Below are 72089 nucleotides of genomic sequence, written 5' to 3'. Positions count from 1 at the left end.
CACATCAAAACTCCCTAACTCTACTGGTATCAAATCAATCTTAAATGTTTCGCTAACCAGTTTAATTTCTCGATTCCGACATATATTATCTGCTGAAATTAATTTACCATTTGCTAATTCGAGTAAAAATTTACTATCCAAAGGCGTCAATGGACAACTTAATTTAGCACAAAAATCTCTACTCATATAGCTTCTATCCACACCCGAATCAAATAAAACGTAAGCAGATTTATTGTCAATAAGAAACGTACCCGTAACAAGCTCCGGGTCTTCCTGTGCCTCTGCCGCATTAATATTGAAAACTCTTCCGCGGCCTTGTCCATTCGTGTTCTCCTGGTTCGGGCAATTTCTAATAATGTGGCCCGGTTTTCCACATTTATAACAAACTACATTGGCATAACTTGCTCCGACACTACTTGCTCCGCCATTACTCGTTTCGACACCATTTGTTCCTTTCGTTCTATTAACCCCTGGTCTGTAGACCTCAGACTTCGCCGCGCTATGACCATTTCTTTTACACTTGTTGCAAAATTTGGTGCAGAACCCCGAGTGATACTTTTCACACCTTTGGCATAGCTGCTTCTGATTGTTGTTGTTGTTGCGGTTATTATTGTTGTTGGGATGATGGTTGTAGTTGCTGTTGTTGTTGTTGTTGTTGTTGTTGTTGTTGTTGTTGTTGTTGTTGTTGTTGTTGTTGTTGTTGTTGTTGTTGTTGGGCCGTTTGTTGATGTTGCGATTGTTGGGATAATTATTGCGTTTATTGTTGTAATTGCTGTTGTTGTTGTATTGGTGATTCTTTTCACCGTTTTTTCCTCCCACTTTCTTTTGACTTGCTTCACATTGGCCTCTTCAGCAGTCTGTTCTTTAATTCTTTCTTCAATCTGGTTCACTAGTTTGTGAGCCATTCTACATGCCTGTTGTATGGAGGCGGGCTCGTGTGAACTTATATCTTCTTGGATTCTTTCCGGTAATCCTTTCACAAATGCGTCGATCTTCTCTTCCTCATCTTCGAATGCTCCCGGACACAATAGGCACAATTCTGTGAATCGTCTTTCGTACGTGGTAATATCAAATCCTTGGGTTCGTAACCCTCTAAGTTCTGTCTTGAGCTTATTGACCTCGGTTCTGGGACGGTACTTCTCATTCATCAAGTGCTTGAATGCTGACCACGGTAGTGCGTACGCATCGTCTTGTCCCACTTGCTCTAGATAGGTATTCCACCATGTTAACGCAGAACCTGTGAAGGTATGCATAGCGTACTTCACTTTGTCCTCTTCAGTACACTTACTTATGGCAAACACCGATTCGACCTTCTCGGTCCACCGTTTCAATCCGATCGGTCCTTCGGTTCCATCAAATTCCAAAGGTTTGCAGGCAGTGAATTCTTTGTAGGTGCATCCTACACGATTTCCTGTACTGCTAGATCCAAGGTTATTGTTGGTATGTAGCGCAGCCTGTACTGCAGCTATGTTTGAAGCTAGAAAAGTACGGAATTCCTCTTCATTCATATTCACGGTGTGTCGAGTAGTCGGTGCCATTACCTTCAAAATAGTCAAATGGAACAAGTTAATCATACAGAATATTAAGAGTAGTTAATAGTATTTCGTAGCATAATATGAACTCATTTATAAAAGCTTTTTCTTCATATTAGCGTTTTATAAGTTTAAATTCGGGTAGTACCTACCCGTTAAGTTCATACTTAGTAGCTAATATACAATTCAACTACTACAATTCTATATGAAAAACTGATTATAATAATATTTCGCGTTCAAACTTTTACACAATATTTTACAAACTTACAATACCGCTTATTTTACATATAGCATGAAATATAGCACATAATAAATTTGATACAAGATGGTTGTGAAGATAATTCTAGCTAGTACACAAGTCGTTCAGCAAAGGCAATAAAGACACATAATTCATACGTCCAGAAACAAGTCATGCATTCTGGTTTTACTAGGATTACTTCCCATCCTTGGTCTTGTGGAACATAACCGTTATGGCCGTTGATAAGACAGCGTGTTGTAACGTCGTCAAAGGGACGAGGGTTACGTAATGTCCAACAGTCCCGTAACAATCTAAAAACCTCATTTCTTACCCCAATTACCGACTCCGTCACTTGTGGGAACGTTTTTTTTAATAGTTGTAGCCCGATGTTCTTGTTCTCACTTTGGTGAGAAGCGAACATTACTAATCCGTAAGCATAACATGCTTCTTTATGTTGCATGTTAGCTGCTTTTTCTAAATCACGAAGTCCAATATTCGGATATATTGAGTCAAAATAATTTCTTAACCCATTGCGTAAAATAGCATTTGGGTTCCCCGCAATATATGCGTCAAAGTAAACACATCGTAACTTATGGATTTCCCAATGTGATATCCCCCATCTTTCGAACGAAAGCCTTTTATAAACCAAGGCATTCTTGGAACGTTCTTCGAATGTCTTACAAACTGATCTCGCCTTAAGTAGTTGTGCCGAAGAATTCTGACCGACTCTAGACAAGATTTCATCAATCATGTCTCCGGGTAGGTCTCTTAAAATATTGGGTTGTCTATCCATTTTGTGTTTTTATACTGTAAAATAGACAAGAGTTAGATTCATAAAAAAATACTTATTAATACAAGCAATTTTTACATATATCATAAAGCATAAGCACACTAAATTACATATATTACACCACACGAATACAACTATCTTATTCCGACTCGCTTGTTTCTTCTTCTTCGGTTTTGGTTCGTTTTGCCAAGTTTCTAGGGATATATGATGTTCCCCTAATACGAGCCGTCGTTTTCCACATTGGTTTAGAAAAACCTGGTGGTTTAGAGGTTCCCGGGTCATTGTTACAACTTAAGGACTTCGGGGGTTGACGATACATATAAAGTTCATCGGGGTTGGAATTAGATTTCTCTATTTTTATGCCCTTTCCCTTATTATTTTCTTTTGCCTTTTTAAATTCAGTTGGGGTAATTTCTATAACATCATCGGAATTCTCGCGGAATCCGATTCATCGGAGAATTGGTAATCCTCCCAATATTTTGCTTCCTTGGCAGAAACACCATTGACCATAATTAACCTTGGTCGGTTGGTTGAGGATTTTCTTTTACTTAACCGTTTTATTATTTCTCCCACCGGTTCTATTTCTTCATCCGGTTCCGATTCTTCTTCCGGTTCCGATTCTTCTTCCGGTTCCGACTCTTCTTCCGGTTCCTCTTCGGGAACTTGTGAATCAGTCCACGAATCATTCCAATTTACATTTGACTCTTCATTATTATTAGGTGAGTCAATGGGACTTGTTCTAGAGGTAGACATCTATCACATAATATCAAACGCGTTAAGAGATTAATATATCACATAATATTCACATGTTAAAAATATATAGTTTCCAACAAAATTTGTTAAGCAATCATTTTTCAAGTAAACACGGTCGAAGTCCAGACTCACTAATGCATCCTAACAAACTCGATAAGACACACTAATGCAAAATTCTAGTTCTCTAAGACCAACGCTCTGATACAAACTGAAATGTCCCGTTCTTATTGATTAAAAACGTTCCATATTAATTGATTTCGTTGCGAGGTTTTGACCTTTATATGAGACGTTTTTCAAAGACTGCATTCATTTTTAAAACAAACCATAACCTTTATTTCATCAATAAAGGTTTAAAAAGCTTTACGTAGATTATCAAATAATGATAATATAAAATATCCTGTTTACACACGACTATTACATAATGGTTTACAATACAAATATGTTACAACAAAATAAGTTTCTTGAATGCAGTTTTTACACAATATCATACAAGCATGGACTCCAAATCTCGTCCTTATTTAAGTATGCGACAGCGGAAGCTCTTAATAATCACCTGAGAATAAACATGCTTAAAACGTCAACAAAAATGTTGGTGAGTTATAGGTTTAACCTATATATATCAAATCATAATAATAGACCACAAGATTTCATATTTCAATACACATCCCATACATAGAGATAAAAATCATTCATATGATGAACACCTGGTAACCGACATTAACAAGATGCATATTTAAGAATATCCCCATCATTCCGGGACACCCTTCGGATATGATATAAATTTCGAAGTACTAAAGCATCCGGTACTTTGGATGGGGTTTGTTAGGCCCAGTAGATCTATCTTTAGGATTCGCGTCAATTAGGGTATCTGTTCCCTAATTCTTAGATTACCAGACTTAATAAAAAGAGGCATATTCAATTTCGATAATTCAACCATAGAATGTAGTTTCACGTACTTGTGTCTATTTTGTAAATCATTTATAAAACCTGCATGTATTCTCATCCCAAAAATATTAGATTTTAAAAGTGGGACTATAACTCACTTTCACAGATTTTTACTTCGTCGGGAAGAAAGACTTGGCCACTGGTTGATTCACGAACCTATAACAATATATACATATATATCAAAGTATGTTCAAAATATATTTACAACACTTTTAATATATTTTGATGTTTTAAGTTTATTAAGTCAGCTGTCCTCGTTAGTAACCTACAACTAGTTGTCCACAGTTAGATGTACAGAAATAAATCGATAAATATTATCTTGAATCAATCCACGACCCAGTGTATACGTATCTCAGTATTGATCACAACTCAAACTATATATATTTTGGAATCAACCTCAACCCTGTATAGCTAACTCCAACATTCACATATAGAGTGTCTATGGTTGTTCCGAAATATATATAGATGTGTCGACATGATAGGTCGAAACATTGTATACGTATCTATGGTATCTCAAGATTACATAATATACAATACAAGTTGATTAAGTTATGGTTGGAATAGATTTGTTGCCAATTTTCACGTAGCTAAAATGAGAAAAACTATCCAATCTTGTTTTACCCATAACTTCTTCATTTTAAATCCGTTTTGAGTGAATCAAATTGTTATGGTTTCATATTGAACTCTATTTTATGAATCAAAACAGAAAAAGTATAGGTTTATTGTCAGAAAAATAAGTTACAAGTCATTTTTGTAAAGGTAGTCATTTCAGTCGAAAGAACGACGTCTAGATGACCATTTTAGAAAACATACTTCCACTTTGAGTTTAACCATAATTTTTGGATATAGTTTCATGTTCATAATAAAAATCATTTTCTCAGAATAACAACTTTTAAATCAAAGTTTATCATAGTTTTTAATTAACTAACCCAAAACAGCCCGCGGTGTTACTACGACGGCGTAAATCCGGTTTTACGGTGTTTTTCGTGTTTCCAGGTTTTAAATCATTAAGTTAGCATATCATATAGATATAGAACATGTGTTTAGTTGATTTTAAAAGTCAAGTTAGAAGGATTAACTTTTGTTTGCGAACAAGTTTAGAATTAACTAAACTATGTTCTAGTGATTACAAGTTTAAATCTTCGAATAAGATAGCTTTATATGTATGAATCGAATGATGTTATGAACATCATTACTACCTTAAGTTCCTTGGATAAACCTACTGGAAAAGAGAAAAATGGATCTAGCTTCAATGGATCCTTGGATGACTCAAAGTTCTTGAAGCAGAATCATGACACGAAAACAAGTTCAAGTAAGATCATCACTTGAAATAAGATTGTTATAGTTATAGAAATTGAACCAAAGTTTGAATATGATTATTACCTTGTATTAGAATGATAACCTACTGTAAGAAACAAAGATTTCTTGAGGTTGGATGATCACCTTACAAGATTGGAAGTGAGCTAGCAAACTTGAAAGTATTCTTGATTTTATGTAACTAGAACTTGTAGAATTTATGAAGAACACTTAGAACTTGAAGATAGAACTTGAGAGAGATCAATTAGATGAAGAAAATTGAAGAATTAAAGTTTTTGTAGGTGTTTTTGGTCGTTGGTATATGGATTAGATATAAAGGATATGTAATTTTGTTTTCATGTAAATAAGTCATGAATGATTACTCATATTTTTGTAATTTTATGAGATATTTCATGCTAGTTGCCAAATGATGGTTCCCACATGTGTTAGGTAACTCACATGGGCTGCTAAGAGCTGATCATTGGAGTGTATATACCAATAGTACATACATCTAAAAGCTGTGTATTGTACGAGTACGAATACGGATGCATACGAGTAGAATTGTTGATGAAACTGAACGAGGATGTAATTGTAAGCATTTTTGTTAAGTAGAAGTATTTTTATAAGTGTATTGAAGTCTTTCAAAAGTGTATAAATACATATTAAAACACTACATGTATATACATTTTAACTGAGTCGTTAAGTCATCGTTAGTCGTTACATGTAAGTGTTGTTTTGAAACCTTTAGGTTAACGATCTTGTTAAATGTTGTTAACCCAATGTTTATAATATCAAATGAGATTTTAAATTATTATATTATCATGATATTATCATGTATGAATATCTCTTAATATGATATATATACATTAAATGTCTTTACAACGATAATCGTTACATATATGTCTCGTTTAAAAATCATTAAGTTAGTAGTCTTGTTTTTACATATGTAGTTCATTGTTAATATACTTAATGATATGTTTACTTATCATAGTATCATGTTAACTATATATATATATATATATCCATATATATGTCATCATATAGTTTTTACAAGTTTTAACGTTCGTGAATCACCGGTCAACTTGGGTGGTCAATTGTCTATATGAAACATATTTCAATTAATCAAGTCTTAACAAGTTTGATTGCTTAACATGTTGGAAACATTTAATCATGTAAATATCAATCTCAATTAATATATATAAACATAGAAAAGTTCAGGTCACTACAATGAACACGTCATTCATCAATTTCATTGCGAGGTATTTGACCTCTATATGATACGTTTTGTAAACATTGCATTCTTTTGAAAAGGCACACCATAAATGTATATTTAAATCAAAGGTTTTCGACATCTGACGATTTCTACATATAGACAATCACCGTAATAATAGTTTACAATATTACTTCCGTTGACAATGCAGTCAAAATAAGATACATGGTGATGATTTGGTGAATGCAACGTTTCCTCGAAAAATATGCCATGTAACACTCCATGCACATAGCTTGTATAACATATAAGCAAACAACGAAAGACTTCTAGGGAACCTGAGAATAAACATGCTAACAAGTGTCAACACAAAGGTTGGTGAGTTCATAGTTTTATTGTTTCGTATAATCTGTATATAAAGGTGGATCACAAGATTTCAGTTGTTTCATCCAGAAACGTTTATCAAAATATTCTACAAAATTGAGCACCCTGGTAACTAAGCTTTAACGTTATAATAAGTACCCATGTTTTAACATACATGCAACCAACATGTACAATACACGCAAACCAACGTGTACTAAACTCAAATAGCATACGTCTGTTTTATAGTTTAGGCTAGGGTTTCTATACCTGGAATAGACGGGGATGTCAAGCCCTATGGATCCATATATAACTACTCGCGCCCACCAGTTCTTTTAACCGGCAGTTACTAGTTACCAAAGCTAAGGGATTTTCGGTTCAAACTCGGTGTAGAATTTAGTATGTACTTGTATCCATTGCTTTTAAAATAAGTGCATGTATTCTCAGCCCAAAAATATAGATTGCAAAAGCAATTTAAAAAGGAAGCAAATGAAACTCACCTTAGCAGCATATAAAGTTGTTCACCAAAATGTGACCAAAACTCGGAATATCAAATAATCGTAGATCTCAACCTAGAGAACATATGTTGGTTAATAAATGTCTATCAAGCTAGGTCAGGTCATAGTGTATCATAATCCTAATGCTCGAGATTGACGTACAAATGTTTATCAAAAGTCATTTCAAAAAGTCATTTTTGACAATAGTTCAACAAAACGAGACGTACCTTGTATAAGGATTCATTTACTCGGTTGGTAATATTCAAAAATCCATTTTATCAATCTCGTAAACAAGTTGTTTAAATCTTAATTGCAGATTCAAAAGCAATTTCAATTAACGTCAGTCATAATTCAGTTGATCATATCTTTTAATCCGTTCATCGAAACTATTCGGTGTCTAAATGAAAAGTTACTGATTTTTCGCCAGCTTTCCAAAAACATGTATATCATATACCTTTTACCAGTAATATATGTATTTAATTCGTGATTCATTATAAACTGTTTAACGACGAAATTTATCATACAAACATGTATAAATATATATACTCGAGCACTAGACATGTATACACTATTAATTTATAAAAGATAAAATATAAATGCTTACGTATCAATATTGTGATTCAATATTTCAGAAATGTACGTAGACGTAACGGAGATGATAAATACTAGGTTTGACTTGCGAAATAATACCCATGAACATTACCCATAACTTCCATAGTTATAACCCATAATTTCCTTAGCTCTATCCCGCTCGAAACCCATTTTGAAAGTGACACGCTCTTGACCTCGTCGTAGTATTTTATGTATAATACTAATTAATAATAATACTACTAATAATATTAAGATTAATAATAATATTAATCATAATAATAATAATAATAATAATATAATAATAATAATAATAATAATAATAATATAAATAATTAAATGTTTACGTAGTATGTGAAATAAATGAGATCAAAGTGCAGAAATCGATCAATTTATAGATGTAATCTGGAATCCATTGTCATGCGATCGCATGAGTTTCATTTGATATGGCCATGTGATCGCATGGCCAGCTGTACCTGGTCACAATGTTTTAACTTTTTGTTTGTCGACATAATTTAATAATAATATATATAATATATATAATTTAAATTAATTAATTATATATTATATTTTATTCCCGTGCTTAGTGGACTTATAACTTTAGCTCCGATAAGTCGTACGTCGTCACTCGACTTATGTCTCGGTTCCGGTTTTTCGAATGTCCTTTCGTACGCTGAGAAAACGTGTACATTACATTTTGGGACACGTACCTTAGTCAAAATATAGCCTTAAATTATCCCTAAATTATATCACTCGAAATATAACTTATACATTTGAGTGTTTTGGTCATTTACTTCTATAAATCATCGCCTCGCTATTTGTTAAAATACATTTTAAAATAGTGTTTTACTGTAGCAAAGGTTTTTTACTGTAGCAAATAGTGATTTTCGAAAACACTGTAGCTTTTCGGGTACTGTAGCAATTCGAAAATACTGTAGCAAATTAGTGTTTTATTGGTTCATCTTAAACGTTTTAGTTAACTTATCTAAATATCAATCAGATAGTCAAACCAATAAGGTTAATGCACAGTATCATTTTCATAACACTTTGTTATGTTTTCAAGTTATAGCATATGTATCTATTTACATATAATTGTTCGCGAATCGTTGAGAACAATCGAAGGGTAATTGAATAGTTCAAAATTTTTGAGATTCATTTTAACAGAATTTGCTTATCGTGTCAGAAATATTAAACCATGTCGAGAATTTGGTTCAGAACAAGTCAAAATTTTCCGGGTCATCACAACATTAAAGCTTCTTTCTAAGAAAAAACGAGCTTATAACGAGTCGATTCGGGCTTTTTACATGAATCACGAACCCGAGATCGAGCTACAAATCTAAGGTTCGAACCGAGCCGATCTCGAGCTTTTGAGAACCAAACAAGCCGAGCTCGAACATTACCAAGCTCAGGCTCGACTCGGCTCATTAACAGCCCTATATTTAATACGGAGTATATAATTCTAAAAAGAAATTACAAAGTTTAGTATTGGAAAATTAGCCTTTATATCAATTAGAAAAGGCATAATTTACTATTCACTTTGGAATTTTCGATCTTTTTACACGCAACTTTTTGATATATAGATTTTTTTTGTTAGGTTATTTGTGTTTTTCATTGTAACCTGTTTGATTATCTCGTAGTGTATGCTTTCTCTAATACCCGAGTTCGATTCATTCCCGCGGTTAAATTCAATTGTAAAGTTTGAGTACGTTTAATAATCATTATTTTATGTTCTCAAAGCATAAGTAGCCAAAACATTGTATTGTAGCTCATGTGTTAGTGGTATGCCTCTCTTAGTGAGAGCTCAGGAGTTTGACTCCCATGAGGTGCAACATTGCACACAAGGTTGCCCATTTACTCTTAAATTCCACCTAATGATGCCTTTCGCACATCGCGTTGCGGGGGCAGTGGGGGAGGGGGTTTTACCGTCCATGCCCTCGGATTGGACCGAGTTTTCTCCTGAACAGCAGTTGGGGGCGAGTTATTCAACTGTGAGAGATAAATGTGTAAAAATCTATGAATCAACACCAGAAATCACACGAACACAACCAAAATACTTCAATATAAATCCAGATCCAGAATACAAAGATTGTTCACAATATGATGAACAATTTTACAAGAAGAACAATAGCTATATTAATAGCCACAATCCAGAAAATAACAAGATCAATCAATCCAATTTAGAATGTTGGACTGAGAATAGAGCAGATGAACTTGAGAGAAAAATAAGATGATACTGATAACTCGTAATTAACACCAACCCTAATCTGCTCTATATAGAAATAAAACCTAAGGTGTAAAATATTTACACTTTAGTCCTTGAAGTAGCAAACGAACATAAAAGCTCCTTTAACTTTGAAACTCTTCATCCAGGTTCAAAATAATCTATCATCTTTTACAGCAAGTCCTTAAAGCAATCACCCTTGATTATCACTTGACAATCTGCACAAACCAAATTAAGTTAAATTCTTGAACAATCAAGATTCAATATTATTTACCTGTTTTAACATGCCCCCAGAATCTTGACTTGTGAATGGATCTTTAAGTTGTAACTTTTCACAAAAAAACTTGTGCTGAGAGGAAGTTAAACCCTTTGTGAACACATCTGCAATATTAAGTTCAGAAATAACTTTTACAATATTAAGAACACCACTATTTGCTTTTTCCCTCACAACATGCCAATCAATATCAAAATGTTTGGTTCTTTCATGATGTACAGGATTAGCAGCTATTTGTATGGCAGGATTATTATCACAATGCATCACAACAGGTATCAAATTAGTAAGTTTTAGCTCACTAAGTAAATTAACAATCCAAACAATTTCACAAGTACAAGCACCCATAGCCCTGTACTCTGCTTCAGCAGAGGATCTTGATACAGTAGGTTATCTTTTACTTTTCCATGAAATCAAGGAATTACCCCAAAAAAATACAAAAACCAGATATAGATTTCCTATTAATTAGATTCTTTCCCCAATCAGAGTCAACATATGCAGTTAGATTCAACTTATTACTTTTGTTATACCATAACCCTTTTCCAGGACAACCTTTTAAATACCTTAGAACTCTAAAAGCAAGATTAAGATGAGTTGGTTTGGGATCATGCATAAACTGACTAAGCACATGCACAACATAGCTTATGTCAGATCTGGTAACAGTGATATAAATAAGCTTGCCAACAAGCTTTTGATATATTGTGATGTTATTTATTGTTTTTTCATTATCACTACCTTTATAAGCTGAGACATTAAGTTCAATAGGTGTAGAAATAGGTTTAGCAGCTAAAAGACCAAACTCATTAATCAATTCCATACAATACTTTCTTTGAGACAAATAGATAGAATCAGAGGATTGAGTAACCTCTATGCCAAGAAAATACTTTAATCTACCAAGATCTTTGATCAAAAATTTAGACTTAAGAAATTTTTTAACAGAATTAATCTCATCTATGTTATTACCAGTGATAACAATATCATCTACATAAACAAGAAGTATAATAAAGATGTTATCTTTATCTTTGATAAACATAGAATAATCACATTTGCTTTGAACAAAATCATTTTCCAATAAACAGTTGCACAATTTTTCATTCCATTTCCTAGGGGCTTGTTTAAGCCCGTATAAAGATTTTTCTAATTTGCACACTTTTGATTCACCTTTTTTATAATAACCTTGAGGCAAAGTCATATAGACTTCCTCATCCAAATCTCCATAAAGGAATGCATTGTTAACATCAAGTAGGGACAACTCCCAACCTTTATTTACAGCAAGAGTAACAACACATCTAATGGTAACCATTTTTACAACAGGAGAAAAAGTCTCAAAATAGTCAACACCTTCAATTTGACTAAATCCTTTAGCAACAAGTCTTGCTTTAAATCTTTCAATTTCACCAGTGGTTTATATTTTATTTTATATATCCATTTACATCCAATAGGTTTCCTATGAGGAGGAAGATCAGTTAAAATCCAAGTTTTATTCCTATGCAATGCCTCCATTTCAGAGTTCATTGCATCAACCCAATTAGGGTTTTTAGATGCCTCAAAATAATTAGATGGTTCAATCTATTTGTTTAAAGAAGCAGTGAAAGAGAAATTCCTTTTATCTAAGTTTAAATAATTAACATAATTTTTAATGCCAAATTTAGATTTTGCAGAAAGAACATAGTCATTAAATTTTCTTGGTAAGATAGACTCTCTTGTGGATCTTCTTAGATTAACATTAGGTGGTTCATGAACCAAATTTCCCTCAGTAAGATTATCATTCTCATGATCTGGAGAAATGATATAATCATTATCAATAAATGTTGCAGATGTATCATCTACTCTGGTAGATATAGGAGTACTACTAGGACCATGTCCATCACAAGAATGATCAAGAGAAGAATGATCATTTGAACTAGATACACTAGTAGATGACTCACTATTACTGCCAGTAGTATTTTCCATACTACCTTCATTATTTTGACTTTGATTATTATTAGAATTGTTTTCATCATTGGGATCTTGAGAAGAATTTCCACCTTGAGAGTTTTTTAGATCAAAGAAAGAAAGAAGATCAGAATCATTATTGATTTGATTTGTAGATTTCATTTTGAAAGGAAAGATATTTTCATAAAATTTAACATCCCTTGAAAAAATAACACTTTTAGAATCCAGATTATAAAGTTTATATCCCTTTTGATGATTGGAATATCCAATAAAAACACATTTGTTAGCCCTTGAACCAAATTTATCATGTTCATTTAAAACCTTTGAAAAACAAAGGAATCCAAAAACCCTTAAGTGATTTAAAGAAGGAGGTCTGCCATAAATGACTTCACATGGAGACTTTCCTTTCAAGACAGAGGAAGGGGTTCTATTAATAAGATATGTAGCAGTGAGAACACATTCACTCCACATGTAAAGTGGTACACCCCCTTGAAACAAAAGTGATCTTAAAACATTTAATAAATGTCTGTGTTTTCTTTCAACCACACTATTTTGTTGTGGTGTATAAGTACAAGAAGTTTGATGCAAAATCCCAGATTTAACACAAAAATTGTGCAAGTTATTATTAATGAACTCAGACCCATTATCACTTCTTAAAATTTTTATTTGTTTACCAAATTGAGTTTGAAACATGTTGATAAAGTTAATAATGTTCTCAGTAGCATCACTTTTGTGACTAAGAAGGAAAACCCAAACAGCTCTACTATAGTCATCAACAATGGTAAGAAAAAATCTATAACCATCTTTACTAGTGACCTTGTAAGGTCCCCAAATGTCAAGGTGAATTAGCTCACCTATACAAGTGGAAACATGATCACTAAGAGGGAAAGTGTCACGACCCTACTTTTTCCGTTATCTTTTTCCGTTAATTATTTAACGACCGTTAACTGTTAGTGTGCCACGTCATTTCCATGACCTATATTATTATTTTTGTAATAATATATATAATAATTATTATGTGTTATGTGGATATATGTATTCATATTTTAATTTATACGTTTCTACGTTCCGCGGATTTCCATCCGGCGAATCTTTTCGGTTTTTAAACCAACGGTCGAGCTTTCGGGATTTTTAAATCCTAAATATTTTAAATATGATATTTTAAGGTCATATTATTATTAGGTGTATTTATATTTATTTTTCGTCGCGCGTTCGTTATCTTTCCGGATTTTTAATCGCGTAAGCGTGTTTTCGCGTTTCGGGATTCGTTCAGACTTTCGGGCCATCAGGAATTGCACGTTTTTCAATGTTGGACAAGTTGGCCCACTAAGGGGCCCACCCCCTACCCAATTCGGCCGAATACTCCCAAGGGGAGGGAGTATTGGCTCCTTGTTTTCCCATTTTTGCAATTTCATTCTATTTTCATCACAAACCTAAATTTTATCTTTTTCTCTCCTCTCCTCCCTTCTAGGCCGTCGCCACCACCACCATACATCACCATCTTCACCACTTTTTATTGCTTGGATCATCAATTGGCTTGCATAATCGGATTCCTCTCGTCTTTCTCTACGCGATTACATTGATTGATTCTTGATTAGGGTATAAACCCTAACCCTAGATCTTTTCATATTTATTTATATTTCTGTATTTTGAGTTTATATTATTAGTATGATGTATATTAGTTGTTGTAATGTTGTTTGGATGCGTAGAATTACTCGTTTGCGTATGATTTCGGTTTGTAAATTTTGGACAGCAGTTTGATTCGTATATTCTGACTTTATAACTGATATGAATGTTAAAATAAAGTACATAAATGAGTTCCTCTCATCAAGACATTAATTTTAGACTCCGGATTCATGTCGTTTCGATTCCCGGAGCCCTTGATACGCTTAATTTGGTTTTTGTTAAAGATTGAAAGGTGTTCTTGGCATGAACAAGGTTGGGTCCGACTTTGTGACCATCCTTGGTGTCTTTAGGGTGTGCCATTTGGTTAGGACTGATGGTGAGACGAAATTTTATGTTCGGGTCACCTAAATCCGAGCCACGGTTCACCCGTTGTGCCCGAATTACCGTTTTGAGTAAATTGATTTCCCAAATGTTGTCATGGCTGATATCCATGACCTAGGGACTGTTCTTGGAGTGTTCTTGAGTTCATAATTGTGTCGGGTGGTTTGAGTAGGTGAAGTTGCATATGTGGCTTGCCCGAAACCGACACCCGGGGCTCAAGATACGACCCGGCGAACTTTTAAACTTAAAACTTATGGTTAATGATTAAACTTATGATAAAATTTATGGAATTCATTATTAATTAATTACTTATGATAAAAGAAGTAATTGTTATTATTTAAAACATATGATATAAATATTTATTATATCATTTAATTATTAATTATAATTTAATTAACATTTTAATTAAACTTATGATTAGTAATACTTTTATTATTAAAGGAAAATACTTATGATAAGTATTAAATTTGTTTTTGAGAAATTATTAAAAGACTTATAATAAATATTAAATAATTATTTAATTATTATAAGACTTAATTATTATTTAATTATGACTTAATTATTAAATACTTATGATTTAATAATTTTAATTAGAAACTTATGATATGATTAATAATTCATTATTAGTTAATAATACCTATGATATGATTTCAAATTCATTATAAATTAATAATATTTATATTATGATTGATATTTAATTAATTAATTAAATACTTATGTTATACTAATTATAACATTTCAACTTATATTAACTTTAATAATTCATTTTTTATTTAATTAAACTTATGTTAAGACATTATTATACACATTTGACTTTAAATAACATTATAACCTATGTTATTATTATAACTTACACTTTTAAAATTAATATTGATTATGTTTGACCAAGGTTGACTTTTGAGTTGACTTTCGGTTGACTTTGACTTTCAGTTGACTTCTGTTGACTTTCTAAATAAGGAAACTTTCCTAACTTCAAAACTTTCCAAAAATAGAAACTTTCTAAAAATAGAAACTTTCCAAAAATGGAAACCTGCTAAAAATAGAAACTTTCTAAAAATAGAAAGTGTGTGTCCTTATGCTGTTCCAATCAAACCGATGCTTGCTGAGTAATGTTCTATGCCTACTTGCAACATGTACAATAGCTATCATACTAAGACTTGGCCTAAGTTAGTTATTTATTTCGACCTGCTTTATTTATAGGTCGGCGTTGTGATCTTTCTTGATCACTTTACTTTACTTGCTGTTCGCTTGTTTGTGAGATTTCTTCAGTTGCTATTTAAGGTGAGTTATAGTCCCGTTTTTACATACTTTTCAAAGTATATTTTTGGGATGTGATTACATGCAGATTTTTATTTACGTTTAGACACAAGTAACAGTTAAATTTAATTATTCATTGTGAGTTGGACAAAAATATTCCCTAGTCTGGTAACTGTAATCATTGGTTTCTACCGGTGAACGCGAATCCTACGGATAGATCTATCGGGTTTGACAACCCCATTTCGAGCTAGTCGCGCTAGCAATTTATAATCGGAATGTTTAGTACTTCGTAATTTGTTGTAGATACACTGTCCAAGTGTATATTTTTATTGTGTTTGGCAAGGGTAAATAAAGGGTTAAGTGGTTACCAGGTGGCTCATTGATAATGGAATAATGTTTAATGTTTTCTAACATTTTTAAATCTTGTGGTCTAAAGTTTACTTATTTATTTAAACCTATAATTCACTCAACCTTTGTGTTGACAGTTTACTTGCATGTTTTCACAGGTACTTGAGTTATTTGATGCTTCCGCTGTCGTTAGAAGAGTCTGCATGCATTTGGGCAGATTTTATGAAACTATTTATGAAACTTAAGTTTGCATTCTATTTTGGATAATTTAAATTGTGGGTTTGTTGGCAATGTTTTGTGTCAACTTTTGGTTTAATATTATGGTTGGTTGGTTTTCAAACTACTTAATTTGGTTTGTTTCCTTTTTGGGTAACATTTTGAAATAAAAGAATGCAACTTTGTTTATTTAATTCATTTAAGTCCGATCAAGTTATGGGACCAACTGACGGATCCGTTAAGTGTTTTGACGGGGTCGTCACATGTGGTATCAGAGCTCTGGTTGTAGGGAACTAGGCGGTCTTAATGTGGTCAACCCGTGGTTATTAGGGTGCATTAGAGTCTAGTCTACAGCCCGACCATTTTGCTATAGCATTATTATGCATTTCATTTCGTATAAGTTATATTATTAGCTTTCATATCTTTTGGTATATGGTTTGCGGTTTTGCTGTTTGCAGATGTCGACTTCGAGCGATAACTCTGTTGCTGCTCCTGCTCCTCCGTCTCCTGCTAGACGTCGTGCTAATCAACCGGAGATCGATGATCCTGTTCATTACTATTTTTCTACCATTACTCATATGAACCGGGCTTATAATGAGGTGACACGTATTAACGCCCTTAGTGATTGTTTGCGCACCTTGCCACATAATGAAGTTATGGACGAGATCCGTGCCGACATGGGTAACTTTATCACTTCCAAGCATAGGGTTGAGGATGCGAACCGCAAGCGTGATCGAGAAGTTAATGCTAAGTTCGAGGCTCTCGAGAGCACTGTTCGTGTGTTGAAGGAAGAGTTGGATGATGTGAAAGGGAAGTTGCGTAAGTATGAGGATCCTGCTGAGACTCATGCTGGACCAGCTTATCACACCCGCTCTAAGCGAATGTGATGTGATTATTCATATTGATTATCTATTTCATCAGACTTAATGTCCTTTTTATACATACATTTTGGGTTATGTACGGCGTTTTGCCGAGGATTTTATTAAGATTTTGTTATGGGATATTTTTCATTATGTATGGATGGTTATTTTTATGACATCTATTATCATTATCATGTTTTATTTCTGATGTTGTGGCTCTTGGCATGTTATATTATGCGTAATATATGTTCATGTATGTTAGGTGCTATGTATGTTGTATGATGTTATCATAAAATATGTATGCATGTGATGGTTATTTCTATAACAATCATAACTGTCATGTTATTACTCATAGTGTTAGTTGACTAATATCTTAATGGTTAGTCTTTTCGTGTTTTGATCTATTCCTTTATGACACTAGTATTATTCTTGGTACTAACGGATGTGTTATTCTATTTTGAAGATCATGCCTCCAAGAGAGTCCACTGAAGCGCGTATGCAACGCCTGATCAATGAAGGAATTGCTGCTGCTATGGCAGCAAATGCTAATGTTAACGCCAATGTGAACAACAACGTGGGATGCTCCCACAAAACTTTTATGGCTGGCCGACCTCAAGAATTCAGTGGTACGGAAGGACCAATAGGGCTTACTCGTTGGTTCGAGAAAATCGAATCTATTTTCAGGGTCAGTCGGGTCCGTGAAGAGGACAAAGTTAGTTTCGCTAGTTGCACTCTCAAGGATAGTGCCTTGACATGGTGGAACAATCTGGTTAGTAGTTTGGGAAGCGATGTAGCTTATGGTTTGGCCTGGAATGATTTTAAGGAAAGATTGATCACCCGCTATAGACCTCGGGGTGAGCTTAAGAAGCTAGAGGTTGAGCTCAAGAATTTGAAAATGCATGGCACCGAGTTAGATGCCTATGAACGAAGGTTTTTCGAGTTAACTTTGCTGTGTCCTAGGGTTTATGCGGATGAGGACCGCAAAATTGAGGCTTACATTGATGGTTTGTCCGAGAAGATTGAACACGGGGTTGAGTCCAGTGAACCCCAGACTATTGAGGCAGCTATGTCTATGGCCCACAAACTTAATGACAAGGTGTTGAGAAGAAGCAAGACTACAGTTGTTGAAAGTAGTGAGGAGGTTGTCAAGAAGGCTGATAATGGGAAACGAAAGTGGGATAACAACCGCAATCAAAACCAAAATCAGCAGAAGAAACAGGATACCTCAGGTGCTAACAACAGAAATCAGCGTGTGTGTCCTCGTTGCTATAAAGTTCATGATGGTTACTGCACAGTTACTTGTAAGAGGTGCTCTAAGCAAGGGCACATTGCTAAAGATTGTACAGTGCTTTTGCCGGGGTCTGCTACTCCCGCGACTGGTGGTAATAATAATAATGTTGGTAATAGAGGTGGTAACGGTAACGGTAATGGGAAATCGAATAATGGAGGTAATCCAAGGGTTTGTTATGAGTGTGGGAAGCCGGGGCATTTCCGAGATGCTTGTCCCAACAAGAAGACTGCAGAGACTGCACGCGGCCGAGCGTTCAACATTAATGCTAAGGATGCGGAGGAAGATCCTAAGCTTGTTACTGGTACGTTCTCAGTCAACGATTTATCAGTTTATGTGTTATTTGATTCAGGGGCTGATTTAAGTTTCGTGTCGAGTAAATTAAGTCCGAGAATCAAAACGCCGTTAGCTCTCTTAGACAATACTTATGTTATTGAAGTAGCTAATGGTAAGGAACTTACTGCTAAGACTGTACATCGTAAGTGTAACATTAATCTGGGTGGTAGGGATTTCGAGATAGATTTGATACCGATTGAACTTGGTAGTTTTGATATTGTTATTGGTATGGATTGGTTGTCCGTGAACCGTGCCGAGATCGTCTGTTATGATAAGGCTGTTCGTATTACTGATGTGATTGGAGAGCCACTGATGGTCTTTGGAGATAAGAAATGCACACAGTTAAACCTTATTAGCTGTATGAAAGTTCGTAAACATCTCCGCAAGGGCTGTCATGCTATCCTTGCTCATGTTGTTGATCCTAGTAAGGAAGTAAAGAACGTTGATGACGTTCATATTGTTAGGGATTTTCCCGAGGTGTTTCCCGATGACTTACCTGGCCTTCCGCCGCAACGCGCGGTAGAATTCCAAATTGATCTTGTTCCCGGCGCTGCTCCTGTAGCACGTGCTCCTTATCGTCTTGCGCCTTCTGAACTTCAAGAATTGTCAAGTCAACTCCGTGAGTTGATAGACAAAGGTTTTATTCGTCCTAGTTCGTCCCCTTGGGGAGCTCCTGTTCTGTTTGTTAAGAAGAAGGATGGTTCTTTTCGTTTATGCATTGATTATCGTGAACTAAATAAGCTCACTGTTAAAAATCGTTATCCTCTTCCGAGAATTGATGATCTGTTCGATCAGCTTCAGGGTTCTTCTGTTTATTCAAAAATTGATCTTCGTTCTGGCTATCATCAGTTGCGTGTTAAAGAATCTGATGTTTCAAAAACTGCTTTTCGCACCCGTTACGGTCACTTTGAATTTCTTGTTATGCCGTTCGGATTGACAAATGCACCTGCTGTGTTCATGGACCTCATGAACCGTGTGTGTAGACCCTATCTGGACAAGTTCGTTATTGTTTTCATCGACGACATTCTTATCTATTCTAAGAGTGATGAAGAGCACGAAGAACACTTGAGGTTAGTGCTTGATTTGTTAAAGAAAGAAGAGTTGTACGCTAAGTTCTCTAAGTGTGCTTTTTGGTTAAGAGAAGTTCAGTTCCTTGGTCACATTGTTAGCAAACAAGGAATACAGGTTGATCCTGCTAAAATTGAGGCGATTGAAAAGTGGGAAACCCCGAAAACTCCTACTCAAATTCGTCAGTTCTTAGGATTGGCAGGTTACTATCGAAGGTTCATCCAGGATTTCTCTCGTATAGCGAAACCTCTGACTGCTTTAACGCATAAAGGGAAAAAGTATGAGTGGAAGGATGAACAGGAGAATGCTTTTCAGATTTTGAAGAAGAAACTGACTACCGCTCCGATATTGTCTTTACCGGAGGGTAATGATGATTTTGTTGTTTATTGTGACGCATCACGACAAGGCTATGGTTGCGTTTTGATGCAACGAAAGAAGGTTATTGCGTACGCATCACGTCAGTTGAAGATTCACGAGCAGAACTATACAACTCATGATTTAGAGTTGGGGGCCGTTGTTTTTGCACTTAAGATTTGGAGACATTATTTGTATGGGGTCAAGAGTACTGTGTACACAGATCACAAAAGTCTTCAACATATCCTCGATCAGAAACAGTTGAACATGAGACAACGAAGATGGATTGAGACGTTGAATGATTACGATTGTGACCTTTTGTATCACCCGGGTAAGGCCAATGTTGTGGCTGATGCATTGAGTCGTAAAGAAAGGACTGAACCTCGCAGGGTTAGGGCCTTGAATATGACAGTTAGATCAAACCTCGCAAGGCAGATTCTTGAGGCACAACAAGAAGCCTTAAAGGAAGAGAATTTTGTGAAAGAGAACGTAAGAGGTATGGCTAAGAAATTTGAGATTCGAGCAGATGGTACTAGGTACTTTGTAGGACGTCTTTGGGTTCCGAAGTTTGGTGAACTGCGACAACTTGTTTTGGATGAGGCTCATAAGTCTAGGTACTCTATTCATCCTGGTTCAGGAAAGATGTATCATGATCTTAAGGAGCTGTAATGGTGGCCAAATTTGAAAGGTGATGTGGCTACATATGTGGCTAAGTGTTTGACCTGTTCTAAGGTCAAAGCTGAACATCAAAAACCGTCCGGATTGTTGGTGCAACCAGAAATTCCCGAGTGGAAGTGGGAAGGTATCACTATGGATTTTATTACTAAGTTACCAAGAGTTTCGGGTGGCTACGATGCGATTTGGGTGATTGTAGATCGACTCACTAAGTCGGCTCACTTTTTGCCGATTAGGGAAACCGATTCCATGGAGAAACTCACCCGTTTGTATTTGAAAGAGATTGTTTCGAGGCATGGTGTTCCCGTTTCTATAATTTCCGACAGAGATAGTCGATTTGTATCGAGATTTTGGCAATCGTTGCAAGAAGCCTTGGGCACTAGATTGGATATGAGCACCGCTTATCATCCTCAAACGGATGGTCAAAGTGAGAGGACCATTCAGACATTAGAAGATATGTTGCGAGCTTGTGTGATTGATTTTGGAAATGGGTGGGATAGGTATTTGCCGTTAGCTGAGTTTTCTTATAACAACAGCTACCACGCAAGTATTAAAGCCGCACCGTTTGAAGCTTTGTACGGTAGGAAGTGTAGATCTCCTATTTGTTGGAATGAGGTTGGGGATGCTCAACTTACAGGTCCAGAGATTATTCACGAGACTACTGAGAAGATTGTTCAAATTAAAGAAAGGTTGAGAACTGCTAGAAGTCGGCAAAAGAGTTATGCCGACAAAGGAAGGAAAGATGTTGAATTTCAAGTTGGTGATCGTGTTATGTTAAAAGTTTCGCCTTGGAAGGGTGTTATTCGTTTTGGTAAAAGAGGGAAGTTAAGTCCTCGTTTCGTGGGACCGTTTGAGATCATTGAAAGAGTTGGACCGGTGGCTTATCGTTTGAAGTTGCCACAAGAACTCAGTGCTGTTCACGATGTTTTCCATATTTCGAACTTAAAGAAGTGTTTGGCTGAATTTGATCAGATTATTCCTTTGGAGGAACTTCAGGTTGACAAGCAATTGCATTTTATTGAGGAGCCAGTTGAGATCATGGACCGAGAGGTTAAGACTCTTAAACAGAGCAGAATTCCTATTGTTCGGGTCCGATGGAACGCTAGACGCGGTCCCGAGTTCACTTGGGAGCGTGAAGACCAAATGAAGCAGAAGTATCCGCATTTGTTCTCAGATGCCGAGTCAACCCCTGCGCCTGCTTAAATTTCGGGACAAAATTTCCGTAACGGGGAGGTACTGTCACGACCCTACTTTTTCCGTTATCTTTTTCCGTTAATTATTTAACGACCGTTAACTGTTAGTGTGCCACGTCATTTCCATGACCTATATTATTATTTTTGTAATAATATATATAATAATTATTATGTGTTATGTGGATATATGTATTCATATTTTAATTTATACGTTTCTACGTTCCGCGGATTTCCATCCGGCGAATCTTTTCGGTTTTTAAACCAACGGTCGAGCTTTCGGGATTTTTAAATCCTAAATATTTTAAATATGATATTTTAAGGTCATATTATTATTAGGTGTATTTATATTTATTTTTCGTCGCGCGTTCGTTATCTTTCCGGATTTTTAATCGCGTAAGCGTGTTTTCGCGTTTCGGGATTCGTTCGGACTTTCGGGCCATCAGGAATTGCACATTTTTCAATGTTGGACAAGTTGGCCCACTAAGGGGCCCACCCCCTACCCAATTCGGCCGAATACTCCCAAGGGGAGGGAGTATTGGCTCCTTGTTTTCCCATTTTTGCAATTTCATTCTATTTTCATCACAAACCTAAATTTTATCTTTTTCTCTCCTCTCCTCCCTTCTAGGCCGTCGCCACCACCACCATACATCACCATCTTCACCACTTTTTATTGCTTGGATCATCAATTGGCTTGCATAATCGGATTCCTCTCGTCTTTCTCTACGCGATTACATTGATTGATTCTTGATTAGGGTATAAACCCTAACCCTAGATCTTTTCATATTTATTTATATTTCTGTATTTTGAGTTTATATTATTAGTATGATGTATATTAGTTGTTGTAATGTTGTTTGGATGCGTAGAATTACTCGTTTGCGTATGATTTCGGTTTGTAAATTTTGGACAGCAGTTTGATTCGTATATTCTGACTTTATAACTGATATGAATGTTAAAATAAAGTACATAAATGAGTTCCTCTCATCAAGACATTAATTTTAGACTCCGGATTCATGTCGTTTCGATTCCCGGAGCCCTTGATACGCTTAATTTGGTTTTTGTTAAAGATTGAAAGGTGTTCTTGGCATGAACAAGGTTGGGTCCGACTTTGTGACCATCCTTGGTGTCTTTAGGGTGTGCCATTTGGTTAGGACTGATGGTGAGACGAAATTTTATGTTCGGGTCACCTAAATCCGAGCCACGGTTCACCCGTTGTGCCCGAATTACCGTTTTGAGTAAATTGATTTCCCAAATGTTGTCATGGCTGATATCCATGACCTAGGGACTGTTCTTGGAGTGTTCTTGAGTTCATAATTGTGTCGGGTGGTTTGAGTAGGTGAAGTTGCATATGTGGCTTGCCCGAAACCGACACCCGGGGCTCAAGATACGACCCGGCGAACTTTTAAACTTAAAACTTATGGTTAATGATTAAACTTATGATAAAATTTATGGAATTCATTATTAATTAATTACTTATGATAAAAGAAGTAATTGTTATTATTTAAAACATATGATATAAATATTTATTATATCATTTAATTATTAATTATAATTTAATTAACATTTTAATTAAACTTATGATTAGTAATACTTTTATTATTAAAGGAAAATACTTATGATAAGTATTAAATTTGTTTTTGAGAAATTATTAAAAGACTTATAATAAATATTAAATAATTATTTAATTATTATAAGACTTAATTATTATTTAATTATGACTTAATTATTAAATACTTATGATTTAATAATTTTAATTAGAAACTTATGATATGATTAATAATTCATTATTAGTTAATAATACCTATGATATGATTTCAAATTCATTATAAATTAATAATATTTATATTATGATTGATATTTAATTAATTAATTAAATACTTATGTTATACTAATTATAACATTTCAACTTATATTAACTTTAATAATTCATTTTTTATTTAATTAAACTTATGTTAAGACATTATTATACACATTTGACTTTAAATAACATTATAACCTATGTTATTATTATAACTTACACTTTTAAAATTAATATTGATTATGTTTGACCAAGGTTGACTTTTGAGTTGACTTTCGGTTGACTTTGACTTTCAGTTGACTTCTGTTGACTTTCTAAATAAGGAAACTTTCCTAACTTCAAAACTTTCCAAAAATAAAAACTTTCTAAAAATAGAAACTTTCCAAAAATGGAAACCTGCTAAAAATAGAAACTTTCTAAAAATAGAAAGTGTGTGTCCTTATGCTGTTCCAATCAAACCGATGCTTGCTGAGTAATGTTCTATGCCTACTTGCAACATGTACAATAGCTATCATACTAAGACTTGGCCTAAGTTAGTTATTTATTTCGACCTGCTTTATTTATAGGTCGGTGTTGTGATCTTTCTTGATCACTTTACTTTACTTGCTGTTCGCTTGTTTGTGAGATTTCTTCAGTTGCTATTTAAGGTGAGTTATAGTCCCGTTTTTACATACTTTTCAAAGTATATTTTTGGGATGTGATTACATGCAGATTTTTATTTACGTTTAGACACAAGTAACAGTTAAATTTAATTATTCATTGTGAGTTGGACAAAAATATTCCCTAGTCTGGTAACTGTAATCATTGGTTTCTACCGGTGAACGCGAATCCTACGGATAGATCTATCGGGTTTGACAACCCCATTTCGAGCTAGTCGCGCTAGCAATTTATAATCGGAATGTTTAGTACTTCGTAATTTGTTGTAGATACACTGTCCAAGTGTATATTTTTATTGTGTTTGGCAAGGGTAAATAAAGGGTTAAGTGGTTACCAGGTGGCTCATTGATAATGGAATAATGTTTAATGTTTTCTAACATTTTTAAATCTTGTGGTCTAAAGTTTACTTATTTATTTAAACCTATAATTCACTCAACCTTTGTGTTGACAGTTTACTTGCATGTTTTCACAGGTACTTGAGTTATTTGATGCTTCCGCTGTCGTTAGAAGAGTCTGCATGCATTTGGGCAGATTTTATGAAACTATTTATGAAACTTAAGTTTGCATTCTATTTTGGATAATTTAAATTGTGGGTTTGTTGGCAATGTTTTGTGTCAACTTTTGGTTTAATATTATGGTTGGTTGGTTTTCAAACTACTTAATTTGGTTTGTTTCCTTTTTGGGTAACATTTTGAAATAAAAGAATGCAACTTTGTTTATTTAATTCATTTAAGTCCGATCAAGTTATGGGACCAACTGACGGATCCGTTAAGTGTTTTGACGGGGTCGTCACAGAAAGGATCCCTGGACTGTTTTGCTTTGTGACAAACATCACAGGGCAGAATACTACTATCACCAAAACCTAAAGACCCTTTTAGAACCTGTAAAATAGGATCTGCAGGGTGTCCAAGCCTATTGTGCCAAACAAACTTGGACACATAAAATTTATTAACATTATTGCAACTAGCATACTTACCCAAAGAAGTATCATTCAGAACATATAAACCACCTTGAACACTACCAGTCCCCATGGTCTTTCCCATCATTCCCATGTGGGGCAAGTCCTGAATATAACACATATTTTCATCAAAACCAACAAATTTTTTACTATCTCTAACAAACTTATAGACAGACATTAGATTAACAAAATATTCTGGAATAACCAACACATCAAACAATGTGATATTAGGTGTGATTTGACAATCACCAACCTTCAGAATTTTTGCCATTGAACCATTTGGATGTTCAACAATAAGATTTAAATCAGAAATATCAACAGTGTTTACAAGACATCTTTCTGATGTTGTATAATGTTGATTGGCTCCAGAATCAATAATCCAACTAGGATTAGAAGAAAGAGGATCATTGTTATTTTGTTTAAAGAAATTAGAATGAGCCATATTGGCTTTGAAAGAACCAGTACCTGCCATATTAGACTTGGGATCACTGGATATTTGTTTAGAATTGAAGAGAGAGATAAGAACAGCCATCTGTTCCGCAGAAAAGGGATTAGAACTTTGAACAGAACAATCAGAAGATGTTGATGCAGAATTATTAGAGTAAGTTTTATTTGTAGAATTCCAAGAAGTATTAGAAGGATTATTGTTTGTTTTATTATTAACCATTTTCCCTCTATAATTGGGAGGATACCCAACAACTTCATAGCATCTATCAATGGTGTGACCAAGTTTATTACATTTAGTACACTTTAGATTAGGATTAGGTCCTCTAGTAAATCTGTTGTTATTAGCAGGACTAAATGTTTGGTTGGACACAGTTTTGGTGACAAAGGCAGAGGCCTGAGTCTTTTTTGATGAAATATTAGAAGCATTTTTATGAGATTCTTCCCTAGATAAAGTAGCATAAGCAGTTTTAATAGAAGGTAAAGGTTCAGCAGTTAAGATTATACTTCTAATTTGAGAGTAAGATTCATCAAGACCCATTAAAAATTGCATAAGTTTAATCATATCCATATGATCTTTAAATTCTTGTGTATTATCAGGTATATGAACCATAGCATCAAATTGTTTCCATAAAGAATTAAGTGTGTGATAGTATTCAGACAATGAAGATCCATTCTGAGTTGTAGAATTTATCTTTTTATGCAAATTGAAAACAACAGCACCATCTACCTTATCATAAGTCTCCTTTAATTCAGTCCAAACCTCAGAAGCAATAGTAGAATAAACTTGACCCAAGTATAGTTCTTCTGAGATGGTTCCCAAAATCCAAGAAAGGACCACTGAATTACATCTATCCCACTGATTACCCAAAATAGCATTTGTTTTATCTTTTTTTAACTTTTCCATTAACAAAACCCATTTTGTTTTTAGTTTACAAAGCTAGAGTCATGGCACTAGACCATACTCTGTAATTTTCAGTACCAGTTAATTTCAAAGTAATGATAGGTGTGCTACTAATATCAGATGGATGTAAATACAGTGGATCTCCAAAATCAAGTTTGCTAATCAACACATTATCCCCTTCAGTCCCAGACATATTTAAGAAATTGATTTCAGAAAAAACAAACAAGCAGATAAACAAACAAAATTATGAAAAACAAGTAACAGATAATAGAAAGTAGATATCACATGCAATCACAGATAGCAGATATCACAAACAAAAAACAAGAACAGATATGTAACGTCCTCCCAATAGGGTCTGGAAGGAACGTCACTAATATCAAAACATACCAACATATTATAATAAACGAGAACAATACTAAATGATGAATTTAACTTTAATGAGTATGCAGCGGAAAATGAAATATCGTTACAATGACAGGAATAACAATATCGTAAATGTTCACATGCAGAAGTAATAAATGCGATATCTCTTGATCCTATGTCCAAGTAGCATCACATAAGCAGTAAGTATAAGAGCTTGAATCAAACAGTACTTGAGACAAAACATGCTAAAGTGTCAACCAAAAAGGTTGAGTGAAGTTCATCGGTTTAACAAAAAGTTTGTCGTTGTTTTAGACCACAAGATTTAGTTTGTAAAGTTGATCTCCCGCAGGATCAAAAAGTTATGCCAATGTTTGATATTTAGACTAAACGTTCAAGTTTTTGCCCCATGACAAGTTGTGTCTGTCCTTGTCGGTTTAATTTCATTATAAAGTAATACAATGACTTGGTCAAATGTATCGGGGACGTTACTCCCGATAGGCCTACCCCCAATAATTAAGCATGCCGCAGCAATTAAAAATATCACTGTAGGGACTTAGTCGGACATAGCCGGGTATAGCATAGTTTAACAGTTTGGTACTTGTGTCTAAAGTGTAAAAAATAAAAACAGCATGTGTCTCACCCCAAGTAAAAGTAAGTAAGTTTGCTAGCAATTAAAGAGGGGCTATGAATTCACCTTAGTAAGTAGAGAGAGAGAGTTATTCCTCAGAATAAAGAGTTGAACGAGTGAGCAGAAAAGTCAACCTATTGACATTTAAGAGTAGTTAAGTGTTTTGCCCATGTTTAAGTTTAAGTATGTGTTTGTTTTACTAAGTTTCAATTCCTAGTAAGTTACTATTTTTATAAAGTTTCCATTTTTAGAAAGTTTCTTATTTTACTAAGTTTCTATGACTAGAGAGTTTCTACTTTTATCAGTGTTTTCCATTTTAGGATACTTGCCGTATTAGATAAGCTTCCAATCACCCCTTTCCCTTCGAATGGCTAATTTAGATCTAGGAGCTTGAGCCATAGGACCCTTTAAATCGTAAATCCAAACCCTCTGCCTAGAATCTCATAGAAACCATTCGTCAAGAAAGTTCGAAGATCTATACATCTCTAATACATATCCCAAAATGTTTTTATGTTACAATATAAGTAGTAGGTTATAGGTGCTAGTAATAGTAATAGTGTATACATGTTATTTATTTTATTTTTAATTGCATATAATTTATAACATTATTTACATGTTTCGGTAAAAATAATAACCGAAGTAAAAAGTAAAAAGTAAAAAGTAAAAAATAAAAAGTAAGAAAAGAATACTTACTAGTAGTAATTCTTCAAAGAGAGAATGAGAGAAATTTTGGTGTGAGTTTGAATGAGAAATGAGGGGTATTTATACTTGAAAAAATTAGGTAAAAAGAATAAAATAATTAAAAGAAAAAGAAATATTTAATTCTTAATGGGATTTTAAAATTAAAAAGTATTAAATGTTAGGTCATGGGATAATGCACAAAATAAAATAATAAAAGTAGTTTTTCCATTAAAATTTTTAATTAAAAAGTAATTTATTTATTTATTTATTTATTTTTTATTTATTTTAAGGATTTTTTTTTATGTAAATAAACAAATTTATTTAATGTTTTTCCAAGAATATTTGTCAATAATATTTTTTTTTTGTTTTATTTAATTAATAAATACAAATTTTGCATAAAAATAATAAATAATTCGGTATTTTATATTTTTAATAATAATTATGATTTTAATTATTAAACTATAGTTTTAGTAAGTTTGTAAATATTATTACATTTATATATAATTGGATTTATTATATAGTTAAATATATAATACATTAACTAAATAATAAAAGTGATACAAAGTTTATATACTTAGTTAAATTATGTCAAATTATATAAATTAATAATATATTATTTATTTAAGCGTACATTGTTGACTAAAAATTACTATTCGGTCAATATTTAATTGTATATAACAACCCTTAATACATATAGTCAGACATATAACCCTAGGGTTAATTCAGTAATTTAGAAGTCGAAAAGTGAGGGTTGTTACAGTACCTCCCCGTTAATAAAAACTTCGTCCCGAAGTTTTAGGTAGACTTCTCGGATGCATCAGCGGTTGAGAAGAGATGGGGATATTTCTGTTTCATTTGGTCTTCACGTTCCCAGGTATGTTCGGGGCCTTGCGTGTTTTCCAAAGGATAGAATATTGTTTTGTTTCAAGCGTTTAAGTCATACAAACCATAATCTCTATAGGTTCTTCTACGAAGTGCATTTTATCAGTAATGCAGAGATCATTCAAAATGATGATATTATGCAAGTCATTTCAGTAAATTGGATACATGAAATGTGTTATGAATAATATTGAGCTCATTTAAAACCTTGAGCGTTTATGCTGCAATATTAGGCAGACAAAACAGAGAGGAGTTCAAGAAAATCATAGTCATGAAATTTGATAGATATCATCATTCTTTATAACAAGAATGATGAATTAGAGTTTTATCGACATTAAATAATATGGATAAAGTAATTCGATTATAGAAAGAGTATAAACGAAGCTATCGTAAAAGAGTAAATGAGAAAATTAAATGTTTGCCTTAACTTTTGACGTAGTTACGATTGATTTCCGGATTTCAAGGAATTAAAGAAATCTTCGAAATCTTTATAAGATTTGATTTTCAGGTAATTACATAAATTAGGATTTTCTTTAATTAAAGGCGGTGAATTGCCTCGATTGCTGTGTCTGGAATTTTTGCTATAAATTAGCTTCTTCCGTTTCATTATCTTCACCACTTATATACTTTCTTTCTCAATTCATACTTCCAAAAGTTTTGTTAATATGCTCAATCCAGTTCTTGTCTTTGACATTATATTGGTTATCGCCACAATCATCCTTCTTTTCCAACTCCCACCAGAGGAGTCTGTTTACTTCTACTATGCTCTAGAATTTATTGTGTTTTTAGTTCTCCCGTGTCTTTATATTGCTATACGCATTGATATACATGGTTTGTAATTTCAGTGTTGTTATCGGGATTTATATTTTCCCTTATATGTCGAAACTTCATGCTTTTGTAAAGCAAGTAACGGTCCAGAATTCGTAGGTATGAAGTTTCGAATGATCATGATATTCAAAGCAGAAGGAAAGGTAATAGCACGATTTGTTTTGTCATATTACCAGAATATCCGGAAAAGACCGAATTATCAAGAAAAATATTTTCTTGATATGTTTAGAGTTTAAATAGATAAGAGTCGTGTAACATGGCAAATGATGATTATAAAGTCTATGAATCATCATCTTCCATTAAAAATTTAGCATGACTTACTGTAATATAATCACGTTGGCCTGACGTCATTATATTATACTAACTCATGCTTCAATTCCCAACACTACTTCAAATCATTCATAATTTAAACTTGAACTTTACAGAATATAGAAACTAAAACAGTTTCCTTTATGATGTGATAAAGATATCGCAAAGAGATAATTAATTGCTGACAAGAATCGTTATAAAGATATCTTCAGAAATATAGAGGATATTTATAACGAAAGATACAGTGATATCTCAGAATTTCTAAGTTCCAATGACGAGGAAAATTCTTTTGTTTCCTCTGCATTTAATGCTACCATATCTGAATCATTGGTTATCAATCCGAGATGGTTTCAAGAAATTTTATTTTTTTAGATGATTAAACGCTGATTGTAATCGTCAACGGATCTAATGGTTAACGAATAGGCGTTGTTGATGATAATTTCGGTGGTTTGATGTGATAATTCATCATAGAATACGAATGAATATAATTCATGAATGTAGTGATCTTTAGGAAGATAACACCTGCTAAAGCTTTACTTGAATTCTGGTATGTTAATTTCAGAATGTGTAATTAAATTTGTATGAAAATGATTGTGTATCACAGTGAAGGCAGTGGGTATAATTAATGATTTATGAATCGAAATTGAAGAATGTACAGTGTATTTATGTGAGATGTAAATATTTCTTGGGTATTACCTACCCGTTAAAATATTTTCACAATTAACAGTTTTTACAATCTTTATGAAGATATACGTTCATATATGTATTCTTCAGATATAATCATGGATTTAATGAGTTAATATATATTAAACTCATTTGATTTGCGGTTTGGAACGAGAGTAAATAATCTCAAAAATCTTAGAGATTTCATAATTGTTGCGAAATATTTCGCTAATGAAGTTATGAATCAATACATTCATCGTTATACTTGATTTATTATGAAATGGAGTTTATTGTGCTGAAGCAGTGATTAACAATTGTTAAGTCATTAGCGAAGGGTGTACATCATAGCATATTAGTGATATGAATTAACCAAGTAGTACATACTAGTTGAGATTCTCACGTAATTGCTTAGTACGACAAGATTTATTATTGTTCCAAATCATATATATATATAAGGTATACATATATAATTCTTTACGAAGAATGAGTCAATACATCTTAACTCTTTATTGCTAATATTCCTTGGTATCTATGGGGCGTATCATGTTGATGTTTGAGGTACTGAGTGTGTTGTTGAGGCGGGGGATGCGAATGTTGTTGTTGATGAAGCTGATGCTGTTAGTGGTGATGTTGATGGTACTGGTGGTGATGCTGGTTATGCTGCTGGTGCTGCTGCTGGTGTTCGTAGGTTTCGCACCAGATTTTCCAGAGCCACTACTCGAGCGCGAAGCTCGTTGACTTCTTCTATTATTCTGGGATGATTGGTGGTTGGAACAAGGGGGTGAATAAGATCTAGAATCTTCGATATTATATATTCGTGACGGGATACCCTGGAAAGAAGAGAGAAAATGGTGTTTCGGACTGGTTCGCCGGTAAGCGCTTCAGGTTCTTCGCCAAGAAGTGAATTCGGTTGGTGGAAGGGATCACCTTCTTCTTGTCTCCATTGATTGAGTCGGCTACGAACCCATCCCCAATTCATCCAGAATAGATGATGGCTAATTGGTTCGTTTGTTCCGGTTACGCTACCGTGGGAGCTTGAAGAGTTTGAGAAATTCATATTATATGTTTGGAATAGGGTTTGATATGAAATGGGTATTGAATACCGAATGATATATTCGTCTCCTTGAATACGTATTTATAGCAAAAAGATTTCCGTAATTTACGAAAGAAATTTAGGATAAGTGGTAGACAAAGTTTATAGACATGATAATATATGATAAGATATGATGTGTCATCCATTTATGTAATAATGGTGGTATGACGTGTTGAGATTTGTAACCAGATATTGATTAAAGAATTTCAATTCGTATACTGTGATAACCCAATAATATTTTTCCGGTTCGCAAACCGATGCATAAAGGCATAAGATACGTGAGTGTTTGAAGTAGTAGCAGGAGCTTGTGGACGAACCGTTATCTTCAATAACATATAGAAGTTTAATAAACTTGATAGGTCATAAGTTTGAAAAAAAAAAATTAAGCGGAATAAAGATGAATATGATATAAACGAAACACTTTATTTTATTAAGAACAAGGCTTTAAACAAGCCTTCTTATTACACGATTCGGGGATAGAAATAGTTTAAGGCCTAGCCTTTGCATAGATAGAAAATAACTAGGAAATATTAAGATTGAAGTAGTCTTCATATTTCTTCTTCTCGTCCTCAACCTCCTTCATAAACTTCTCAAACTTGTCGTTCTTCTCCTTTTGTTCCTCATAAAGATACTCGATGTAATCATAAAGATTGGAAACATCATTGTTGATTACATGGTACTTGTGGTCCCTTATAGAAAGTTGATTATTCATGCGGTTTTCCTCCATCTTCAATCTAAGGTCAACATCTTCTCTTAGGTAGGAGAGAGATTACTTCCCCCATCGGGTATTTCTATCACCTTCATACTTCACCAACTTTATCTCTTTCTTTAGTTCAGCATTTTCCTCCATGAGTTTCTTGATCGCTAGGTCTTTTTCCTTCATTTGAAAATCGATCCTTGCAATATGGCGAATTAGGTCATCGGTAGTTTTTCGCAGATTCATGAGCTCGTACTTGGCATCAAATTCATCGTAGAAAGGAGATCGGGATCTTTTCTTTGACGGCCCAGTTTCTTCAAGACATTTCCTCTTGTCTTTATTCCTCGGGGTTGGATAGTATTCAGGATACCCATGTAACTTTAGAGTAGTATTTGGGCTATAATTTGGTGAGGGAGGACCACCAAAGCCATAAGGTGGACTTTGGACTGGTCTTTCTGTGGAAGACCTTTCAGTATCTTTTTCGGTTGGCTTGAAAAGATTCATTTTGGTCGTTTGATGATAATTAGACATCCTAACATTAGGAAGGAGATTTTGATCAGTTTTAGGATAGGATTGTAAGACATATGTTTTAAGATTACAAGGCAATCCTAAGTGCTTTAAAGTCTAAGGCAGGAAAGGTTATAGTTTTCTAGATTGCTAAGGCACCCTAGCTAACAAGTAAGGCACACATAAAAATGCAATCCTGGTTCTCTATAACAGCCTGGTTATGCTCTGATACCAATCTGTAACGTCCTCCCAATAGGGTCTGGAAGGAACGTCACTAATATCAAAACATACCAACATATTATAATAAACGAGAACAATACTAAATGATGAATTTAACTTTAATGAGTACGCAGCGGAAAATGAAATATCGTTACAATGACAGAAATAACAATATCGTAAATGTTTACATGCAGAAGTAATAAATGCGATATCTCTTGATCCTATGTCCAAGTAGCATCACATAAGTAGTAAGTATAAGAGCTTGAATCAAACAGTACCTGAGACAAAACATGCTAAAGTGTCAACCAAAAAGGTTGAGTGAAGTTCATCGGTTTAACAAAAAGTTTGTCGTTGTTTTAGACCACAAGATTTAGTTTGTAAAGTTGATCTCCCGCAGGATCAAAAAGTTATGCCAATGCGTGATATTTAGACTAAACGTTCAAGTTTTTGCCCCATGACAAGTTGTGTCTGTCCTTGTCGGTTTAATTTCATTATTAAGTAATACAATGACTTGGTCAAATGTATCGGGGACGTTACTCCCGATAGGCCTACCCCCCAATAATTAAGCATGTCGCAGCAATTAAAAATATCACTGTAGGGACTTAGTCGGACATAGCCGGGTATAGCATAGTTTAACAGTTTGGTACTTGTGTCTAAAGTGTAAAAAGTAAAAACAGCATGTGTCTCACCCCAAGTAAAAGTAAGTAAGTTTGCTAGCAATTAAAGAGGGGCTATGAATTCACCTTAGTAAGTAGAGAGAGAGTTATTCCTCGGAATAAAGAGTTGAACGAGTGAGCAGAAAAGTCAATCTATTGACATTTAAGAGTAGTTAAGTGTTTTGCCCATATTTAAGTTTAAGTATGTGTTTGTTTTACTAAGTTTCAATTCCTAGTAAGTTACTATTTTTATAAAGTTTCCATTTTTAGAAAGTTTCTTATTTTACTAAGTTTCTATGACTAGAGAGTTTCTACTTTTATCAGTGTTTTCCATTTTAGGATACTTGCCGTATTAGATAAGCTTCCAATCACCCCTTTCCCTTCGAATGGCTAATTTAGATCTAGGGGCTTGAGCTATAGGACCCTTTAAATCGGAAATCCAAACCCTCTGCCTAGAATCAGTTTCAATTCCTAGTAAGTTACTATTTTTATAAAGTTTCCATTTTTAGAAAGTTTCTTATTTTACTAAGTTTCTATGACTAGAGAGTTTCTACTTTTATCAGTGTTTTCCATTTTAGGATACTTGCCGTATTAGATAAGCTTCCAATCACCCCTTTCCCTTCGAATGGCTAATTTAGATCTAGGGGCTTGAGCTATAGGACCCTTTAAATCGGAAATCCAAACCCTCTGCCTAGAATCTCATAGAAACCATTCGTCAAGAAAGTTCGAAGATCTATACATCTCTAATACATATCCCAAAATATTTTTATGTTACAATATAAGTAGTAGGTTATAGGTGCTAGTAATAGTAATAGTGTATACATGTTATTTATTTTATTTTTAATTGCATATAATTTATAACATTATTTACATGTTTCGATAAAAATAATAACCGAAGTAAAAAGTAAAAAGTAAAAAGTAAAAAATAAAAAGTAAGAAAAGAATACTTACTAGTAGTAATTCTTCAAAGAGAGAATGAGAGAAATTTTGGTGTGAGTTTGAATGAGAAATGAGGGGTATTTATACTTGAAAAAATTAGGTAAAAAGAATAAAATAATTAAAAGAAAAAGAAATATTTAATTCTTAATGGGATTTTAAAATTAAAAAGTATTAAATGTTAGGTCATGGGATAATGCACAAAATAAAATAATAAAAGTAGTTTTTCCATTAAAATTTTTAATTAAAAAGTAATTTATTTATTTATTTATTTATTTTTTATTTATTTTAAGGATTTTTTTTATGTAAATAAACAAATTTATTTAATGTTTTTCCAAGAATATTTGTCAATAATATTTTTTTTTGTTTTATTTAATTAATAAATACAAATTTTGCATAAAAATAATAAATAATTCGGTATTTTGTATTTTTAATAATAATTATGATTTTAATTATTAAACTATAGTTTTAATAAGTTTGTAAATATTATTACATTTATATATAATTGGATTTATTATATAGTTAAATATATAATACATTAACTAAATAATAAAAGTGATACAAAGTTTATATACTTAGTTAAATTATGTCAAATTATATAAATTAATAATATATTATTTATTTAAGCGTACATTGTTGACTAAAAATTACTATTCGGTCAATATTTAATTGTATATAACAACCCTTAATACATATAGTCAGACATATAACCCTAGGGTTAATTCAGTAATTTAGAAGTCGAAAAGTGAGAGTTGTTACAAGATAGCAGATAACAGATAGCAGATAGCAAGAGCAAGATAACAGATAACAGATAGCAGATAGCAAGAGCAAGATAACACAACAATAATCAAGAACAGATAAAAAATATAATGAAAAACATGAATAAACGCGAGACTCCCCTTCGAAGAAGATGATAACAGATGAATAAGATGAAGATAGGCAGCGGATGAAAGAGTTATCTCTTCTTCAAAAGACAATCCGTTGAAGAAACCCTAATTTGAGTCGATCCCCAAATTTTTAGATCCAAGAACCCTAACACGAAACAAGTCTTAAATCACCAGAATCAAACGCGTTTAATGATGAACACAACGATTCAAGCATCAACCGCTCTGATACCATGTAAAAATCTATGAATCAACACCAGAAATCACACGAACACAACCAAAATACTTCAATATAAATCCAGATCCAGAATACAAAGTTTGTTCACAATATGATGAACAATTTTACAAGAAGAACAATAGCTATATTAATAACCACAATCCAGAAAATAACAAGATCAATCAATCCAATTTAGAATGTTGGACTGAGAATAGAGCAGATGAACTTGAGAGAAAAATAAGATGATAATGATAACTCGTAATTAACACCAACCCTAATCTGCTCTATATAGAAATAAAACCTAAAGTGTAAAATATTTACACTTTAGTCCTTGAAGTAGCAAATGAACATAAAAGCTCCTTTAACTTTGAAATTCTTCATCCAGGATCAAAATAATCTATCATCTTTTACAGCAAGTCCTTAAAGCAATCACCCTTGATTATCACTTGACAATCTGCACAAACCAAATTAAGTTAAATTCTTGAACAATCAAGATTCAATATTATTTACCTGTTTTAACAGAATGCGTGAGTGGTTAAGTCCTATTAAGTGATCCCGTACTGCTGTTTAAAAAAAAAAAAAAAAAAGAGCATAAGTAGCCAAATGTTAAATCCTTAGTAGTACTATGCACATATTTGATGATTCATTTATTATTTATATATATAATAATACATATTTTGCATAATTTGACTTAGTGATTCGATAGTTTCCATGTATGTCAAACATTATGTTGTTAGAGCATAAGTAGCCAAATGCTAAATCTTTATAGTACTATGCGCATATTTGATGATTCATGTATTATTTATAATACATATTTTGCGTAATTTAACTTAGTGATTCGATGAGTTTCCATAGATGTCAAACATTTGACAGTGATGGTTTGTCAAATATGGCAAAATCGTATACTCCGTAGTAAAAATGATGAGTCATCCTTTTTTGAAATCTTTGCTATTATTGACATGACTTCAGGGTTGAGAAAAATACCACCCTTCCGGATAACTAATAAAATAGGTTGTCATCTCAAAATTAGTCGGCTCACAAACCGAAACTAAAACTCGAGCTCGAAAGAAAAAATATTGTGAAAATATGATGACTCCGCCTTTCAAGCACGAGGTCATTTTTTTTAGAAATTTTGATAGGTTATAACAACAAAATAGTTTAGTGATTGATATCTTAATTAATAGTATTATAAAAAAATCTTATATTCAAAAATCTCATTAGTATTATATCTTGAAATTGAAAAAGTATTTAGAAACAATCATGAATTAATACGATTAGAAATCGAAAATATCTCATATATTGAAGTAATTCACGAAGTAATACTCATATTTGAACCTTTTTTATAACCTTTCTAAGAGAACACCCAATGGAGACATGTCTCCAGGCTAGTCCTCAGCGTCACATCAGCGCCACATCAGCACTTTTTTCCACTTCCTTCCCAGGACTAACCCCAGGACTAAACACTCATAACCATGACACTCCTTGCTTCCCTATTTTATTTAATTTTTTTATTTTTTTCGAAAATGAAATAATTTTAATTATTCTTTTATAAATTATAAATTATAAATATTTTTTTTCTAAACAATATTACATTTAATTAAAACTTAAGAATTAATAAAATATCAAAAGATAAAATAAAATAAAAATGTAATAAAGTACTCTATAAATAATTTTGACCACAAATTTATGAGACCACTTGCAAATAAATAAAAAATAAAAAAAATTATTATCTCTCGTCATCTTCTCCATCCATCCATCCCATTTCCCAATTCCAGATCCATTTTACGTTCCATTTTCATTTCTTAACTCCAAATTCTAATTGAATTCAAAAGGCATAAAATTAAATAGAAAAAGAAAAAAAAAACCTATTCCCTCCGTCCTCAAATATTTCACAAACGCACGATTTGGAGAACGATGGAGAGGGCGTCCACCTGGGCGGCCACCTGGGCGGCTTGCTGCCATCGGCGGCCACCTGGGCGAGCTGCTGGGCGGGCTGCAGGACGGCAACAATGGGAGCACCCTAACAATTATTTGTTTTGTAAACCATTATGCCTGTAGGTCCACCAACTAACCCTACACAAATATTAAGTAAGCACGTATAAAATGAAACGAACAACTAACCGTTACGCACTAATAAATAATAATGCTAATATACATGCCTGTAAATGGATTATTTTCTAGTAATAACGCATCACTAAGACCATTTACAATGCGGCTTCATGAGGTAGCAGCACATGTGGCACCAACTGACACTATCTGGCCCTTCTAATGGGGCGTCAGTTTTGGCATTTTAGGGGCGTTAGTCACGGAAGTGACTAATAATAAGAGAAGGTCAGTTTTCTTTTTGACCAATCATATTTTAGTAAATTATTTTATATATTATTAATTTATTTATTTTATCCCCCAACTTCCAATCAGATATTAATACATCACCCTACCCAATATTTAACACAAAAAACTGACACACACACGGTTATAAAATATCAGAAATTGACATTGTCAAATCACAGTCGGATTGCACTTTTTGACCAAAAAGTGTCAAAACCACCTATAACGTCACAGTCACGGTTGAAAATGGTCTAACTAAAACCATGTGTCCGTTAAATTAAAACATTGTATATAGTTCTCTATTAAAGTGACGGAGTTGATATGATGGCTAGGGGTGCTCCTCTCCCCCCCCCCACCACCAGCTAAAATAACATAATAATAACAATAACAATTACCATTAAAATAAAGGAACATTAATTAAATAGATGAAATGCCCTCAAATCATTATACGCAACACAAACCAGAACGGATGGGCTCGGAAAAAGTAAACCAACTTAACCAACCTAAATACTAGCTAACTCGAACCGAGCCTAACGTTATCGAGAACAAAACATAAAATGATCCAAACTACTACATCATCATCAAAGCTAGATCGACAACCTAAATCACAAGAAACAAAATGCAACAATAACAATCACATAAAGAAAGATTTAACCGGCTTATTCATGACTGGACAAACTGTTATGTACTTCTGTATTTTAGCAAGTCAATGTTCAAAAATTTTATTTAGTCCACTAATTAATTTACATAAAACCTATTAGGCTATTGTTATGATGTGCATGTACTCTTAAAATTAACTTAAAATCCTGACTTCGCACGTATAATTATCGATTATATGTGTATCGTACTACAACTATTTTATCCCACTAAATATGTTTCCTAACCGCTGCTATTTTCCCCTTGCCAACTCCAAACAATATCGTGTAGCCCGGGTCTAACATCCTCCTCAAATTTTTTATATTCGAGTGTGTCTCCGGCAGCCTTTGAAAATTCGACAACCGCAACCTCAGGTGCCACCTCAAACACTTCAGCTATCACCGATAATTTCCCTTTTCGTCCCTCTGATACCCCTTGCATCTTCAACTTGTACTCGTTTTTACTTGAATATGAAACATTGAAACTGAACTTCTTAGCTACTGATTCGAGCTTATTCATGATGGCTGATGCACCAAATTTTGATGTAAATAAGGTTCCCCGTTTTTTGTTGGTCTCGAACATGCCGGAAAGATCGAAACCAGAGGACATTGAGGAGATGAACTCGAATGCATTGTAGAATGCTGGTGATGACTTTGATCTTCTGATTGAGTTTTCTAATTCACTTATTTTATCTTCATCTCTTGATTCTTCATTCATTATTGGAGTTTTGACACGTGGAGTCGTAAAACCTAAAAAGATGAATAATAATTGTTGATCATCGCATTAAATTGTGAATATAATTAAAGTAAGGATAAGTAATTTTGTCACTATTGACACATGTCAATGTTAGATATGGAGTATATTGAAAAACTGAAATTAAGAGTTGGTTACCAAAAAATTTATAATCATCTTAATATTAAACATTCAAGTTTTTTTTAACAACCTACTAGTTACGCATTAGGTTTCTTCGTTTATAGTTTGAGGCTCGCCGATAGTTTCTGTTAGGTTTTATCGTTTTCTAGGTTCAAGCCTCTACGCTTTTCCGTGTTGTATCTTTCGGTTAAGAATGTTTTTTTTTTTAAAACATTCACGTTTCTATATGAGTTCGCACTATTTTTGACAAAAATAAAAAAGAAGTTAAAATTAGATACATCAAATTGTATTAAAAATTTTACTGTACAACTACTTAATTACAACTACTTAATTAGGAGTAGTATTTTAAATACTCCCTCCGTCCCACATCTATTGTCCATTATTTTTTTTAATATCTCAAATTAATTGTTCACTTCCATAAATGAATAAGAATAACGTGATAAATATCTTTTGTGCCCCTACTTTATACATGTAAGACAAAAAGATAAGTAAAAAGTAAGAGGTAAAACTGAAAAGTGGACAGAAAAGTATATGTGTCAGGTACTTTTTTTTTAAACTTATGTGTTTTTTGTCTGGGAACAATAGATTTGAGACGGAGGGAGTACTGACTATTTAAAACAAAAGATGAATAAATCACTCGTACTAAATATCACTAAACTAACAGGGTAATGAGGATTAATATGCAATTAATCATAAAAATCTAAGCATTTTTTCAAGCATTCAAGGATTATAAACCTGTGATATCCTTAGCTCCATCACTAGCTTGAAGTCCTCTCAAGAACCATGAAGTCCTCGTAATCTGTGAAATTGTGATCCTTTTAGCCGGGTCAACAACTAGTAACTTCATAATCAACCGTCTTGCATCAGGTGAAAACCACGGTGGAAACTCGTACTCGGCTTTAAAAATCTTTTTATACATATGCATAACATTATCTTCCCTAAAAGGAAGACAACCAGCGAGAAGAACATACAAAATAACCCCACACGACCAAATGTCCGCTTTAGGACCATCATAACCTTTTTTTCTAAGAACTTCGGGTGCTACATATGCAGGCGTACCACACTGCGTATGTAGCATTCCGTCATTCATTAATTGCTCAGGCAATGCAGATAACCCGAAATCGGAGACTTTCAAATCTTCGTTTTCATCCAGTAAGAGATTTTCTGGCTTTAAGTCGCGATGACAAACATCGCGACTATGACAATAATCAATAGCGCTGATTAATTGCTTAAAATATTTTCTAGCTAAATCTTCTTTTAGTCGTCCTTTAATAACTTTTGCAAATAATTCGCCCCCTTTGACGTATTCCATTACTATGAATATCTTTGTCTTGGTAGCCATCACCTCTTTTATTTGAACAATATTTGGGTGGCGAACGAGGCGCATGACCGCTATTTCGCGTGTGATTTGCTCCATTAAACCTTGTTTTCGAACGTTTTCGATTTTGACGACTTTAACCGCAACACTCTCACTCGAGACCAAGTCCCTCGCGTAGTATACTTTGGCGAATGTTCCTTGTCCTAACAATCTTCCCATCTCGTACTTTTCGAAGATTATGTGGCGATTTCCTGCACCAAATCGATAATCATCTAATGAATCAACCATTTTATGTATGCTTAAGTAAATGGACTATTGAAGGTTTATTTTGCGATGTGTGTTGTGGTAGTGTCAATGTTAAATAGCGATAACAACAACAATAATATAAGAAGCATCGTTAAGCTAAATGAAAGAGGAAAGTTTCTTTTTATAAATTTCAGAGTGGTGGGGTTCACTCTATGGTGGGGTTTGTCAAGAGATGATTGGATAATAATGAATTGTTATTGTTTATAAATATCTAAAATTAGGAGTTTGGTAAGCATTATCGACATGGTACCAATGAGCAGTTGTAACGTATCATATCTCAAGTGACAACAATTTAAGAATATTTGTGGGATTATATTTTTGCTTAATTAACTCGAATACAATTTCATAATTTTTTTATCGAAGGGTTTCATAATAGGAGTTCTTTTTGTCATACCTCACCAATATTTTTAATTCATTTTACTTTTACTAAAGATAATTTATAAGTTACTTGATGAAAATGGTTATAGTAACTGTGTTAGTTATTATTTATTAGAAGATAAAGATCAATTAATCCAAATAATTGTTTTAGTAATGATGACAAAAAAAAGCAGCCTACACATCATCACCTCCTTAACAAAACATGATTCATTGTTTGTTTATATATAAAAAATTGAATTTGAAGTTACTATCCGATCATTTTATACATATTTTTACTAGTGGATAAAGCTCCTATAAAAATCCTTTAACACTTCTAAACCAAATAAAATGAATTTTGGATTCATTAATTGAGATGAGAATAAATTTCCCTTTATTTATTTATTAATAGTTTATTTTTATCATTATATTCTTTGGGTGAACTAGAACCACCTACAACAATCTTTTGACATTGGACGTGGCTGTTTTTACACATCAAACATTCTTAACACATACAAAACTTTGCTATCGTTATAATGGTTGCAATAGTGACAGTTTGGTCATTTCGTCAACAAGAACATGTTTTTACTAAATGATTCTTTTTTTCTTAATTCGACCAATTTAATTTGGCTTGGCTTCTTTAACGAAAGAAGAATCCACACAAAAGACGTTTGAAATCTCAATGCGTAGTTGATAAAACACTTGGGTCGCATTTAGACTTAGTTATAAAAAACTCATTTAACTTTTTCTAAAAGCTTCTCTAAGTAATTAATAAATAAAAAAAGTATCCAAATCTGAGTTTATATTCAGAAAAAGAAAATTCCTATTTTTGTTAGGATATATTTTTTTTTTTTTTTGGGTAATGGGTTTTACCCGGTAAATATTATTTCAAAAAATAACAAATACAAATACAAATAAGAACAACGACCACAAGCGCGCCTTGCGGCCCCTCAAACAACCACAAACCAAGCTAGAACCTACACAACAGGACTAGCAAAACAAAAAAAAAACCTACGACACACCTAGAACGAGACATGGACCACTGAAGACTTCCAACTACAACCAACCCGATTTCATCGGGGCCGTAGGCTTAGATGTATTTTTCTCAGCCATAAACGTGGCCGTTTCCTCTTCGTCAGTTTCTATATCGCTCAGCTCATCCACTATGTTATTATTAAACGCCCCAAATGAATTCTGAACCTTCACTTGCTTGCCATCAATAGCATCATCTTTCTTTGTACCACTTGGGTCTGCCTTATTAGTTTGTTGTTTCAAAACCGGTTTTAAAACCGGCCTGTAAACCAACTTTGGTTTCTGTTTGGCCATCGCAAACCCTTCGCCTTTATCCTTGTTATTACCCGCATTTGCCCTTTTTTTCTTACGTTTATAGACTTGCTGGAACCCATCTTCCAGAACATCAATAGTTTCTGGTTCCTTGGTAACAACATTCTTCGGACATTGCGTGTCAATATGCCCAAACAACTTACAGCCATCACAGCGTGGTGGCCTCCATTCATATTCCACCTTGACCATATCACATGTCTTCACAAGACCATTCTCATCAGGTGTAGCAACCTTAATATTTTCTTTCAAAGCCGAATTTGCAGACACCTCAATAAGAGCTCTAGCATAATTAGGACGTCCCCACGCCTCAGAACACATAGTGCACGTGTAACTATCCAACATCATAGGACGTCCTATCGTTGAAGCAATCCTACTCAATCCATCTTCTATGAACCCTGTTAAAGGCACATCATAAAGCTTGACCCAAATCGGGACCTTATTCAATTCCTCTTTCGTTAATGAGACATCAGGAGTCCACTTGTTAAGAATTATGGGAATATTTCTAATGGTCCATGGACCACTTTCTAGCACATCCATCATCCCTTTTTTTGTCATAAACTTGAAAAAATAGAATCCCTTAGAATTCATCATAATGCGTTCGATTCTAAATTTCTTCCAAGCATTTAACACATAATTTTGGACAACAGGAAAAGCAACTCGTTTACCCAAAAAGTAACCATATAGAGTATTCTCATACCTTTTAACAGCCTCTTGGATCGAAGACAATGGTAGTATCACATCGACATCACCATCACTTGCTACAGGTTCTATGTAACGAAAATTTACTTTTCGTTTTGCCTCTTCCCCATAAGCCATGTCTAAGTATGATGAAGGAACATTTGTTGTCACAGATGGTACCCCTTGCTCATCCACCTTAGTATCATCATTCCCATTAGCCATGTCTAAATGTGATGGAGGAACATTTGTAGTAACTGCTGGAACCCCTCGCTCATCACAATCCACGTGAACATCACCCTTTTGCAGGTTCTTTGTCCCTTCCTGTACGGGAGTGACATCATTTACTTCATCATCAAGCTTAAGCTCCGTCTCCCCTTCCGATGAATCGGTTGCAGCGTGGACACTATTCTGGTCCTCCTTATCTTGCATACGATCATTAGTGTCCTTGACCTCATGAACATAATCGACCCCATGTGTTTCATTGATATCCTCCTGTGACTCACCTACCTCCTCATGAACAGAATCTCTGGACCAGGAGTCTGACCCCTCTCCCTCCTTAGATTCACCTACCTTCGGATCCCTTTCCTTCGAAAGCTCATCAAGAGCTTCCCTAATTTTCCGATTGCGCAAAACCCTACCCGGCGTCGCCGGAATTCTCTTCTTGTTCTTGCCACCCATCACGCCGTTTGTCGGATCAAGACAGAAGAAAACATAAAATCGGCGAGACAGGGGTTAACAAGACCACCGGATAGATGCCGGTGGCCAGAGGAAAGGAGAGGAACTGCACAAGTGATCTACAAAACGGCAAATAGAAAGAAAGAATTTTGAAGGGAGAACGAAACCAAAAGTTAGAATATACCTTTGTTTTGATGTCAATCAGCTGCAAAAATTGATGAAAAAAGAAAGTTGCGGTGCAAGTGTGTAGATGGTAGCGAGAGGCTATGTTGCGGTGCAAAAATTGTTAGGATATTTTTAAGCATGACTTTTAGGGACGTTGTTAATGTACATCAAATCAAATTATTATATTAAACGAGTTTATATCGACTTTTAAATGGTAGTTATTCAAATGTGCCATTAAAAAATCATTTTTTAAAAAGTGTAAAATATATAAAAGCTAATTTAATTAACTATAAAATAATTCAATTTTTTCACATATAAAAATGAATGAGTAATATTATATCACATAAGCGTCACAAGTTTTTCTCTCTCCTCTTCTTTTGTAGAAAAGGATACTAAAATGCCTTCTCGAAATTTTTATTGTTTTTCAAAATTAATGATACCGCAACCCGCATGCGCATTCAATCCGTATGCGGGCCCTTGATAGCATGCGAATGCGTATACCTTGTATGCGGTATGCGTCATGTGGTTATGTATCGAATGCCTTTGTTCCCGGTGCGGCAGTTACTTGGTCATCAAGTCAATATCTTTTCCATAATTATATCCGAGATTCGGGGGAGTTAGTTATGGACGAGATTATCATTATCTTCGATGATTCTAGAATTAGGGTTTGCCTATATATACAAACCCTCATTGTCGTTCTAAACACACAATCACATTACGTAACCATCATCTAATACACGTCTTACGTAACCAGCATCGTCTAGCATCTTCTCAAGGTCAACAGGTTAGTTTCTCGTTAATTAGCACCTACGACCTTACTTGGGGCCTTCTGATCGACGATCGTTATCGAAGGTGGACTTAATCACTTGGCCACCCCGCCGACATCATCATATCGGCCAGGGTTATTCACGGTAGCCGGACCGGAGAGCCTCGTTCTAAGATCCTTAAACCCCTCCCGTTATGCGTTGAACAGGCATATTGACCTTATGGAAAATATATGCATGATCAAGTGGTGTTTTCATTGAGAGTCGAACCAATTTAAGACATGTTTATTTGTTCTCTTTTAATGTTTTGAATTATAAGGCTTATTATTTACAAATTTTTCTGAAATTTTTTCTTTAACAGTATCATGACTTCCGGGGAATCATCGGAACGTACTCAAACAGATAACCAAAACACGCCGTCTGGTAATCAGCAGACGCAAGCTATGGTTAAGGGGGCGAGATACGCGCCATATCCTCCTCCTGTATCCGGCGAGCCTTTTCAGAGGTATAAGCCGATATATCCAGATGGGATTACACCGCCAAGGGCAAACTCGTCAATCACCACCACGCGGTTGGATTTTTCCGCAGTAGATCCAAGGGTCATCTTGGTGGGCACAAGCGGTGAATCAGTAGGCCCGAACGTGGTATGCTGCGGCCAGGTGCCTATTTATAGTACCACGGTTTCAATCCCTCCGCAGATGCAGAGTGTTCAGCAGAATTCATCGTTTACACCGTTGCAACCTTGGCAACTACCGCGTCCAATTTCGCAGTTTTTGACTCATGCGGATGCGCAGGCATTACTTAATAGTTGGGGGTTCGGTGTCATTCTGGATGCCAATTCTCATTGGACGCCGATAACCGCAGAACAGCAAAGCACTGCGCATACGGTTGGGCTTATAGCGACATATCCTCAGGTCTCGCAGGCATCTGCGCCACAAGTTTCGGCACCTTTTCAGCTACCCGTATACTCTGCGCTTGCAGGCCTGCCTTCTTTTCCAATGCATCAGCCTTGGTTGTATCCGCAGACGCCAGGGCAGCCTTGGCAAAATATTGAGGGGCAGGCGAATCTCGCAAGCCAATTTATGCAGGCGGCGCCTCCTGACATGGTCCACCTATTTACACAACCTGATTTTGTTCAGGATATGATGAGGCGTTTCTTCGCAGGGCTCAAAGGTGACCCTGTTAAACCACCTTTCGAGCTAACAACTACTTTTGATAAGTTTCCTCCGCATATAACTGCATATCCGTTTCCATCAGCGCCAAAGATACCCCATACACTGGGTACTTATAATGGTTTGACTGATCCGGATGACTTCCTGCAGCGTTTCGAGGGCGCAATGCGCACCCAAGGCTGGGTGGATCCGGTCGCATGTCAGATATTTCCCACGACGCTGCAGGGCATTGCTCGCAAGTGGTTTAATAAGCTCCCATCAGGTAGCATATCCGGGTTCATGGATCTGCGGACGAAGTTCTTGCTGCAATATCAGAATCAGAGGCCACGCAAACGTACTCATATCGAATGTCATGATATTGTGCAGAAAACCAAGGAATCTTTGGGTGAATTTCTTACAAGATATACTAATGAATGTCTGCGCATACCAGATCTCAAGCCAGAGCAACAGATTTCCGGACTCATACATGGTATAAACTCAGAACGTCATCCAACACTGGTAAGACGTCTGCGCCATATGGTCCCAACAACTTATGCTGAAGCGCTTAATGAATGCCATGACTATATGCGGAGTGGCGAAGATAATGATATTCCAACAACTAGTTCACGCAACGAGAGGAAAGACGATGATGATCGTTCGCGTGATCAAAATCGTGGCAACAACTCTCGCGGAAGGTATCCTAGCGGTGGTTACAAAAATATGTTTTACAAAAATATAAAAGTAAAACACTACTCATGTTTCAGTATATTCACATAATTAACCAAGATATGTAATACAATAATCACATATCGCAATAGATAATCACTAAATTAAGGGTACATTTGATTATTTTCAAAATAAGTAAAACACTACTGATGTTTCAGTATATTCACACTACTCATGTTTCTGACTTTTCATCACATCTCTTTTTCCCGTCGCGAGTTAGGTTTCTCCGTTATCACAGGAAAAAAAAAAAAAAAACTTAATATAACGAGTGGATGGTTAGAGCAAGTGATATTGTGATAAGTTCATGAGTTCATAATAAAAACGACATGGGTTCGAGTTCTTCTAGCCCCTTTTTTTACTTTTTGTTTGTAATTTTTTTCTCTGTTCTCACTCAACATTAGTTTTATAAAAGACGTTATAATGTTCCGTCGCAACGCGCGGATCAATTTTTTTCTAGTTGTAATAATAGAGAATACTGGGTTTGTCGTTTAACTTTTTATATTTTTGTGGCAAGTGTCGTTTGATGCTTTTGGTTAATAAAAAGTAAACAGCAACATAGCATAAAATTGGGCCTTGGCCCAATGAACATAAAACTAGTTAATGTTACTACTTAAGGCCTTAAGGAGTTAAGGGTCACGTTATAGATAGATAGTATTATAGATTATATAGTCAGCTCGTGTAAGTAATTGGTTAGTAGATTTAAAAGCTCTATGATTGATTTGTGTTTGTGGTTACAAAATTCATTGATATCCCTGTAATATTGGTAATTTTCTAACGCATTGTTGATTTTTTAATATATCCTACAACTAAAAATATATGTGTTTTAGTTTAAAATATAATTCATAATTATAAACCATAGCTATAGTCATAAGTATCTTTTATGTAAGTACTTGTCAATAACTCGAGCAAATGATAAGAAATTAGACACTAAATATATGTTCCTTAATCATGAAAGATGGACACGATACCACCTATCCAAACTCACACTCATTTTCATTATCCTATAATAATTACATCTTTCATTTTCATTATCATTTATAAACTTCAATCATTCACATATGTTTCCTATATATATATGAGTGCATGCACATCAATGTAACAGTGAAATTTATGTTGCATTATCTCTAATATAATGTCAACAAGTCAACATATTAAAACATAGACTGTTAACAAAACTAACATGTACAACGTGTGATATTCACACACAGACCGAAAAGGTCCGAAACTTTCTGGTTAACGAACTATTCAAAAGACGGTTTCTTTCACAACTTCCATGACTATTTATATGTCGGATATGCTACAGATACAAGAAACATATAGACCATGATTCGGAACAATTTGGCATATATAATTATTGACAATACGTCAAATTTGTTTATTGAAGTGCTTATTTGATTGCTCAATCTAGAAGCGAAATAAATACATCGATTGCATCTTTAGAAAAAGTGATAGAGATTGACGTAAGAAGCTCCTTGAACATAACATTGAACTTCACATGTTTGATAAGACATGACATAAAAACAACAGTTAGCTAATTAGTTCATCAATCAAGTTGAGGAAAACACATAAGGATATATCATTATATTTCAACCGTCATTGTATGATAATTACTTGTACAGTACAACTACTTAATGAACTGTTAGGGTGGATTTATCAAATTCGATGGAGAAAATAAAGTGCTTTAAGTTACATCTAGTTTATTAACTGACAAAGAAACCATAATTGCTACAACATTTGTTCCAAATTCTGTAAAGAAACCTACTTTTTGTTGTTGTTCTAACTTCTAATACATGGTAATGTGCAAGAAGAGTACAACACATATATATAGAGAACAATCTTGATTGGTGATCATTATTACATTGATGATGCCTTAACAAAGCTTGAAAATCTAGAAGACTCATCTTGAACTAAAATCTGAGGGTTCCCCTGTTCCACCTGCAACACCATCTTTTAGTTATATGTCAAAATCATATATAATAACCTCACAAATTCTGGACTAAAACATTATCCATTTTACCAAATTTGTTTTAATTCCTTATCTACTGACGATTTTGGCAGGTTTGCTCAGTATGTTCCAACATTAACAGGAAGTTATGGTATAATTGATACAGATTTACGAAAAGAAAAAAAAAGGTTATTTCATGAACTTACCAACACTCCGTGATCAAGAACCAGTACATCGTCCATATGTAGAATTGTGGAGATGCGATGAGCGATTGTGATAACCGTTAACCCTCTGCATTCACTAGATATGGCCTCTTTTAGTTTTGAAGCAGTTAGAGTGTCTATATTTGCTGTACATTCATCCAAACATAGCACCTACATAATTTAAGACTACTAAGACTTACCGGAACACGAAAAGGTTTAGAAATAGCAATTTAAACCCATCAACAATCAACTCAACGTATATATGATAATAAAAATAAACTAATAGAAAAAAGTCGGAAAAATGTAGTTTTAACGTAAATAACTTTTTAAGTAGATTTCTGCAAATGGATTTATTGGTAAATTTAAAGTTTTGTATTTATATTACTTTTATAAAAGTTCCAACCTTAGTGGACTTTAAAAAGGCGCGTGCAAGGCAAAGAAGTTGTCGTTGCCCAACCGAAAATGAAGTTCCCGACTCTTTAATTTGCATATCTAGTCCCCCTGCGGCTTGGACCTCATCCTCAATATGACATTTCTCGAGAGCTTTCCAAATTTTGAAATCATCGCTTAGATTGTAAGGGTCTAAATTGTCCCTGAATAATTGTATCAAATATCGAATTATTTATTATTTGCGGCCGCAACATATGTTCCTTCAATTCCATTTAATATGCTTATAAAACCTAATCTACCTTGTCCAATTTCGATTTCAAGTAACCAACTTTGTTTGTTTCCAAAATGTTTCAAAAAATTGTCACCATGGTCAAAGTTACTGAAATGTGATATGAAACAGTATCATTTATATAAAAGTAACATGTACGGATTATCTTAAATGAATGAATGAGGGGATTGTTTCAAAAATTTTGGAACATCAACATGTCTATATGGAATAAGGATGGTTACTAAAATAAGAAAAAAGTTGGTTACCGTATCACAAAATTAGTTGTGTCCAGTTTTACCTCAAAGATCCTTTAAAGAGGAACGGAGACTGTGGAACAACGGCAAATCGTGACCGAAGATCTCTTAACGAAATGTCTGATATGTTTATCCCATCAACTATGATTTGTCCAGCACATATCGGGTTGAGACGGAACAAAGCATTCAAGATACTAGATTTCCCTGCGCCTGTCCTTCCGACAACTCCTACCTGATAAAGAAAACAAGCTCAAGATTCAAGGTGGCAATTTCAACCCAAATGTTCACTGATGCGTCAATTATTGACCCGTCGATCGACAATTCAACATACTCTAGTTATGACCATTAAGCACAAAAAAGATACAAAATTAGTCATACAGGAACACATGAGTGCATATATACAATGTCAATTTCCAATGTAGATTTACAAACCTGTGTTCCTCCAGTAACCTTGAAACTAAGATCGCGTAATGCAGGAGGCAAAGACGGCATATATCTAAGTGTTACATTTTGAAATTCGACCGTCCCTTGAAATGGCCAATCTGCATTCAAAATCTTATGCCCTTGAAGGTCTTCTTGAGGGATGTCCATGTACTATAATGAATATAAATATTAAATTTCATTTTCTAATTGTGATAATTTACTAACATAAGCAATTTGGAAAATAGAACTAAACTAAAGAGTCATAAATTTCACATTCAGACCTGAAGAACCCTTTCGACCGAGACCAATTCTTTCTCGGTCTCAGTGAAGCTTGTCAAAAAGCTCCCCAACAACGATACAACTGGAGTTGCATAAGAAAGAGCTAAACCAACCTGTTTACAAAGTTTTTTGATATTTTAAAACAAAGCCTTAAAATATTATAATCATATTATTTAAATAATGCATGTACACAGGGAATTGAGGACTTACGAGCCCTGGGGTGCCTAGATTGACTGGAAGGTATCCATGAGATCCTAGAACCGCCATCACCGCAATATACGACACAACAAAAGCTGCTAAAAACTAAGGACATACACCAAATACTTATTTTTTTTAATGTGCTAAATATCACAGTAAATATATATTTTTACATCCGAATCCACTTGATCAAATTAGCTTCCAGCATATATTATTAGCTACTAGATTAAAAGGAATACCTGTAGTCGTAAAGATAGCCATAGGCTTGCTATTATTTCTGCATATGATGTTTTCTGATACATCTTTACGTGCTCAGTGAATATCGTGAAAAAAATAGTCCTGTGTACAGATTAAGAGCATTATTTAGTTCCATGATTTTAAGGTAAGAATGACATGTCATTATGTAAAGAAGCTAAACTCGTTTAGGTTTGACTATATGAGTTTATTAAGAACTAATATTTTTATAGAATATGCTTACATTTAAATGTAAAGAACATGCTTAAACATTTCTATCTCAATTTTTACTTAAACATTCACCTCGGATTTAAATGCCCTTATAGTTGATGACCCATCAAGTATCTCTGAGAATGATGCATATATGGGTGATCGTGATACGCTGTCCAGCCTTCGCAATTCACGTGATGTTGACCTGTAGTAGAACTGAGCAATGCAATAGTTACAAAATCAATTATTATCTACTGTAATATAAATCACTTATTTACTCCATTTTTAACAATTTTGAGATTTAAAATACTTATATTTCCATATTATTATTACTCACAAAACTGTCTATCATGTAACTCATACCTGCACTTTGCTGTAGATATACCAAAATGGGAGTATAAGAAGTAAGAACATGACCTATCCATAAACAAATAAAGCATTGACCAAAGTTGATAACAATCCAACAATTAAAACTACAAAGTATATGTAATGATCATTTATTATTACAGTTAATTACCTGCACAAATGACAATATAATAGCAATTCCTAAGAGGCCCACAAAATTGGCAAGCAGGATATTGAGAATAAACGGCAGAGAATCATCAATTGTGTAAAGATCTGACGACAACCTACAAACATCATCAATATGTACACTCATTAAAAAAACAGTGAGAGCGATCTGATTTAAAGGATTTTAATAGAGCTAGCAATTTTGACCCATTTACTTATGATAACATTAACTCAGGTCATCTTTTATTTCTAACGGGGCAAATTGGTAAAATAAACATTAATGCAGCAACAAGGAAACAGAATAAATGACCTGTTTCATTTATTGGACAGCAGGTCAGCTGGGTCAATTAGACTTGGCCCATTTCATTTCTACTGATACAAACAAATGACCCACCCACTTTGACCCATTATCTTTCCACCTCCACAACTTATGATACCTGTTAAGTATTCTTCCACTTGGAGTCTGATCATAGAAGGCAATGGGTGCATCAACAAGCTTTTTCAATAGATTATTGTGCACCTGAATTGCCGCACGTAAGCCGCCGTATGCGAAAGAGAACGCCCTAACTAGAGTAAGAAATGAGTTTGCCAAACAAAATATACATAGTATAACCTGCCATGTTAAAAAGTTCTACGGGTAAATCTTATAGTAAGTTAATTTGAGAATGAAATCTTATTATCGACATTTATTACCAGATAAAATGATGTTGGATGGTTTTCGTATGCTGCTGTATCAACCCAAAAAGACAGCCACAGATCATTTCCATTTCGAGTGGCTTGCATCAAAACTGCTGATAAACATGTAATTGCTGTAATGTACCAACCAGAGAACGCAGCATAATTCCTGCACAATATGAGAAAATAGATGCAGTAAATTTAGAGACATTTGCTTGTGAAAATGTAAATTCCGTTTATGTTTTATTATCTCTAACAGGTAAATTATTAATCTGTATGTTCAAATATATTTAACTTATTAGTTTTTTACTTGATACACTTAAAAATCTTAAAATCCTTGACAGAGTGTGACTTAGATCAACATAACTAGGCTCAAACCAAATAATTGGGACCCACACTATAAGACTTCATTACTGGAACACAGACTCACTTGTACACAGTTGTTTCAACTCTGCCTTCTTTCCTTTCTTCAATCCTGATAATGTTGTCATCAGCATTCATAATATCGATACATTCACTCTCTGCCACTAAACTCTCGGTTACCCCCATACAATTATCTCTAGTTTCTATTCGTGTTTCAGTCTGGTAAGACACACTAAGTTCTTCTGATTTCAAAAATGAAGCATATGAAGAACTGGAACAGTCGGCTGGACTCCCGACCCATTTCACTAGCCCTTTGTCCATTACAACAACTATATCTGCAGCAAATATCGCCTGTAAAACATAAAAGATTGTCAGTAGATATGGAAAATGGACGGGCTGAACGGGTTGGGTAAGTAGTCAAAACAGGTGTTCAGGTTGACCCAAAATACTTTGCTCAGTAATGTGTCAGATGTTATGAGGTTCTTCGCATTCAAAATGCACAGTGGGCGACTTTCACCTATTTGACCCGTTTCCATGTAAGCTAATTTTCGTACATGTATGACCCGTTAGAGATAAAACATACCCTGGATCACCCGTTCATAAGTAAATGGGTCGAAAATCCACCTCTATATAGGACATCTAGTAATACCTGAATATTATGAGTGCAAAGAATGCATGTTTTGTGATGCATAAAAGGACTAAGGATGACATTAGATAAAATCCAAGAAGCCACTTGAGCGTCAACTGCACTAAGGACATCATCCAGCATGACTAAGTCTGATCCATGATATACAGCCCTGTTCATATCAGAATTGTATATTCATTTTCAATATAGAATAGGTAACCATATACATAATATTATAAAATGCTATTTGCAATGAGAATCGACTAGGTATTGACACCTGGAAAGTGCTAGACGAGCCTTTTGTCCACCGGACAAGTTTAATCCTTTTTCTCCGATATATGACATATCACCGCCAACCATAAGTGAAACATCTGTGTCAATGGCACACGCCTTTAAAACAGCAGAATATCTGTACAAGAAAATACATCCAACTGGGTATATTATGCTTGTTTTCTATGTAGGTGGACAATTTTGATCATCTACTTACGAACGTGTCAATTTGGGTTATGTAACCACTTTAGCATGTTTCGAACCCATTTTCCCACCTCTATATATCGCTTATTTTTCTCTCTCCTGTTTATTAAATTGAAACTAGACACTGGCCTAATTGTACTTTATAAATGATAAAAATATACTTGAGCAGTTGAAGAAACAGACTATCTCATAAATATTAGCAATAAGCAATAGTATTAAAAAAAAAAAAAAAAAAAAAAAATCACATTAAGAAAAGATCAGTACCTAATTGGATCATAGTTCTGTCCAAATACAACATTATCACGAATGGTCCCAGAGAGAATCCAGGGAATCTAAGCTCCAAATAAACACAAATTTAAACTCTAAAAAAACGATTCAAACGAAGTACATTATTTAAATATTTGATAAAAAAAAAAATAACCTGTGGGACATAGGCGACGGACCCACTTGAGTATACATATCCCTTAATAAACTTCATTTCTCCCAGGATAGAGTTTAACAAGGATGATTTGCCCGAACCAACCTGCAAACACGTGTGAATAGGTCGATTTGAATTGTTTATCTCAAATACGTGTCAAATCAATAGATGAAGCAAAAATGTAACTGGTCAAATGGACAAAAGGGCTAAAAGTCACCCAAATTGTACCTCTCCAATAACTGCAACCAAAGAACCCTTTGGAATGGCAAGATTGACCCGATTAAGAATCGGCTCCTTCACTTCCTGATCAATGTTTGCCCATGCAAAACAGGCATCTTTGATTACAATATCCATTTCTTTAGATGATGAACTGTAACTTGTTGTCGGTTCGTTAAAACGTTCATGCTCAACGCACGAAAGGAACTTGCTTAGCTGCCTGGTAGATATGATTGCCTGTGAAAAAAATGTCAAAATTAAAAAAAAAAAAAAAAAAAGAAGGTTCTGGTTAATCAGAAAGAACTATCTTAACGATGAGTACGGACAAGTGGGCATATATTTTTTTTTTTTTTTTTTTTGAAAAGCAATATAATTTTATTGATAAGGAAATGATACAACGAGGATTACAACATGAGTAACACTAATATGAGCGAAACTCGAGGACCTATACTAGATATAAAGTAAGAGACTAACAAGATGTAGAATACCCTGATTTCGGAGCAGTATTACCAAACTTAACATCAATCACCATTACCCTCATCATCTACTAGTACATAAAAAGGATTGTTTGTTTCAATTCTATCTTTGGAATATGTCTTATTATTACCTTCACCATCGATGTCCTTCCCTTTATCTCTTTTCCTTAAAACATTCTGATTTCGATTTTTCTGGGACTCCACATTCCAATTTGTTTCCTCCACAACAATATTATCTTTAATACCATGATTATTCTTAACTCCATTTTGCTTGATACCTTTTGCTTCTGTTGACTGCCATTGACTTTTATTATTATCAAAATTCAACTTATGAAATACCCTTCCTTTCTTACTAACATCTTTAGAGCCGTCCTCGACACACTGGTTAATTAAATCAACTGTTTCACCATCATTGTTGTTTTTCAAAGCGTCTTTTAACACTTGTGCTGAAACTTCATCTTCTGTTTTAGGCCTAATTTTACAAGTATTGAAAGAGTGCCCAAACACTTTGCAATGAGTGCATAAAGGCGGTTTCCATTGATAAGTCACCTCAAGTTTACCCACTTTGGCTGGAAAAGAACCAATCGCAGGATAGGAAAATTCGACAACGCTAGGAAGGTCATCAGCTGCATTGACTTCAGTCAAAACTCTAGCAAAACCTAGTCTTCCACTTTTACTTAAACATCTCTCTGAAGTAACTTTGTCCATCAACATAGGCCTACCAATACCACTAACAAGTTTACCTATACTTCTACCACATCAACATAGGCCTACCAATACCACTAACAAGTGGGCATATATATACTACTCACGTCAATCAACCCGTTAATGACCCATGGGAATGAATTTAATGGAGAAATCAGATTGTTAAATAGAGCAGGACAGGTAAAAACCTGCAAAATAGAGGAACATAAAGTTAATATGAAAACTACAAGGAAGTTCATTTACAAGATAAATGCTTTTTATACCGTTGCGGCATCTAGTTGATTTCCCATCATTACGTAGAGACCAAATGTGAACAAAGAAAAAAGAGTTGGTGTTGTTGCCCAAAAGAATACGCACCACGCATCTAAGTACTTCCTTGTCTATAAAAAGAAATCAAACAGAAAAAAATTAATTGCATTTGGATGTCAGACATTAGAGGTGGCAATATGGGCGGGTTATGTAACGGGTCAAGAATATGGAATCCCCACCACTAACAGACAAAAGGAGTTCGTAGAGATTTTTTCTTACTGATAGATATTTGACCTCCAAGGATCTTGTCTTCATCAACCAATCACTAAAAAGAAGCTCCCAACCGTACATTTTCAAAGTGCGAATATACGTTAATAGTTCACCAGTCCTTCTAACCCTGTGAAAGTGGTACATGATAATTTCACATATGAATCTTATCACTGAAAGTTCCAAGTACATTTTTTACAAAGATGATTAATATTTGGAAAAATATGAGTTAACTGTTTCGATAGAAACTATGACTAGTTTGGAAAATGAGCACACACCTTTCATCCTTTTGCTCCATCATGATTTTAGTTGCACTGGCAATCAATTCAGCTATCCATTTATTTACTGTAAAACATTAGTTAGATGTTATCAGGATTAATATTGGGTTACAAAGATATTATGCATCACAATAGTATGAAACAGAATAAATAATCTATATTTTGTCATCATACTTAACACATAGTATTTATAAATATTTTTGATGATTTCGGGTCAACTTGACTTGGCCCATTTCAACCCGTACAAAAACTACTGTCATGCGATGTTACCCAACCTGTCTATTTTGCTACCTTCGCTTATACTTACTATATTATATAACGAAACAAGTGTGAGTACACTCTACCTGGTATCAATAAAACAGTTATTGTGATTCCAGCAACAAAAGCAAACTGAACTTGTGTATATAGCAAATACAGTGCAATTCCAATTTGTAACGGCAAACTGAAAGGTCCAACAACTAAACAAAGTTTTAGACGACCCAATCAATACAAGCTACTGAACTCAGTAAATTAGTACGCGATCATACATATAATGTCCTTAATTCTAAAGAACGAAAGAACGGAGCAAAACCTCCACATGTCATGTAAACTATTGCACATATTGACGGTTCGATCCGCATCCACAGACATAAATGTTTGAATTTCGCCCTCTGAAAACTTCGATCTTTCTGCTAAGCTAACGTGGAGACACTGGGAAATGTAAAGACTCGTATTAAATACAAACGTCCAGATAGAATAGATGCCTTGATGGTTTTTCTATCCTAAAATAAGTTAGTTGTTAAAAACATAATTTAAAGTAAAGTTGGTTGCTTTTCGTTTAGTTAGCCATATACACAAAAGGCCAGATCATGATAAGGTTCAAATTCATATACTTTGTTAGCTTTCATTTTGTTTTTCATTATTACCATCTTAAATAACAGACATAAGACCAGATGACCAAAAAAAGACAAGAAAGGATTACCTTCCAAAATATAATAGTCACAAGACCAGAACGTAGCTTTAACTTCAATTTGGACAGCCGAAATGTATATTGTGTATCAAGAAAAGATCTGCGCAATCAGAAACTAACTAAGATTACAATAATGAGAAGTTTATTTACAATACCTTATCATCTGAAATAATTAATATGCTAATAAAGAAAATAAAGTACATGAAAAAATAAATAATAACACATGAGTTCCCATTCGTGAGTATCTGAAATAATTTGGGGAATTTGGAAGCAATCTAACGTCATATGTTTGAAATGAAACACAGCTTACTCAAGCAAAATTATACATATATAATGTTATCATAAGTATAGTTATAGTTATTCATGCAAAAGTTACAACACCTAGAGTATATAGACTTACTTCAAAATGGAAGTCAGGCCGATGGAAATGGCAAGAAAATAACCATCAAAATTTCCGGATCCTGTTTTCAGAAGAAAATTAATGGTTTTAAGTTCACATTCAACATTAATTACATAGCTAACACAGTATGTCACATTACAAACAGGACATGTACCAATATCACTTATTTATGCATGAAGGATTAACAGTTATCGACCCACCGATTCTAACATCTAATGTGCGTAGTAAAAGAGACGGGCCAACAGGTCTAAACTGATAAATAATGATGGCAAGAAAAGACATTATACAGACCGGGATATGTCTAATGGTATGTACAGTAGACATTATCCTTCCGTAAGCCAAAATAATCAGAAAAACGTATATAGAAACATTAACCTTCTTGAAGATACTTGATTAGCATGTTAAGAAGCAAGGGTCCAGCAAAACCAAGACAATCATTTAGTACCTGTAAAATGTTTGTAGTATGAGACATAAATGATAAATAACATACAAGGCTGACTGTTTTTTTTTTTTTACTCCGGATAACTAGGCATTGATTTCAAACAGGCTACCAGCATTTCATTTTGGCTGTTTCCAGTCCAAAAGGTGACACTTTTTTATTACTATTTTGACCCCGAAGTTGTAAAAGGGCCAAAATACCCCTGATGATGTATTGATGTGCTTATTGATGTATTGATGTACTTATACATGGGTGGCATGCTCAAAATAGTTATAACTTGAGTTCCTTAAGTATAATGTTCAGTAGTACCTTTAACAGGCCTAAACACATATAAGGACATCCATACGCATGGCAGATTGTCCAAAACAAAGAAGGATGAGAGTGATCATGTCTTCTTTGATCTTCCCAACAGTTCAGCAACGAATCATGACAGAACAAAGGATCCATGTCATTCGGTAGGTGAAGAAAATCATCAAAGTCAAGTTGTTTCTTTGCACCGTGTTCCATTACCGAATTGATAGAGCTAAACGTCATGACATTCAAAAATCTCACAAGAGCTCCCTTTATTAAACAAATAAAGAAGACAGTCGGACACATCACTTAGCTTATTTCAAAGTAATCGATGGTTAGTTATGTACTAAGTTAATGAGAGAATAATACATACAGGGTTTAACTGGACACGATCGTCAATACCCATTTCACATGAAATCAGTGATTCTTCCATTGAACTACAGGATTATCAGTTGTCAGAAATCAAGTCCAAACGAGATTATGACTAGCATAAATAGTAAAAGACTAAATTTCAGCTTTAGAAATGATATCATTTGCAATATAAATGTGTACAATGGCAAAACTAATGGCATGATTAACCTGTTAATGCGAGATGCTTGCTTCATTCTGATGACATTAACCAAAGTACCAAATATAACGTCCACCAGAACTATTATGCTCTCATTGATGCAACTAAAAACCTGCAAAACAAATTAACTTAACTACCTTTTTTCATTAAGATATTCTCTTTTTTTTTTTTTTCTTTTCAAGGCAATAATTCTGACATCTGATACACCGCCTTTGTGACAGTTGAAACTTGAACCCGTAACCATGAAAAATGTACCGTTTATATATGAAGATAAAATTACCTTTAAAGAAGAAAACGTTGCTTGTAAAATTGGGATCGCTAAGAATGGTTTCATAATCCACCAAAAGCACAAGACACGATTAGATAGGACAAGTAACCAGCAATCGAACTTTGAGAATAGAAGCATGGTAGCCTGTAGTATACATCAAAAAAGTTGATAGCATAAAAATTCCCTGTGTAGCCAATCATAGATTAGTTTCAATAAAATAAAAAATAAAATAAAATAAAATCATTACAGCCTTACCCAGACTAGGAATTGAGAGCCTCTCAGGAGCCACTCGTGATATAAAGCCGAATGGCCCCTTTTTGTGTTACGTAATAGTATAATTATGTCAAAACATGCTATGCATGCCCCCATGCTAGGTAAAACAAGCAAAAAGATCCTTTCATAATGAAGTATCTGCAATGGAATACACATTGTGAAGAAAAAAAAAAAAAAAAAAAAATCAAAATCACATGATCACGGCTATAAATACTACGTGCATTTGAAATCCAACTGTAGATGCCAGTCGAGAAATGGCATGAATGCATCATATTGGCAACTTAAAGTGCATAAGCGGATCGGATTTTATGATGTAAATCAGGTTCCTCTTGATGTTATGCACCATATTAGATTAGAAAGATACTATGTACCACATAAAATAAGGATTTTTCTTAAGGAGAAAAAAGAAATTGTTATCCAAAATCTTCATATTAGTTGTAATAGTTATGATTCTTCTTCTGATTAACTTAAAAGCAATAAACACTAATTACCTTTATACGTCCTCCTGAATTCCTTTTTATAAAAGCAAGCACAAAAAATATAACAAAAGTTATCATACTTGCTCCGAAACCTAGTATTGTGAGTCTTGTGAAGAAAATGCATATCATAAACTAAAACAAAAATACAAGTATATGCATTTACTTTATTATACATAAGCATTAAGATAGCATAGAATTCTTAAGATATATAAAAAGGATATATGTTGCTGAAGCATCTTGAAATGCCATTTCCATCTAATATCTGAGTCAAGATAACAGAGTTAGAATATTTATACAAAGATCAGCAAACTGTGAAACATACTCTAACCTGAAAGTAGTTGTGATGTGATTTTGTTTATTTTTCATATTCATAAGAGTTAAAAAAACAGTTCATCAACCACATTTCCATATACTACTCTACTACTCAATCAATGAGTACACTCTTCGTGTCATCTTCGTAGCATGATATAACAAACCAACTAGATTACCTTCTCATTCTCAGTATTTATAATTTCACAATTGTGATGCTATATCCAATTTATTAATCCACTAAAAATGTATGATATTATTACAAATTGCAATTGAAAAGTTAAAGAAGGATTTGACTAATAAGTTCAAAAGAACATGTCGTTTGTTTCTTAGTGGCAAAAGGAGTCATTACTTGTAGAAAACATGTCAAGTATCAAAGTCATTTTTACTCATATGTATGTGGCCTAACCAGGTTATCATGTGGCCTAACCAGGTTATCCCGTGACAGTTATTAACCATTTTTTAACCTGACACCTCTTGCGACCCCGACTATCTTGTGAAGTTCAAATTAGAACCTAATATATCATCAGAAGTATGTTAAAATGCAATGCAAATTTAGATAATATGGAATTAGTAATGTATGTAAATATCTAGATATTAAAATGTAAAAGAAATATCTAGATATTAATATATATGAGGAAAAATTTAGATGTTAAAATGTAAAAATCTAGATATTTTTATGTGGTAAAAATATCTAGATATTTATCCATGGAAAAATTAGTGTGTAGAAGTTTCCATGGAGTAGTATAAATATGGGTGGTGAGTTCATTTGTGTAAGGTGTGTAAGTTGTGAAAAGAGTGAGTTGAGAAGTAGAGAAGAAGTAAGAAGTGAGAAGAGTGTGAGTAGAGAAGAAAAACTTGTAAGTAAGTAATATTGTAATTATATTTTGTATTAATAAAAGTGTTCTTTGTTAAGTTTCCCGGTTAAGCTTTAGTTTGTGTTTAAGTTCTTAGTGCACTTGTGTTGTTCTTATTATATGGTCGGCTCTGCCGCCTAAGTGATACATGGTCGGTTATACCGCCTAAATGATATATGGTCGATACTGTCGCCTAACTACTATTGTGCACTAAGAATTCATAAAATTAAAGGCTAATCAACGTCAAAGTGTTGGTGTAGTGAGTCTAGTATAGTCTAGATCCTCTATAGTGGGTGTGTTGGGCTCGTCAAAGCTTCCAACAATTGGTATCAGAGCGGGTCGTTCGGGACCATTTCTAGTGGAGGAAATCGGTAAACGTTAGATGTTTACAACGACTTGTTTTCATCAAGGCTCTAAGGGAGATTCTGTCGGATCACAGTTAGGAACTGTGAAAGCTCATTGGTCAGGGACCAAGCTTATTGGACGTTGGACGTCATGATGGCAGATCTTGCAAGTACGAGCAGTGGAATCAAGAGTCTCAATAACCACAACTATAGTTATTGGCGGACTTGTGTAGAATCCTACCTACAAGGACAGGATTTATGGGAAATAGTTGCTGGCAGTGACACAACGCCTCCACCGAAAGAAAATGCCGAAGCCTTGAGAAAATGGAACATCAAGGCCGGGAAGGCTTTATTTATATTGAAGACTACAATCGAGGAGGATCTATTGGAGCACATCCGTGACGAGAAAACACCAAAGGCAGCTTGGGAAACTTTTGAAAAATTATTTTCAAAGAAGAATGAAGCACGCCTCCAGCTCTTGGAAAATGAGCTCGCGGGTATATCACAAGGAAGTCTGTCTATTTCTCAGTATTTCACCAAGGTGAAATCTATTTGCCGTGAGATATCTCAACTTGCTCCTGAAGAGAAAGTGAGTGATGCAAGGATGAAGAGAATTATCATCCATGGCTTAAGATCCGAGTATAATGGATTTATAGCCGCTGTGAGAGGATGGCCTTCTCAACCATCATTAATAGAGTTGGAGAATTTATTGGCTAACCAAGAAGCCTTAGCCAAGCAGATGAATGAAGTAACCATAAAAGACGGAGAAGATGCACTCTTCACCATTAAGAACAAAGCAACATCTCGAAGACAAGAGGCGATGAAAAAAAGTAAGACATATAGGTGGAAGGGTCACCCAAAATCAAAAGGCAACACTTCAGGGGGAGCTCAACAAGGAAGAAGAGATCATCACCAACAATACGGGGAAAATGATAAGAGAAAGAATGGTGAATGCTTCAATTGTGGCAAGAAGGGTCATTTTGCTCGAGATTGTAGATTCCCCAGAAGGCGAACTTTCGAAGGAAATGTGGCCGCCGCAAGAGATGAGACGAAAGAGGTCACATTCGAAGCATCCATTAATGAGGAAACTTGGGATGCAGAAGCAGGACTCTCCGTTGAAACTGACATGGATGATCAAGCTCTTGCAGCAACCTTAAAGTCAAAAATAAACTACAAAGATGATTGGATCATTGATTCTGGGTGCTCAAATCATATGACCAATGATGAGACGAAGCTGCAAGAAATGGAGGATTACAAAGGAAAGAGAGTCGTGCTGACAGCCAACAATTCAAGGTTGTCTATTTCTCACATTAGAAAGACAATAATTCCAAGGGAAGGTGATTCTCATAAGCTCCAACTCGAGAAGGTGTATCTTGTCCCTGTCCTAAAGAAGAATTTACTGTCAGTACCACAACTGACAGCAGAAGGGAATTATGTGCTCTTTGGACCAGAATATGTGTCCGTATTCAAGAGAGTGAAGGTGGTTGGCAATCCAATTATGCAAGGAAAAAGAATAGAGTCGGTCTATGTACTATCTGCTGAAACAGCATATGTGGATATGACTCGAAAAAATGAGACGGCTGATCTTTGGCATGAACATCTTGGGCATGTGGGCTACAACAAGTTAAAGGAGATGATGGTAAAACACATAGTAAATGGGCTTCCTCAAATTGATATCCGAACAGATACAATATGTGCTGGATGTCAATTTAGAAAAGCTCACCAATTGCCATTCAAGGAGTTACAACATCAGTCCAAGACACCACTAGAGCTCATACACTCAGACGTCTTTGGCCCAGTGAAACAAACATCACTTGGAGGAATGAAGTATATGGTGACATTCATTGATGACTTCTCAAGGTATGTGTGGGTTTACTTCATGAAGGAAAAGTCGGAGACTTTTCAGAAGTTTAAAGAGTTCAAGAAGAAGATAGAAAGTGAGCTCAATAATAAGATTAGGTGCTTACGCACAGATAATGGAGGAGAATATTTATCAACCGAGTTCAATATCTATCTTGAGAAGTACAAGATCAGAAGGCAATTGACTTGCCCCAATACTCCACAACAGAATGGAGTGGCGGAACGCAAGAATCGTCACCTTGCCGAAACTTGTCGAAGTATGCTTCATGGTAAGAATGTACCAGGCAGATTTTGGGCCGAATGTATGAGGACGGCATCGTACGTGATTAACAGACTCCCACAAACAAAGTTGGGATATATTTCACCATATGAAAGATTATGGAAGATCAAGCCAACCGTCAACCATCTCAAAGTTTTTGGATGTGTATGCTACGTCTTCGTGCCAGATCATCTACGAAGCAAATTTGAGAAGAAGGCAATTCGGTGCATTTTTGTCGGTTATGATGAATCAAAAAAATGATGGAGATGTTGTGATCCAAATATCGGAAAGTGTCATACTTCAAGAAATGTGGTATTTGATGAAGCGTCTTCATGGTGGTCACCACAAAAGATAGAGCTTCCAGAATCTCATGGATTAGAAGAAGGTCCAGAAGAAAAAGAAAAGCCTAAAGAGCAGGTATTGGATCCAATAAAAGGAGAAGGGTCGTACTCTAAGGAAATGAGTCCATGGAAAACTGGTGTACATCAATCTATATCCGAGGAGGTTCGTCCAAGCCAAAAGGAAGTCGAGGAGCATGTACAAGAATTAAGGAGATCAACAGGGCCGAGAAAACCTAATCCAAGGTATGCCAATGCTGCTCATGTGGATGAATCAATACCTATCGAGCCTTCTACTTATGAAGAAGCAGTGCAAAGTCGAGATTGGCAGAAAGCAATGGAAGAAGAAATTAATGCACTAAAAGAAAACCAGACATGGAGTTTAGTTTCAAAGCCAAAAGATGTAAAACCAATATCTTGTAAATGGGTTTACAAGGTGAAGACTCGATCAGATGGCTCCATTGAAAGGTATAAAGCTCGACTTGTTGCCAGAGGTTTTTCTCAACAATATGGGCTGGATTATGAAGAAACGTTTAGTCCAGTGGCGAAGATCACAACAATTCGAGCTCTACTAGCTTTAGCCGCTAGCAAATTTTGGAAGCTGTGGCAGATGGATGTCAAGAACGCTTTCTTACATGGAGAACTTGACAAAGACATTTATATGGAGCAACCAAGAGGCTTTGAGAACAAGTTCCATCCTGACCATGTCTGCAAATTAAAGAAAGCACTATACGGCTTGAAGCAGGCTCCAAGAGCTTGGTACGGGAAGATTGGCGAGTTCTTGGTACAAAGTAGTTTCACAGTTGCTCCTTCAGATTCTAGTTTATTTGTGAAACAAGATCAAGGAAAACTAGCCATAGTGCTAGTATTTGTGGATAACTTAATCATCACGGGAGATCACTATGAGGAGATCCAAAGAACAAGAGAGAATCTGTCTATCAGATTTCATATGAAGGAGCTTGGAGAACTCAAACATTTTCTTTGACTCGAAATAGAGCAGAAAAGAGAAGGATTATTTCTGGGACAACAGAAATATGCGCGAGATCTTTTACAAAAGTACGGAATGTTTAATTGCAAACCTATCTCAACTCCGATGGATCCGAATACAAAACTACGAGCAGATGAAGGAAAAAGTCTTCAAGATGTTACCATGTATCGAAAGTTGGTCGGAAGTCTTATTTATCTCACACTAAGCCGGCCAGACATATCTTATGCAGTTGGAGTGGTTAGTCGATACATGAGCAATCCGAAGAAGCCTCACCTTGATGATGTACGACGCATCTTAAGGTATGTTAAAGGCACTATTAACTTTGGCATTTTATACAGAAAAACAAAAGAATGTTATGTGATTGGATATTGTGATGCCGATTATGCTGGAGACTATGATACACGACGGTCAACAACTGGATACATGTTTAGTCTTGGATCGGGAGTAATATCATGGTGCAACAAGAGACAACCAACAGTATCCTTATGAAGCACTGAAGCAGAATATCGATCGGCGGCATCAGCAACACAAGAAATTATGTGGTTGAAACAACTAATGGAAGATCTACATCAATCAGCAGATTATCAAGTAAAGCTTTTCTGCGATAACCTATCAGTTATACGTCTAGCAGAAAATCCAGTCTTTCATGCGAGAACAAAGCATATAGAAGTGCACTATCACTATGTACGCGAGAAGGTCCTTGAAGGGGAGATCCAGATAATGCCAACAAAGACAGATGAACAGGTTGCAGATATATTCACCAAGAGCCTAAGTAAACCGAAGTTTACAAAATTTAGAGAAGCACTTGGAATGGTCTGCAAGACATCGTTGGAAGAAAATTTGCATTGAGGGGGAGTGTTAAAATGCAATGCAAATTTAGATAATATGGAATTAGTAATGTATGTAAATATCTAGATATTAAAATGTAAAAGAAATATCTAGATATTAATATATATGAGGAAAAATCTAGATGTTAAAATGTAAAAATCTAGATATTTTTATGTGGTAAAAATATCTAGATATTTATCCATGGAAAAATCTAGTGTGTAGAAGTTTCCATGGAATAGTATAAATATAGGTGGTGAGTTCATTTGTGTAAGGTGTGAAAAGGGTGAGTTGAGAAGTAGAGAAGAAGTAAGAAGTGAGAAGAGTGTGAGTAGAGAAGAAAAACTTGTAAGTAAGTAATATTGTAATTATATTTTGTATTAATAAAAGTGTTCTTTGTTAAGTTTCCCGGTTAAGCTTTAGTTTGTGTTTAAGTTCTTAGTGCACTTGTGTTGTTCTTATTATATGGTCGGCTCTGCCGCCTAAGTGATACATGGTCGGTTATACCGCCTAAATGATATATGGTCGACACTGTCGCCTAACTACTATTGTGCACTAAGAATTCATAAAATTAAAGGCTAATCAACGTCAAAATGTTGGTGTAGTGAGTCTAGTATAGTCTAGATCCTCTATAGTGGGTGTGTTGGGCTCGTCAAAGCTTCCAACAAAGTATTCATACAACAATTTCTGAATTAGAAGTTACCTTAAGTAATCAAAATCTCAATAACTAGACTTCTAAATACTCTGTTGTATTATATATATTATTTAAATCTTAATATTAATATATTACTAACTTTTAACTTACCAAAATACTAAAAGCAAATTGAAATATATCTAAAGTACTAAAAATTGATAATTTATAGAAGATACTTTATGTTGATTTACAGGTTTTCTATTTTTACAAAATAACTTATAATCTGAAGTACTTCATCAACATATATAATAACTCAATATAGTCGATCCTAACTGGAAAACCGAAATCGGATACCCAAAATCGTCATTCTATACACAGTATCTACAAGCAGCAATTATAGATATAGATAATCAAATACAAATACAAATAATAAATAAAGATAAAGATTAAAATTAAACTTAAAATAGGAATCAAAGAGTGATGAATTTACATACATGAGGAAAACTAGGGCAGATTAATTTGAGGAATTTCATGGTAGTGAGTACGTACACCGGTCACGGCGGTGGTGACATTAGGAATTTATGGTCAGTGGAGGTTGGATTTTCTATATATGCAGAGTTGGTGATACTGCAGCTATTTGCATCTCATGCACTTTTGTGCACTCACGCTTTTTCCGTAAGGTGGTGACGTCATGGAATCATACTGACATGTGTCATGAAACTATTGGATCCTTGACTACTGAATACTTAGTCCGGAAGATATGAATTAGACCAACTTAAACCATATTCTTGGTTAGGTTTTGACTAAATATGAGTCACAACTTATGTGAATTGAATTATTTTTATATTTTATTGTATGTTAATTGAATTAATTGAATTATTTTATATTTTATTGTATGTTGTATGTAGTAAATTTGTTATTTGTTACGTATTAAATATTACGGAGTAAATCAATATGTATATTTGGATATTTTATTTGTAGTCTAGTGATGAAAATTTAAAAATAGATTTATCTACCAATGGCCGTTAGAGTAGTTACTATATGGGTATGTTTGGACGAAAGTAGCTAGAGTTAGAGCTTGTAATTAGAGCTGTAGCTTATAGTTAGAGCTGAAACTTATTTTTAAAGCTGAAAGCTAGGGTTTATTATTTTTTTATTAGTGTTTGATAACGTAATTGGAACTGGAGCTTATGTGCAAAATAACTAGAAAGGACAATAATAATAATGCTATATTATTATGTGAAGGGTAATTATGTAAATTATCATCTCATAAGTTAGGAGCTTATTTTCTAAGCTAGTAGAGAAGAGTTTAATTTTTAAGCTCTATTTTTTTTTCTTCATAAACTCTTCTATTTTCTGTTATCAAACCAAGCTTAAAATACATAAGCTCCTAAAGTCATAAGCTCTACATTTATAAGCTCTCATAAGCTCCAAATTTGTGTCAACCCAGTGGCGATTCTAGGATCAAAACTCAATGGGGTCCCAAAAATTTATTTGATAACTTTCTTGCACAAAATATTGAATGTGTCGAGTCAAATCGGGTCGGGTCGGGTCGCGCCCAAAACACAAACATAAAATTGAATAATACTCGCAAAATATAAGGCTGTTTAGCAATTAATGGCACATGCAGTATCAATTTTAAAGTAGCAATGGCCTATACAGTAGTAATTTTAAAATATTATTTTAGCCAATGACCTATACAGTAGCAATTTTAAATTGCAATTTTATAATCTATCATCAATATGAATCGCATAACATTAACATTAGCTCTAAAATTGCAGTTTCTCCTTACTTTTTAAAAAAGAATAAGTTAGGTAGTTATGAGTGATGAGATTAGGGACTAATATACACTAACTATTACAAATATATATATATATATATATATATACCGTTACACATATATCTTATTTGCAACCATATAATGCATCCACCATGAGTATTCACAATAAAACATGTATATCTCAACATAAATATTACACGTAATATGTCATAATATATGTTTGATAGTAAGTTTAACAAATATTGTTCATTCTTAAAAAAACATTACACATTCTGGTAGAAAAATTGTAAATTATGTCATGTTATATTACACTTTTATTTTCATTATATATTTGAAAATATTGTAAGATTTCTTAAATATCTAATGAATATCCATTAATCCGCTTAATCCACTAAATATGGATATAGATTGATGAACTAAATTTAAATGAATATAGATATGGATAAACAGAAACTAAATGGATATGAATATGGCTTCACGCCCTCACCCGATCTATATCCTATCCATTGACATCTCTAGGATGAAGGATTAAAGATAGAACCGTAAAAATGTGATGTAGAAAGAAGTCAAAAAGAATTAGAATTGGAATTGGACAAAAGTTTGTTTATTTTTATATCTAATATATTCAATGGCTCATACTATAAAAATCATATCATAAGTGGGTTAATTTCAAACACTTTAGTAGTCCAAACTATTAAACTATAATCTCTAAAAACTTATGGGGTCCTATTATTATATTTAGTGATGTCCTATACATAAAAAATAAAAAATTTATGATAAATTTCGAAAAACTAGTGGTGTCACGGGACCCCGCTTCGCTTCACCTAAAGTCGCCACTGTGTCAACCAAACACGTCCTATGTCTAAATAACTTCCCGCCTAAAGTAATAATTAACCGCTATATACAATATTTTCTAAGTTTTAACAATATCTCTCAATTAGAAAAATTCAATAATAAATTGAAAAGTCCAATGCAATTAAAAAGTTGTTTTGGTTCATGAAATTCTTAAATTACACTTGATTTAGTGTAATATGAGGAGTTTTATGACTACTTAAAAAATCAAGTTCGAGGTCAAGCTTTATGTCCATTTAGTTTATAAGTTATACAATTGTTCTCTTCCATATGAACCGTTGGGCTAATAAGTGGAGGGATATTAGAGTGTCGTTTTTATCCTTTTTGTTGATTCACACTTAAATCAATCAAGAAAGAAATAGTATAATTGTAATGTAATGTAATGTAATGTTATGTAATGTAATATATGTACGTAAAGGAGTAAGATACGTTGTGTAAACATATTTACAATACATCAAAGATAAAACGAGTTTAGATGGAATGTTAATAAACATAATACAAAATTTGTTTGCAATAAAAAAGATAAGCATTTATGAAATGATAACGAGTTTAGATGGAGTGTTAATAAACATAATACAAAATTTGTTTACAATTAAAAAGATAAGCATTTATGAAATGAATGCAACAAGTTTTTGGGCACGCGCTTCGCTGCGTTTGAGTAGAATTTTGTTGTACGTAACTATATGTTTTCGACTAAAATAATTTGACGCTAATAATCCAAACATTTTTTTTTTTATTTTTTTTATTTTTTTGAAAGGCACTAATAAGCCAAACATAAACAAAAAAATGAAAGTTGATTCAACGGATCAAACACGCATACTTTTTTGAAAGAAAGTTAGAATTTGTTTTTTCAAATTGTAAAAAAGTTACGGAAATAATTATGAAGGTATCAAATATTTAGTATGTGTCTTTTTAAAAAGTTAAATGGAGGAAAAAAATTTATAATGCATATTGAAAGATTAGAAAGTTAGAAGGTAAAAAACACAAAGAATCTTAGAGTATATATTGGAAGATTAGAAAGTTAAAGCACAAAACCATATATAAAATTTAAAATGTGAGACAAACGTACATTTATTTATATGTTTAAAAAATCGATTTGGCAACAACCGTTGCACCCATGTCCTCCGGAAGACAAACATACGCATCAACCATTGCACCACACATGCTTTTATTATATTTATCCACATATATTTATTTATACTAGTTAAAGACCCGCGATTTCGCGGGGTTTTTGAAGGGTGAAATCATTTATTAGTACCATATTATATTAGACTATATTTGTTATTTTGCTTTGAATTTGGTAATCTAAACAATCTAACAATAGAAGATGATTAATACGAAGTTGATGTTTCCAGCTTTGAAAATTATAGTTGTTAAGAGTTCAATCGACGCACGTGAGAAAGTTATCTAACCACCGAACAAGCGACTCTAAAATCTCTCCACAACACTAATCTTTATGGTGCAATTTGAGAAAGATATTTAAAAAATAAGTATAATACAACACAAGCACCGTTCGTTCACTATAAATAAATGAAACACAAATAACAAAATATTACCTTTGTATCTAGACTTCGCATACTGTAGAGAAGATCTAAAACATGGTTCACATTGATATACCAAATTGGGTTATGTATTTATCTAATATGGGTTAATTAGAAAAGTTTTAATCTTAAATTAGTTTAATGGGTCAATTGGAACATAAGGGTAAAAAACAGGAATCAAATGGGTCAAAAGATAACCCAAATTGTACTTTAACTTTCAACTTCATCAACATATTGAAATATCTCGTTCATATTGATTATAAACGTTCCATATTAATTGATTTCGTCGCGAGGTTTTGACCTC

At 34.2% G+C, this 72089-nt stretch overlaps 2 protein-coding genes across 2 annotated transcripts; both read right to left on the bottom strand.

Moving 5' to 3' along the window:
- Positions 1 to 39578: 39578 nt before the first annotated feature.
- LOC139894675 (CBL-interacting serine/threonine-protein kinase 25-like) lies at positions 39579 to 42087 on the bottom strand. The gene is made up of 2 exons (XM_071878079.1): positions 41126 to 42087; positions 39579 to 40266 (listed from the first exon to the last, which is right to left on the bottom strand). Exons 1-2 carry the CDS (start codon positions 41994 to 41996, stop codon positions 39761 to 39763), a joined length of 1377 nt encoding a protein of 458 aa, XP_071734180.1. The 5' UTR covers positions 41997 to 42087; the 3' UTR covers positions 39579 to 39760.
- A 7451-nt stretch (positions 42088 to 49538) lies between these two features.
- LOC139894674 (ABC transporter C family member 13-like) lies at positions 49539 to 60853 on the bottom strand. The gene is given in 34 exon segments (XM_071878078.1): positions 49539 to 49806; positions 50023 to 50190; positions 50423 to 50612; positions 50976 to 51163; positions 51364 to 51525; positions 51636 to 51746; positions 51844 to 51936; positions 52071 to 52151; positions 52153 to 52170; positions 52369 to 52491; positions 52639 to 52692; positions 52793 to 52904; positions 53223 to 53398; positions 53479 to 53629; positions 53891 to 54174; positions 54473 to 54620; positions 54726 to 54857; positions 55187 to 55254; positions 55344 to 55445; positions 55569 to 55793; positions 56845 to 56925; positions 57001 to 57117; positions 57266 to 57383; positions 57532 to 57598; positions 57876 to 57973; positions 58103 to 58221; positions 58493 to 58580; positions 58881 to 58941; positions 59256 to 59325; positions 59629 to 59880; positions 59984 to 60047; positions 60190 to 60290; positions 60459 to 60590; positions 60702 to 60853. Coding segments are annotated over 34 exon segments (4149 nt in total). The 5' UTR covers positions 60816 to 60853; the 3' UTR covers positions 49539 to 49725.
- Positions 60854 to 72089: the final 11236 nt, after the last annotated feature.

The sequence above is a fragment of the Rutidosis leptorrhynchoides genome, chromosome 2 (assembly GCF_046630445.1).
Source record: "Rutidosis leptorrhynchoides isolate AG116_Rl617_1_P2 chromosome 2, CSIRO_AGI_Rlap_v1, whole genome shotgun sequence".
Taxonomy (NCBI): domain Eukaryota; kingdom Viridiplantae; phylum Streptophyta; class Magnoliopsida; order Asterales; family Asteraceae; genus Rutidosis; species Rutidosis leptorrhynchoides.
This window is presented reverse-complemented; position numbering and strand designations above follow the sequence as displayed.

What these genes read in the sequence shown, in the direction of transcription:
- LOC139894675 (XM_071878079.1), bottom strand. Translation starts at nt 41,996, where the DNA reads ATGGTTGATTCATTAGATGATTATCGATTTGGTGCAGGAAATCGCCAC. An exon ending in TGGAGCTAAGGATATCACAG is followed by an intron (nt 40,267 to 41,125) that starts GTTTATAATCCT and finishes TCATCTTTTTAG; the next exon opens with GTTTTACGACTCCACGTGTC.